General features: G+C 45.7%; 1 protein-coding gene across 1 annotated transcript; it reads right to left on the reverse strand.

Annotated features, from left to right (window-relative positions):
• Positions 1 to 15,363: 15,363 nt before the first annotated feature.
• Positions 15,364 to 50,264, reverse strand: bnc2 (basonuclin zinc finger protein 2). Its single transcript, XM_068751047.1, has 4 exons — positions 50,120 to 50,264; positions 48,321 to 48,556; positions 21,428 to 23,826; positions 15,364 to 16,195 (listed from the first exon to the last, which is right to left on the reverse strand). The coding sequence occupies exons 1-4, from the start codon at positions 50,262 to 50,264 to the stop codon at positions 15,364 to 15,366; spliced, it is 3,612 nt and encodes a 1,203-aa protein (XP_068607148.1).
• Positions 50,265 to 62,564: the final 12,300 nt, after the last annotated feature.

Here is a 62,564-nt window from a genome sequence, read left to right on the forward strand (position 1 = left end):
TCAAAGATAAAACCCGGATGAGACGACAAACAACTAACCGTTTAATTCAATTCTTGGAGATCAATGCATTTCTATCACCCCCGATCAGGTTAAAACCAGAACCAAATCCCAAAGATTTCTGTGTTTCATTTCTTCCCCTTCAGTACATTTGGAGCTGCACCTGTACAGACATGGCATTACCGCATGGAGTTTTATGGAAATGTCTTAATCGTCAGACGGTAGATTCCTGAGGTTTCTTCAAATATTCTCCATAAATGAATAACATTTCAGACAGTAAAGAAATCTGCGAAGAAACCCTGACTGTTAGATTAAATTTCATTTATACATGCTCCAGTAATAATGTTTATGCCCTTAAGAGGGTGTGAACCCCTTTTTTTGTGGCTGTGCTGGATTGTAGACTGGAGTGCAGTGCAGCTGCGAGGGCGGAGCACATGCCGCTTGATTTTTCGGGATAATATGCAACCACATGACTCAATCAGGAGATTTCCTCCCTTCATCAAGGTTTTGACATATTCAGCATAATTTGTGGCCATTTTCACATGCAAGTGTTTAGAAACTGACAGATTCTTGTCATAGAGAACATGTTTCAGGAAATCTCCTCCCATGTGTGCACTTTTGAAAGCAGAGTCTTTTTTTTGAGTTCACAAATTCCAGTAATTTTCTTTTTTTTTATCATCAATTCCATTGTAGTTCTTGAATTGTCACCTCAAAGGCTTATTGTTGAATCCAACTCACATGCATTTATATCTATAAATCCCTCTTCCCTTCTTCCTGATAGCTTTTGATGAAGCAGTTATGACACGGTATTTCAGCGCTAACATGTGCAAGGAATGAAAAAAAGCAGGAATCAGGGGGAGTTTGAAGGGTAGAGCAATTATCTGATTACGGAAAAAAACATTATATGTCAAAGAGAACAACAACGTGTAATTGGGTCGCTGTGTTACAGCTGCAGCAGGGCCAGATGTGGAAAGGTGCATATATGCCTGTCACTTTAATGGCTAACAGCTTGACCAAGCGGGGCAGAACCTGCCGTAAAGCCCGGCGCAAGCCTTTGTTAGCACTAGATGCTCCAATTTGATTGCTAACTACCACACTCTAATGAGCTTATAAAGGATTTCTTGGGCCTAGAACAATGAGCCCGAGGACAGAGCAGTGCCGGGTCATGAAAACCCATCCAACCTCCAACGCCCACCCTTCAGCCATTTGGGATGTTCTAAGTGTGTGTGTGTGTGTGGGGGGGGGGGTTCAACCACAGACCTATGGCTTTTCTGTTTCGCCCCACCCCATCTCGCTTCTCTCTTTCTCTCTCTCCCTCACCATATGTGTCAGGTTGGGAAAAAAAATAAAACGCTCTTTAACCAGAAGCACTTTTACTCTTGCACCTTGCCCACTCTCACCCCTTTTTGGTGAAGACAGCACGCAGAGGGATGGAGAGCCCACACATAGGGAACACATTTACTCCGGCACAGGGCCATAGCGTTGCATTCCCATGGACCTGCTAGGGTAAAGGACTGCACCGCACATTTCTCACAGACATATCCAGAATTGGATGTGGCACATTCTCTCCTTTGTGTCTTCGGTCTCTCTGTTTCTCATATCTTGTTCCCTTCAATCAAATCAGAATTTCGTATTTTTGATGGATTGCGTTGCCCACTATGGCCAAGACAGGAGTAAAACAAAAACAGGGAACGGAGCTTAGGGCTCATTTGCCTTTGATTTGTCTTGTGTCAGGAATTCAGACTTAAAGCCTTTCATTTGTTCACAAAAGATGTCCAACTTTACCTCATGGCTGAGATATTTGGGGATAGGCAGGAGGAAAGTATGTTCAACACGCCCTCTGTCTTCTTCATGTATTTGTTTTAATACCCTAACCCCCCGTTTGTTTATTGAACTGTCAATTGTGACTTGAGGCATTATGGTCTTATTTCCTTCTGTGTGTGTGTTCAAGCCTCTTGAGGCCATTGTGTGTAATCTTATCTTCCCCTTTGAGATATTGATCTCTATTTTCATCTTTTACATGCGTAACCAGCACTAATGGCTGCTCAGTTCCAGCTGTGGGGACATGTGACTACATTCTAGGTGGTAGGTGTCAGCTGTGGCTTTTAATCTTATTTACCCCCCCAAAAAATGGTCTCTTTCTGAGTTTTGTAGCAGGAATTTAGCGTGGCTGTTTGTGTGATCTCAATCTCAGTGTGCATTTCTTTTTCTTCCCCAGCGATGGTGATGGTGGCAGTGGTGGGCTTATGGAGTGGGTGTTTGCTCCCTTTCAACAGTCTCTCCACATGGCCTCCTGCCTCCTTTGTCTTTTTATAGCCTCCTTCTGGGAGACGCTGCACTCTCCCCGAATGAAACGCAAGCCAAAACACCTCTCAGTTCCTTTGCCAGAGCCCGTTACCCAGGGAATGCTGCTATTCCTCCCCTACTTTGCCACACACACCTTCTCTCATCTCTCCCCCCCCCCGCCACACACACACACACACACACTCTTCAGCCTGGACTGGACACAGATTTTTGTTTTCGGAGCACATGCATGGGGGTGATACATGAGTCATAGCGTTACAGTCAAGCCTTGGGTTTCAAGCATGACAAGCTCAACCTTATGTGTTCCTGAGTTATTATAGTCACCTTTCAGTCACATTCATTTCATCACCTTTGCTTTGCAGTGGAAAGAAAGCTGACCATTCTTTGCCGTATGAAATCATTCAGACAGCTTTGATGATTTACCACAGACGCATGCTGACTAGTGCGTGCGACTTAGCGCAGACTACCAAATGTCATCTGGTGTTGATAGTTCCACCTCATTGCTCGAAGGGGAGCTTTACCTGTAAAATCGCATTGTGAAAAGAAACATCGGCGGCACGGTGGCGCTCGCCACCGCGCATCGCTGGTACGGCTCCACACCTAATGACTCAACAGTGATTTCCTACTTTCAACGCAGGCTTGTTGGTTTTCAGAATCAATTTAGACAGAAATGGAAAAGGAATTCACGACGGAGAATGATTTGTGACCTCTCCTTTTTTGGCAAGGATAAATCATTGCCTCCGCCGGGGAGGTCATGTTTTCACTCATATGTCCATTCGTTAGTTGGATTTTCAGCACGATTACACAGAAAACACAAAACGCTTCGCTGTGAAACTTTGTGGGAAACTTTACTTCTGTCTGTAATCGTACTTTTTATCAATCGCAGCATAATTAAGAGAAACCAGTTGCTGCCCAGTGGCATACTGGAACAGACTCCGGTTCCCGCGTGACAACACCCAGCACAGGCAGAGAAAGAAAAATGGTTGGGCGGTCGGCACATTTATTTTACACCGTTGCAAACGGAAGGAAAACTGCGGTCGCTCAAAGGGTAGAACATTCGTCAAAAGGTGGTCGTCTTTTGGAGGTGGTCAGCCTGCAGTAATGTAATACACAAGCGTGGTTAATCAGCCATAACAAGCGGAACCTTCCCACCGTTCCTCGTGCGTTCCTTTGTCGGCCGTATTAACCGCAGGAGAGATTACTTAGTTTTGGTATTTCGTGCGTCGACAGCTCCTACGGCCATTTTCTCGATGCGATGGCAAGCTTTGCACGCCCAGCCCACTCCTGACCTGCACCGGCCTTCTTCCCGTCTCCGTCCGTCACACTCCGCCCTGCAACCCTACGTGGCATCAGACGTGCAGGCGTGCCACTGCCCTGGCATGGTCGTTTGTCTTCTGACCGCAGTGGCATATGGAGAGGGCTGGCACTGCACAGATGTCCACTAAGTGCTGATGAAGGAAGCGAGGAGAGGATGGGCTGGGCCTAAGAGGATCTGTGTCGGTGTGGCTGGAGCCTGTTACTGCTCTGGGGCAACGAGGCTATTCAATAAAGTATGTGTTTCTAGGAAAGTGGGTGAGCATATGTTTGCCTTGAGTCTCTCTCTGCCACAGTGTGCCTGTGTCTCTCAACCTCTATCTATAATACATATCTGTATGTCTGTGTGTGACTGTGTTTGCAGGCTCGTGGGTGTAGCAGCCTGGTCGAGCTCTCGCGGAATGACCAGAAGCAGGGTGTGTGGATTAAAGCTGCAGGTAGAGCAGACATAGCCTGAAAAGAATCATTTGCAGCTTAAGGCGGAGAGCTTCAAAGTCGTGAATCCTCATGGGTGAGCCTGCCAGGATCTGAACCTGTCAATGGTAACTAACTCCTCGGATAGCACGCCAAAGACTTCGATAATGACATCACCCAGCTTTCAGGGGGTGTGAGAGCACATTGGTGTCCAGCTTGACGAGGGTTTTGCAGCCGCCTGACACCGACGCCGTTTTTCCACGTGCCGATTGGCCACGGAAGCCACCGGGTTGGCTTATCAGATTCATAGGGGTTTCGCAGTTGATGTTCAGAGTGTGTATTTGTGATTAACAATCCACTCGTCCCTGTACATTTAGACGACACCCTGGACTCTCACAGGGAAGAAAACTTTGTACAACCCCCCCCCCCCCCCCCCCGGCGGAGTCCACAGTACTCGATCCCGGCGAAACCAGTAGCCCCTCTCATGAAACCCACTTATTTTTCTTCCCTTTAATAATAAAACTACTGTGGCCATAATCTTGAGGTGAAATTGAATCTGACAGAGCTGTATTTATCTCTCAATATGTTTTACATGATGGGCAACATGATCAAAATCGATACTGCTCAATACCTCGGCTTGTCTGCATCCAATTGGCCAGTTGGACCACAGACTAATAGGATGTGGATATGTTACCTTGAGTCGTGGTGATCTTGGAGGAGAAAGTGTGCACCGCAATCTCTTCTCTGTCAGTTCTCCCGATCTTGAGTTTCAGACACTCACTTCTGAGTCCCGCTAATGAGTGGAAAAGCATCGCTGGCTCCTTTAAAAGATGCTTTTGTGTGTGTGTGTGTGTGTGTTGTTGCTGCATTGTGTTAGCAAGAGCCTTCCCCTTCCATGAGCTACAAAGTCATTTTCACCTCCACTGCAAACAAACGTATATCACTTATTGTAGTCGGTATCAAAGGCAGCATTTGCTAGCAGTAAAACGCTGGTTTGTAACGGCTCCAGCCGCAAACGCTTTCGATGCTAAACTCTGGCCAACCTTTTTTTTTTTTGTGTGAAAAAAGAAAGAGGAATGACTGGGAAAAAGAAAGCAATATATAAAAAATGTAAGGGAGTCTGCCAGAAAAACTACACCAAACATACTCGGGCTTTATCTAATTGCTCGTTTGCAGAAGATTTGTTTTTGCAGCATTTTCCCACTTTGATCGGCGCTTTGTTGCTTAAACTCGGCCATACAAGAAGACTGCATTTGGGGATGTGCTTCCCAGCTTCCGTAGGTGATGCCAAGAATTTACAAGAGATAAAATGCACCCCCCCCCAATTGCTTTGTCGCAATGATTCTGCAGCATTTCCTAGCCCACCACCGTACCGCTGCCTGATCTGCATTTACTGAAGGCCCCCCCAGCATCAGTACCAATTCCATCTATGGGTACAAATGTAAGCTTTCTCCCTTTGGCAATTCTCAGGTGGTGTAGGCATGTACGGGTGTGTGTGCCCCGCAGAAAGGGAGGGATGGATGTGGGGTGTGTTCAGTTTCAAGATGCATCGTGTCTGTTGGCAGCCCGTTGGGCCGACATCATTTGACGTTCGAGCCCTAGTGCGTTTGTGAGCCTTTGAGGGTTTTTATGGCTCGGTGTGACTCTGCCTCTAATAGGTTCCGGATGCCGCCGGTGTGGGAACCAGAGAGCAGAGCGAGAGGGGAGACAGGGAAGAGGCATAGCCAGGTGTGACCCATTGCAATCTGGGATGCTCTCCACGGATATTCAGTCTAATAAGAGCGTGCATGTGTGTGTGTGTGCGTGTGTGTGTTTGCAGAAACGGAGAGGTGAAATCTGTTCTTAATCCGACACCGGTCCGACGGACATCCAGGTGGCCAGAAATGCGGACAGACATACCCGAACATACGTTTTCTTTGTGCACTCCTGCAAGTAGCCCACGCATGCATGCACCGTGCCAAGGCACAGAGTTTATGGTTTGAGATGTGTTGTTCAGCACATTTGCTGCTGGCACCAGCGAGGTCCGACATATGGCAGCACTCTGAGCCTTCAAGTCCAGCGTCAGGGCTCAGAACAGAACCTGCCGGGTCCACAGTGGCCTACTGTAAGAGGAAATTGTCAGCAAGACCATTTAAGGTCCCAGACCTTAAGCACTGATAAATGTCTTTTCTCAATTTAATTACACCTTCAAGCCGGTGTCCCTCTTCCAAGAGGTTTTGGAAGGAAATAGCAGAGCTCGCAAAAGCAACAAAGCCAAAGTGTTAAAGAAGCAATAAAAACGGAACCCTTTGAACGCTGCCTAAATTAAATATTATGGTGTTGTGTGTGTGTGTGTATGATGGAATAAAAATACAGTGGTGAGAGGAGGAGGGGAACACAAAACTCTGGACCCTGTAAACAGACATTTTCTACTGGCTTTCACATGCATCATGAGATGGACGAGTCGAATCAGTTCTCAGGTATAGACCTCAAATAAAGACAACAACTTGTTTATGTGTTGCTGCAAATACTATACAGCTGTTATTGTACATTTGTGAAATGCTGTTATTTAGTTTCATTTACTTTGGTTTGATATGAAAAGGTAACATGGCTGGGGAGATTTTGCTTTGACACGGCAGCCTATTATTTTGCGCTGTTTTAATGCATGCTGATGGAATTAGTTAGAATAACAAATGATTGTGAGCCTGTAGTCACATGCATTTTTAAACAGTTATTTAAAGAAAACCGAATCACATATAAAGCTTTGTACTTGGTCCCGTTCTCAGACGGCTGCTACTGTTGTCGATAAAACCCTTCTTCTTTAATCCATCATCTGTAAAATAAACAGTCTGCCCCCACCCCACCTGTGCCTGACTCAAAAGGGGCGAGGGCCCGTTAACCTTCTCACACAGGCCACCGCTTGGGCTGCAGATTCCCCGCCTCTCTGTTTAGATTATTTCCGCAGAGGCGGGCGACTCTCTTGTGTCACTGATAAGCGCGCCGTAGGGCGGTGGCAGGAGGGTCAATCCGCAAGGAGAATAAAAACTCAGGAAAATACCGGAAAATATATTTTTCCCCTGGAAAAAAAAAAAAAGTACTGCCCCCCCCCAAAAAAAACTTCTTCACCATGGCACAAGGCTATTACACTGATAGAAATTCATTTCCCACCTCGGTAGTCTGGCCCTGAGTACGCAAGGGGCCAGAGTCTTAGCCACATCTCAAGCTAATTTACAAAGATCCCGAATTATGCTCTTATCTTGGGCTTTAAAGGTTGTAAGGTTGATTAACAAGGCTCTGTCCTGTTTATCAGTTTGGGGCTGGGTGTGGAAAATAGCCTGCGATAAGTGCACAGACCATTAAACATTCTATTTCCCCTAATATTTGTCGGCAACCATCTGCTTAACTGATCTCCCTTCACTTTAATTAAAAGGGATTCCCGTCTTGTTGGGGTCATTATGTGCTGGCGGACGCCAGGAGAGGAGTTTGTGATGAGTTCAGCGTTCCCTCTGTCCCTGGGTTGCCAGAGGGCTTTTTTTTTTCTTCAACCTCCCTTCCACTCTCTTCTGAGTTAACCCTTTCCTGTTCTGCTTGCACGTCCACCTTGTTATTTAGCAGGTGATGCAAACTAAATAATGCAGCTATTCTAAAAGAGAGCTTATATCCAGAATGAACCCGAGCAAACCTTTCTCTTATAGCAAAGTGTGGAGATATTCATGTGACTTCCCACAACCCAGCGGCATGAGACTCAGGCTGTAATGGTTTGATTTGCCCAACGCTAGTTGGATCGATGCGGCTGTTTACAGTTTCTCCCTCTCACATCCCTTTTGTCTTTTTTCTAATTTAGTGTTCCCAAACCATGGACAGGGGTGTGCGTCCGTCTGCTGTGCTTGCATCTTTGCCCTCCTCCCCGCTCTCCATCACTGTCCATTGATGTTTCCCCCACCTCTCTTTTTTTTCTCCCCTTCCTCTCTCTTTCCTTGGTTGGTCTTGGAGAAAGAGCTGCATGCCTCCACACTTCTGGACAAGACTGATGGCTCGTCAATAGCGTTCGCCAAGCACTGCAGCCCTCACTGGTGTAGAACCAAATCAATAAGGCCCAGCATAAAGTCGCATGCACACGTGCATACCGCCCATCCAAGCCAAGGCTCGTGTTGCCATGGATGACTTTTAATAAGGATTCAAAAGTCATCATCTATTTCATTTCATTTCATTCCCTCAGCAATTCGCTTACATTGTGTTTTTACTCAGTTATCCAGTCTCTTTTCGTATAATAGCGTAATGCACCCTTCTGAAAATTGAAAGAAATGACTCTGCTCATTGTTACGTTGAATATTTAGATTTAGATTTCAAAGCGCTGCAATAAAACGTGATGTATAAAGCCTGCCCTCCTCTTTCCCTCCAAGTTCTGTGAATTTACTTTCCAATCACAGCATGCAATTACGATCGGTTAGTACTCAATGAAAATTGATTCGTGTCCTCGATGAAGTGGCTCAACGGTGTGTGCATGTGCTTGAATTTAATATAAATGTTTTAGCAGGACAAATTTCACAATCAGTAATAAGTTTTTTTTATTATTATTCAGGTAAGCTAGGCAAAAATAACAGGGGAAAATGTGGCTATTATAACAGCCCAGTTGTATTTTTGCCTCTGGTATTGTTGCACGGAGATTTCTCAAGAAGTACCCCCCCCCCCTCCCCGCGCACACACACATTACATCATTGTTTTCTACATATTCTAGTCTCAACAGAAAATACATTCAGTGCTACTTAATAACCTCATCCACATTCTAAACACTGCCACACACATTCTACACATCCTTAACCCTCACTTTTGAATCTTTTAATGCAATTATAATAAATCAATGCCTTCTAGCAATCAGCTAATTTATCAAACAGCTAATTGTTTTTTTTATGCAATGTCGAAGCTCATTGTCACTTTTTCCTTGATTCTTCTTAACCCCAGGATTGTGTTAGATTTGCATTGGAAATGGTTCCGTCTGACAGCACGGGTTTCTCTCCACGGTCAGAAGACATGCAAACCGCTAGCCGTACATGCTACTTGCTGCTGAAAGACTTTGCAGGCGCTACTGACTCTTATTTGAATGTTTGGATTTCTCTAACTTGCAACCCTGGTCGACCTCTTGAGTTTTGCTGACATTTGTGGTTGGAAAAGAGAAACGTGTCCGATTAATTTCTCCATTGCACCTGCAAATATTCAGGCCGCGATTTGCAGAATTTCCCCGCAATGTTCTGATCTACACACGTTTACTTTGCTCCGATAACCATAATAATGTGAAAGCCTATTGCAGGGCAAACGAATGCTCCTCAGCTGCTTTGGTAACTAAATTCAGAAGCATAACATTTTAACTTAAACATTGAAGTTCTGATGGACATCTTTGCCCTGTCAGCCTCTCCAGCCCTGGCAGCACACTTTTCCAGGGCAGACAAAACAAAGATGGCTCTGGTTGTCCGTTTCTCAGGCTGTTTGTCTCTATGTACGTATTTTCTGACAGCAGAAAGCTTTGCTTCTCAAAGGTCAGCAAAGGGCCAGTTTATTTGTCAGGCCAATCAATGGCCTAGCGCCTTTAGGAAGATGCTCAGCGGGGAAGTCAGTGTAGTGGTGGGCACGGTCCAGTATCTCCATAATACAATGGAGTGTGTGCGTGTGTGTGTGTGTGTGTGTGTGTGTGCTTGTGCATGTTGTTATGGTGTTTAAAGTGGTTGAGTCGGCAGGAGTATCTGCATAAAGGAGTCGGTGTCTTTTACCATTCCTTCATATAATCAATAGCACCCAGTGCTATTATTCCACATGCATACATGTGTGTGTGTGTGTGAGTGTGTGTGTGTGTTTGTGTTTTGCAGTGACAAGGAACTGACGTGCGACAAAGAGCCACGGTGTCTGATTCAAGGACGTTGCGGCCCATGTCACTCCTTCACTTTCACCGAGGGGAGGGAGGAGGCATTATGTTCCTGTTGGTTACCAGAGCAAACATGACAACCCTGCTGGAGCTCATATCAATTTGTAATTTGACCCCAAGACACAGTAAATGATGTCAGCGCACGTTGCTTTTTGCACAACCGACCCCACACTCGTCCGTTGTCGTTGTCAGTTTCTGTCTTCGGTTTCACATCCTTGTCCTCCTGTCACATTTTTTTTTTATTGGTATAAAACCATTTTATATACATTTAGAGATATAATCTCCTCCCTCTAAACACACAGCCTTCGCAAGTCGATTAATTTAATTTCAGTTTGCAATCAGACAAAGCTACTGTATGCCCTTTCTTACATTCTTCAATGACCATCTTACTAATTTGCTAAGACCAGCAGCACCTTCTCCTCATGCCAGTACATCTTTTAATAACTCTATTAATCTAATCGTCCACTAATTGGTCAAGATAGCCTTTTCCCCAAGTGATTTTTATCATAATGTAATTAAAGAGGCCAGTAAAATCCACTGAAATCACAGGGTCTCGTTGAAATTGCTTGATTGACACCATTCCGGGGCTATTAAATATTTTTTCCTGACCTTACAGAGAATGGTGGATAAAAAAAAAAAAAAAAAAATTAGCATTCACCAATGTTTTATAAGCCACAGTTATCCACATAGACATAAAACATACAAAAAAAAATGCCAGTGACTGATAAATCTTTAATATAAAAATTGTACAAGAATTCTGATACAAATTACAAGAGGTATTTGGACAAAATATGAATAAAATTCCATTTACATCCCAAAACCCTTATGCATTTTATGCAACAACAACAACAAAAAAAAACAGACAGTTATGATACAGAATCAAATACAAGAAAAGAAAAAATTAAAGAAAAAGGAAACAAGAGTCTTTTTAAAAAAGAGGACAATTTTTTCTCTCTCCTGTCTGAAAATGGGAAACACCTGTTCAGGTAACACAAAATATTCTTGAGGCCCAAGTGTTGTTTGTAGCGCGACTATGAAGCCATGCAATGCTGTCGAGTGCCGGTGCCATAACAAAGGCTTTTTAAGACACGGACATAAATGCAAAAAAGAACCCACGTGATTAAAAAGCAAATAAAAATCTAAATTCACCAGGTCTTTAAGCTTATTTATATTAAGACTGTAAAATATAATTGACACAATAGAAAACATTATATGAATTAAAAAAATTTATCTCAGGATCAATGACATTTCACAGGTTCCAGTTCAAATTAACTAAGGTATTTTTTTTATTAATGAACATAGCATCTATACAAACCCAAGCACGTGTGTATTTTATCTTCCATCAGTATATTTCTCCATGATGTCCCATCAAACTCTTTTTTTTTCTTTCTCTTGAACTACTTTAACTGGACAGGTTAGCTTGTCATGTCCCCTCTCGTCCTCTCCGCTGACACCTTGTGTGTTCAACCACTCGCTCTGCAACGCGAACAGAACGGACAGCAATTAACAGGTGACGAGCGTAAAACCCTTTCCAGTCGCCTTCCCTCTCTGCATGTGATACAGAATCACTGAATAATTGATGCTTCTTTAATCAAATGCTAAAAATTCTCTCCAGTGGTCCGGACCAAAGAGGAACCCTTACACATAGGTGTTCCTGGGAATTTCCTGTCACCCTGTAGCAAAATGCACCCGGGCCCTTGGAGACGTGTAAAAGGAGGGGGGGGGGGGGGGCAAAAATTGGATTAGGGCCTTTCTCAGAAGGGGTACGGGGATTGATAGTTATTTCTCAGAGGATAGGACAGTGTCGGGGAAAGAGGGTGGACATGTGAGGGGTGTTTGATCGCTCTCCAGCAGGCAATCAGGAAGAAGCTGGCGATGAGTCCTGGGGAGTCGCGGCCCTGCTGCCCTCCTGCTCGCTGCCTCCTCCCCTGCCTTGTTAAGTGGCCGCCACAAGGCTCCAACCAGACCATTTTCTAAGCCTTTCTGCCATTACACCTTTCTCTGGCCGGTTGAATGTTTTTTCCAGCTCACGCAGCTCTGAGCTCGGCTGGCATGCGGGCAGCACAATGCAGGACTGAGAAGCAGCCCCCAGGAGGTGGGAGAAGGGTGTTTGGAACATCATCTCTCCTATGATATTCAGTCCACTTCTGGGGAGGTCATGAACCGCAGCTGCTGCTGCTTGAGACGCAGAGAAACAGGACAGAAAGAATTTGTTGGAACTAGTCTGAAAACTTGAAAAACTTGTCTCTCAGATCAAAAAGGGCAGAGGAGCTGAGGATGCTGAGCAGAGCACATTTATATCTAATTGATATGTTATGTTGGTACCTATCCCTCGTTTATTTGTAGGGTTCAAATCAGTTGACTAGCTTGAGAGGACTTTACTCTGATTTAATCACTATTTTTTTTTAGTAGTTAATATATTATTAGTAGCTAATAAGCTCATTAGCTGTTGCATTTGTTCAAATATTGAAACAGCACATTGATATATGAGAGCTTTGGACATGATGTAGCTCACACCACGCTCCATCATGGAAGGCTGACTTTCTTGGCGGCAGCTTGGACACTAACGCTCGACAGAGAGCTTCGCTTCCTGCATTGAGGAGGCTTTCAAACGTTCTCTGCCCCCCCCCCCCCCCCATCTCCTCCATCACTAGAGGTTAACAAGCCATCCGGCTCTTGTCATCTTTCTGGCCTGTAAGTGTGAAGCATCTGAGAGTGTGTGTCACTCCCCCCTGTGTGCGTCTGAACGGTTGTGTGTTAGAGAGACCGCTGTCAGCAGGGTTCCTCGACTAGCACTCTTTTACCCCCCCTGCCACATCGAGCACCGGGGGGGGGGGATTGGGTGAGTGAACGAGGCAGCGAGCGCCTCGGTGAAACCCACTCCCGGGAGAAGGCAGGGGTTCCTGTACTCAATTTTCCCTTCACTTGGGATAAACAGGCAATTACCCATCCCCTTATTTCCTACGCCATGGCCATCCGGTTGAATTTAAGCATGCACTATTTAGTGCGTGTCCCTGTAGGACCTGCGTTGTGGGGGGGGGGGGGGGGTGGCAAGTGAGTGGCGGGCTGAAGCGATGGGTGAGGCGGTTGTTAAATGACTTGGCACTGATGGACAAAGAGGAAAACTGAATGAAAGAAAGGAATTGAATTACCAGCGGCCCTGAATAGGAAGCGGCGTGCAGAGAAAATGAAAAGATGAATGGAGTTGGGCTAAATTGAATGATTAAGACTGAACTGTTTGGCGCGCGCAATCTTGTGCCTTCTTGTTCTCTTTCTGTCAATGCCACAGTCTTGTCAGCAACCTTGGCATGTTGGCGGCGTAACGAAGTGACAAGCGAGTTATTAGACAGGAGAAAGCGGAGTGACGGGGACGCCTCCAGGTAACAGAGAAACAGCACATTTTTAATGATCGTTGCTGTCATCCTTTCCTCCCCTGGCAGCCTTCCACCTCCGCAACCTCAGCCTCAGCTCTCTTTTTCTCTCTCTGCTCTTTATCTCTGAGAAGAGAGGACTGAAAACTTCAGGTGTCGCACTTTAAATAATTTCCATAGAATAGGTTAAGTCTATATTTTTTAAATGGCTTAAATATGAAACAAATGGAAGTAAACACTGTTAAGGTTGTCGGATGTTGTGAACGCCACATAACACTGCATCAACCCCCTCCCACACACACACACACACACACACACTGTGTGTAGCACCAGAGAAGGTAGCATTGTATAGTAATACATGACACTGCTAGCACATTGATAAAGAATCCAAACTGAGGAACATTCTCCAACTTTTGCTTTTTCTTTTTTAAAAAGTATTCTCACACTGGACAAAGCATTTCTATGAAGATACATCACCCACCAATAAATACCCCTTCCCTTCGTTATTTATTTTATTTTGTCCAGCAACTGGAAATATTTGTACCGGGCATGTTCAAAATTTGCTTCGACCAATAGAAAAGAAATGGCGACATATTTCTTTTCACGCCATTACCGAATGTATCACAGGAAAAGATTTAAGACTTAAGTGCATAATATTCATCCAATGGGACACGATTTAAGGACACGGTAACACTGACAGGGTTTTTCTTAAGTGAACACTTTGTTTTTTTTGGGGGGGGGGGGGGGTCATTTTTCTTTTTCTACACCCTCTGCAAGAACAATCTTGACTTCATAACATTGTTTGACAATGTTCCGCTGACGTCATGCTTTTCCACAGATTACCCCACTAATATACAAATTGTTTGTTAAAAAAGAGGAGGAGAGACTACTAATATCTGACACCCTTGTGCTTCTGGTATTGTTTGTATTCAAATAAGTGTTTTGAGAACGTTTCTTGAAATGTAATTTAGCGGCGGGGGTTTTCTGACGTAAAACTGTTTTTGAAACTGAGCAAGTGCAAAAACAAACTGATATTCTGAAAAGTACTGTAATTTCCCTCGGCATTTCAGCCATCACCGACCCCCAAACGGCACCTAAACTCACTTGGAAAAGTCCTCATTCTAATAATATTACACATCCCCTTGTATAGATGCAAAGTGCAAAAACTGAATTGGTATAATAAAGCTCAAAAACAAAACAGACGAAAAAAAATAAAAATTGAAATACAGAGAATGATATCAGCGTAGGAGCCTTAAAAAAGCATACCGACAACCTTTGAATATCTAACAAGTAGATAAAACAAGCCACATGACCCCCCCCCCCCCCCCCCAAAAAAAAAAGATGTGTCATGGAAACTAACATAACTGAGTCAAGATAGTGAGATGCTACCTCTGTCCTTGCCTATAGCTGGAAGCATTGTACTGGACTGTAACATAAATCCATAAAGAGGGAGAGAGAGAGAGAGAGAGAGAGAGAAAAAGAAGGAAACAACTATCAACACAATTCTGTTACACCAAAAGTCTCTTAGAACATTATTTACAAATGAAGCTGTCATGCTTTCGTAAGGGGTTCGTTTAAAAGCTATCATTACACAAATACAACAAGAAGAGCTTCTTTTTTTTTTCTTTTTTTTTACCATCAATACTATTATTTCTGCAGGCAAAGTTACAAATAAGAGTCCGGATAGATTCTTTGGAGATGGACGTAGAAAAACAAAATGGGGAAACATTTTGAAAGGAAAGATGGAGGGGCTTATGATAAAAAAAAAAAACACCTGGAGCAAACTCCATGCTCAAGAGTGTCATCTTGTTCTTCCAAAACGCAAAAGTCAAAGAGCATAATGAAAAAAAAAAGAAAAATTGTATTTAGAGTTGGTGAATTTTATAGCAGGAAAGAGAAATGTCTTGCATTGACTTACAGAGGACAGGCAGGAGGCATACAGGCTTACATACAGCTTGCATCTGATGGCCCAAGACTGGGGTGAAACGCTAATTTGAGGAGGAATAAGGATGAGGAATGAAGGGAGGAGTGGGCAGACTCACAGCAGGATGACGAGCAAGTCATCATTTAGTCTATTATTGTCGAGAAGGGCATGTTTTTATGGAGGTTTGGGTTCTGAGAGTGTCGGTTACGGCTGCGCACGGAGCTGAACACCATGTTGCAACCGGGGATTTTGCACTTGTGCATTTGGCGCAGGTGCACAGTCTTGTAGTGCACCCGCAAGGTCCCTTTGTTGCTGTACATTTTGTGGCAGATACTGCAGAGGATCCCGCTGTTGCCACAGGAATTGCCCCCCGTGGAGGCGAGAAGAAATGGCGACGAGGAAGGTTCTAACCCCTCACCATGTTTTCCTCCTCTTCGTTCTCCAGTCTCATCCCGATGTCCAATTTCACCCTGCCTGCCCGCACGCTGGGAAAAGTCCTCCCCCTCGCTGTTACCCTCCTCCTCCTCCTCCTCCTCCTCCTCTTCTCCCTCCTCCTCCAGGTCATCCAATAGGATGCCTTCATCGCTGACTTCGTCTGACCCATGTGAGGAGTGGAAACTGCTGCTTGATTGAACACTGGATGTGGTGCTCAGGTCCAATACCATGTAGTCCTCTGGCTGGCCCCGGGAGAAGCCGTTGATGTGGTGGTTTTTAAGATTTGGATTTAGAAAGTGGTGGGGATAATCGATGCCTGTTGGGGAGCAAACACTGTGGTTCAGGCCGATAGGCCCAAGGCTGCCGCCTCCGATGCCTGTCACGGCCGTAGGGTCCAAGCCCATGCGGTGGCCAGTGTAGATCTTGGCCAGCAACTCGGCTCGCAGGTCCTTGGACAGTGGCGTGAGTTGGGGTTCCAGGACGATGTCGTCCAGCTCTTTCGTCAGCAGTTTGCGGTGCAGGTTGATGTTGGAACTGTGCCTGATGTGAGAGGACAGTCACAAATCAGAAAGCTTTCAGAAGATCAGGAATGTAGATTACCTGCCAAGTACAAAATAGTTTAAAAGATGTGCATTTCTACTTGAAATCATTTTGTTGTCTTTCTTCTACTGAATGGTTCCCGGCTGCAGGGTTTCAAAAGTGTAAGAAGCAGTCATTGTTACCTCCAGTGGAGCTACGCCATCGCTTAAAGACAGGGGTTCTAATCAGAAAAGTGCTCTCAGATTGCACAGAGGGTGAGCATCCTGCTGGTGTTTATCCGTGTCAGCATGTCTGCACTGCAGAGACCTCAAATCCAATAGACTCTGACTCAATTAAATACTCCACCATATTGAATGGGAGTTTATCAATTGATTCGAGCTGTGGTAATGTGATAATCGAGGGGAACTGGATAGCATATTAGCACTAGGGCCTGACAGTATTACTGCATTTGTTCCATATTGGAGGGGGCTTAATCGAGCACCTCATTGCACATGTCTTTATGTAGCCCTGTATTTAATTAAGATGGGCATTTTTTTATTCTTTTTTTGACAAACACAAGGCAAACGGTGTCACACAGTCTGCTACAGCTGACAAAAGAAACCCAAGTGCCATGCTTAAGCCGGGACACGGTTAGTGACGAGTTCAGTTAGCACACAAAGCCATGCTGCAGATGCAAGGTGAAATGGGCTTGAAAAATTGAATTCAAATCTTTTTCACAGTTTGCCAAGCTACAGAACAAGGGGACCCATTGCACACGTCAAAACAACAACAATAACTGTGTAGCACAGAAAGGACACTTAGGCGACTAATGGCCGATGTCACTCAATTCAGAATAGCGATTACTGTACATCAAATGAGAATAAAATGAAAACACACACAGTGCCTTTTAAAGTGAGGGATTTCCATGCAGGGAAGGCACAGGTGTGTCAAAAATAGAAAATAAATAAATAAAGCAAATAAAAGAAAACGGCGTCCTTAGCCAGACAGGCAACAATGGAGTCACAATGGATAGTAGAGCTTACCAGCAGTGGCAGGGTTGATGCAGTCAAAAAGGGTCCCTTTCCTTTAATTATTTACTTCCCTATCCGACATTGTCCTGCAAGAGGTAAACATACATTCAATTGAGGGACCCTTTTCTGTGAAACAGGCAAACAGGAGCCCGTCCACTCAAGCATCGTCAGCATCGGGTGTGTGGCAAATCGATTGGACGCGCGGCTTGTCACTGAATTTGTGATAGCGTGTGCTGTTTGTATGCGTGAGTGAAAACAGAGCGTACACCACTTCCACAGTGTGGGGCTTCGATCAAAAGGACGACAGAGATCCTTTGTTCTTTTTTTATTCTTTCATAGCATATGGCTCAAGAATGCGAGTCATGATCCAGGGTGTGTGGCGCTGTGGCCGCTCTCTAGTCTAATACATGTGTTGCGAGACGTCAGAGTGTCTCAACGCAGTCTGAGATTTGCCTGATGTCGTTTTAGGTATATGTGAAGTCAGTTTTTTTTGCAGGGCCATAATTTCCCAATTAAAGCTGAACATTATGATGCTGTTGATGATGCTCAGGTAGGCAGGTCCTTTGCAACATGTCTCCATCTCTATCACAACACCTTCTCACTGCTAATAAGCTCTAAGTTTATACCATGGCTATCTCAGTTTTAAAGATATTAAAGTGACACATGCTAAATATCATGCAGTAAGTAGTCTTCGCTATAGTTGCACGAGCCATTTGAAATACTCACACACATGGTTAGAATATTAATCCAACGGATTCACATATGACATACACTTATTCTTCAAATTCACTTTTAAAAATGCAAGAAAAAGAAAATGACAGGAAGAAAAAGGATCACTTCAAGACATGTCGGCTCTAACTGACCCTAACTATCTAATGAGTCTGGGGTTAAGGGGAGCAGATGAGACCAGGGTGGGATCATTTGGGTAAGCACTGTGTTGTCTCGACGCCCTGAACCATCTAAACGAGTCATCTGAACCTGCGTAGGCGACATAAAGCAAGCATCCCTTCATTTATCAAGCGCACACTTTCTGCACCAGCTCATCTTTGCCCAAACGATGGGGGGGGGGGGGGGCCTCCCCGGAGCCCATGTGCAGAGGAGGTATGGAGCGATAGCGTCCCCCATCCCAACCCGCTTTAATCATCGTTATCGTTTATCTTGCCATTGTGTTTGTGTGAAAATGACTCATAATGTGTCAAATAGATGGACGGCTGAGCGTTTTTCAAACCGACGCACGCAGTCCTTCGCCTCCTGTCATTTTGGGGTTTGGATTATGTTGTCACGTCGCTACTACTTTGAATTTTGCAAAAACTTGACGATCTTTAATTAAATTATTTGCAACATTTGCAGTCGCACGACTAGTATTCAGTTTAAAATGTCTGTGCGGTTCCGTCTGGTTCCTGTTCAATTTAATTCAATCATTTAATTAGAATTTTAATGTTTAAAATGTTCTGAGTCCAGCAGACATTATAAACTAAGATTATGTTTGTTAACCTGTTCTGTCTTTGAGCAGCAAACTGTCCGTTGATAAGACGCAAGAAGGGAAGCCGTTCATGTGGGCCCGGTGGAGCCGGGCCCACATGCCGCGAGGGGACCAGGGGGAGCTAGAGGGAGCTAGAGGGAGGAAGGAGTGGGGAGGAGACTTTCCAACATAATGAACCTTCACTCTCTCCATTTGCTGTTCGTCATGCTGGGACCATGGGAAATGTGGATGAGGGAGGACACCTACTTGCTCTGGCCGCATAGGAGCTTAGGGTTAAAATGTTGGAATGAAAGGTTCAAAAAAGAGAAGTGGATCAGGCTGACAAAAAAGGAGATCAGATTTAAAACATAGGATTAACAAGGCCAATAATGGCGATGATTGCTGGTACGCTGGTCTTCCCAGCAGTTAATCGTGCAGCTTCTCCAACACTTCTGCCGACGCCGCTTGCTCCCCTCAATAAATATGCAATCATTTACCTCCGTGCAGCAGGCAGCTGGGAGAAAATACCCACACACACTTATATTGGTCTCTGTTTTACAATCAAAAACACACACATTATATGTTTGCTCAAGGGCACATTAAATTATCACTTCCTGGATTCCTGTGTGTGTGTGTGTGTGTGTATGCAGAATTCATGTGTGCTAAACTTTGTGTGCTTGTGTGTGTGTGTGGAATCCTGCAGTCCTAGGGCAGAGATCCAACCCGCGTACACGCTGGTGGTACTTCATAGGAATGCATCAACAGTGTGCCCCACGCTGACAATGTCATCAGCTCTCTGTTGTCGCTAGATCAGATTTTCGAGAGGTTATGAGAAGATGAATTCATGCAGTTCTTACAGGTAGTTATAAGAAAATTTTTTAGCTTATAAAATTTTGCTGTAAAGACGGCAGTAAACAATACTTACGAATTTATCGTCCTGTGATCGTTCTTCCAATGTTAAATAGGGAGTGATGCTTTTTATCCTTTCAAATTTAGACAAAGAATAAATCCTGACTTATTCAGCTTACTATAAATAAACATTCAAAAGATTTAATTAAAATATGTTCATACTGTATGCACAGTTAATCTTATCGGGGCAAATGCTTTTATAAAAACAACTTTCCATTTTATTGCTGCCATTAGAGTCAAACATATATTATGTCATTAGAGGATTATTCGGGGATAGATGATGATTCGACGAGAGCTCAAAGCCCCGGGATTCCTCTACCCTTCTTTTTGTCATATTGTTCTCTGTTTGAACAAGTGTCAGAGAAATATATTCCACATGCCTCTAGGAATTTAGCCCCCACTGAAAGTATGGAAACAATAGCGTATCCTCTCTGCTGCTGAAATCTTTATCATATTAAATTCCCTCATTATGGACAGTGGAGCTCTCTTTTTGCTATTTAAAAGTTCAGATGAAGCAGCTAATTGTTTTTCCAACAACTGATTTAAGCATTAGGAGACCAATAACAAGGAGATAAAGTGCACATATATACAAATCTGTTTTCTATTTGTGCATTTTCTTGCGTGGTGCAGTTTGAAGCTCAGTATACTTCATTTTAAAGTGCACGTTACATATTTGAGTTATGTTATATATTCTTTATTCCTTAAGCTTTGTCAAGAGAGGGGAGCTAAACCACTGTCTTCTTTGGTGTCTCCCCCCCCCGCAGGAATTCTGACTGGGTAACTGCTGGATACGACATGAAAAAAGAAGCGATAGGAATAGGAGCCCGAAAAAAATACGTTAAAACAAAGGGACATGGAGGGCAAAAAGGACCCATGTGTTTGGGCAGAGAGAGCTAGCAGCGGCGGTGGAGAAGGAGGAGTGGTGCAGATGAAACAAAACCCTTATGAAAAATAAACAGCTCCATCTGGGAAGATTTGTTTGCTTATTGGAAACATGCAGTATGTTGAAACCTGCCCCTTCCATGAAAGTGTCAATTGTCACAGATGTTATAATAAAGATTTTCAGCTGCATGTAAAATATTTGGAAAGAGCTTTAATGCTGGTGAGATAAATACTTTACTAAATACTCCCATGCTGTTATCATGCTAATACCTGAAGGATCTTGTGCAAGCCAGGGGTACTGGTGAACCCGTGCCCCCCCCCCCCCCCCCCCCCCCCCCGGACGTGTCATGGCACCGACCTACTGCCACTGCTGCTACACTATGCCGTACATTCCGCTGAGCTAATTGGAGGGACTGATAAGTGCTAACAAGCCCAGGTGAGCGTAGCTAGAATCACCTCCTAATGCGCTAATAAATGCAGCGGTTTGACAAACCACTTGTCTAAATTAATTAATGTTTGCACCTTCACCTCCCTGTGACAAGGTGAGGTACCGAGGGCAGGTAAACAACACGCTGCTGCTTCAGGGTTGACGGCTACAGCCTAGCGCTTGTTTCAAAACGTGCGTATGTATTTCTCATCCTGACGCCCTACTCTGCTGAACTTTGGCTTGACAAGCAGCAGATGTCTCTGAATCAATTTAGCACTGAATTAGACAACATCTGTGAAGTGATAGCCTATTCGCTTGAATGTCATACAGTATGAAATACTGCAGAAAAATCTTTAATCACATGAAATACATGAACTCTTGCAAACATGATGATAAACCTGCAAAACCCTTCCAGGTAATTTTACATTTATTTGATTTATATGTTGCTATATTTGGAATGATATGACCAGCGTTGGACCTACCTGCAACTCTCACTATTACACTGAAATGAAATGTTTGCACAACCAAGTTCTGGCACTGACCTGTCTCGGCTCCTCCTTGAAGGGAAGGCAGCATTGCATCCAGCCACAGTGCACACGTGCATCTCTTTGAGGTGCACATTCTTGTAGTGCAGTTTCATGCTATAGGAGCTCTTGAAGCTTTTCTTACACACATAACAAATCTTGGGGTCGGGACTTGAGCATGGGTCTCCATCTGGTGATTGAGAAGAAGGGAATTTGGGCGGGCTGGCTCCGTAGGCCATCGAGGAGATGAAGCTCTCGTGCAGAGCAGCCATGCTTGCAGCAGCGGCAGCAGCTGCGGCCATGCCTCCATTGTAGAGGCCATACTGACCCATACAGAACATGTCATACGTTGGATCATTGAGTTCTTCCTTGATCTTGACAGGAAACTGTTGAGGAGAAGGTGAGGAATGATCCTTGCCTTCGATGTCCTTTGTCAAATGGGCTTCCTCACCACCCTCATCATCCTGTTCCTTGTCTAGACTCCTTCTACTATTGATGTGTTTTTGCTGTTCTTCCACATCTATCATCTCGTCACGGTAGAACATCTTTGAATCAGAGGTTTCCGACTCATTCTCAAAATCTCTCTCGTGGTCCTGGTCCTCAGAGGTATAGCTGCCCATGCAGCGTAGCTCACCAGACCCCTGAAGATCATTTCCACCTCTGCTGTCGCTACCAGTTCCTTCTCGGCATTCGTCTTCGCTTTGCCTCATCATGCCTCTCAGCGCTAGGCCAGGGCTCATCTCATCCTGGGAAGGGGACTGTTGCCCACTGCCACCACTGTGGTTCCCAGTACCACAGCCACTGTTGTTGTTGCTGTTACAGTTCCCATTCATTTTGATATTGTTGTGGAGAAGGGATGACTTGTGATGGTTGTGATTATGGTGGAGGTTGTCATCGTCATCGTCATCTTTGTCATCATAATCATCCGCCACGCCAATTACTTCCTTTTCAATCTTTACTGGCATGCTAGATTTACGAGGCTTCTTTTTTGGTGTAGGGTCTAAGCTGTTAGTGGTTTTATCATGACTAGCTCTTTGAGTATGTAAAAGGTAAGACATGGGTACTACCTCTGACATATGCATATTATTGTTTGAAGCTACAGCTGCTGCAGCCATGATCTGCTGTTGTTGGTCCATCAGGGTTGTACCGTTGGTGGTGGTGGGCAGGATGGGGCTGGTGGGCAGTGACACCGAAGGACTGACAAGGTCTGTGGGGGATAGTAGCGTACGGTAGAATGGGGGCACTGGTTGGACTGGCTGCACTGACTTCAGGGTGGGGAACAACAGTGGGCCTTGTAGGGGTGACTGAAGCATGGGGTCTATTGGTGGCGTAGTAAAGCCCAGTGGCGGCCTTCCAGGGCTGGTGAGTGTGAAGCCACCATTCTTGGTACTTGAGATGACTGGTGTACCGGGTGCTGAATTGCCACGAATGAGGTCCTTGTCACGGTTATTGCGAAGCATAGGCATGTGCAACCGTGGGTTGGGATTGGCACTGTGGCGGTTGCGGCTGCGGAGTGAGCTGAAAACCATGTTGCAGCCGTCAATGGTGCAGCGGTGCTTAATCTTCAAGTGTACAGCATTATAGTGTATCTTAAGAGTGCCTTTGTCGTAAAAGGTTTTGCCGCATGAGTTGCAGCACACGCGGCCTTTGCGTGAGGTGGATCCCATGCGGCGCATGCGATGCATCTTGGAATTGAAGGAAGCATGGGAGATGCTTTTGGAGTGCTCGTCCTTTATGAAGTGATGGTGAACCTGATGATCGCTCAAGCTGTTGGGCTGTTGAGGTTGCTTTTGGGACTGCTGTTGCCCCTGCTGCTGGAGCTGTGTCTGCTGTTGATGAGCCTGCTGGGTGGCAGGGGTCGGTGAGATGGGTGATGCCCTGTTGTTGGGCTCCGTTTTGGGTTCAATGTTGTTGTTCATGGCTGCCAGGACTCCTCGGCTGGGGCTCTGACCCGTACGGAAAGGTGACAGGGACACTTCTGACTCACTGGTGTCCACCTGTTCACTGTGGTTTGGAAGGTTGGGCTCCCGGAGTCGGAGAGCAGACTGCTCCATAGGCAAGCCATTGGGGGGTAAGCCAAGCATTGGGGCAGATACTGGGTTAATGTATTGGAAGGGCAGTAGGAAGGCTAAGCTATTAGGGATATTCTCAAAATGATGAATGCTGGATGGGCTACTGGTTTCCAGATGTGTCAGGAGACCCGGACTGCGGGTCCTGTTGTTACTTTCAATGAATGTCCTAATGCCGGAGTCTGTCTTGGAGGAGGGAACGGTAACTGCCTGACCTTCCTTCTCCTGAATAGCCATCAGTTCCACAATGGACTTGGTCTCGCCGAACCGCAGGAACTGCTGTAGGGTGATGATCTCCTCTTCCCTGGACATGATGGCCCAGCGGTCGAACACCTTGCCTGCAGCATCCTAGACATCCCAGAAGAGAGGGTAGACAGAAATACAAAACATTATTGATTATGTATAATCAATGCGGTCAAAGGAAAAGAAAGAGCAGTGTTAGTTTTGAAAGGACAAGATTTTCTACTCATGAAATTCAAAGGCTCCTGGACTGACAAGTAACTAACAGAGCTTTTTAGACTTCATCTCTGCTCCTCTGTTATCCCTCTTTGCCTTCCACTTTTCACTCATTTGTTTTTCGATTAGGCGCTCCTGCAAATATGATCATTTATCACACAGCAATGAGAGTAGACAAGTGTTTAAGTATAAAACAAACATATCAAAACCATTGAGGTGGGGTGATTAGCAGGTCTTTGTGACTTCCAACATTGCTGGGATGTTAATATGTGAGACTGAAAAAATCATTTTGTCAAGGATGTGAACTCTGCCTCCGTACACAAATTGTACCCGGGGAGATTTACAGCATTGTTTGAGCCGAGCGAAAAAAAAGAACAAACGTGGATGAAGAAATAAAAGAACAGAAATTATGGAATAATTATCGCAAGCTGTTAATTGTTCCATGGTGAGAAGGGATTTTCTCAGTGTTTTCTACCTCCAAAGACAGGATGAGACCGCTCCGCTATGGATCAGTGAATAAATTTGGACATTCAGAAAAAATGCCTTGACAGTGGCATTGTGCATGTGCTTCACCTTAAATATAAATGTGGAATACATTACAATGAACAACAATGTTGCTCGTTGCCATCTGCAGATGATGCAGATTTAATTAAACATGCGCTATTTTCAGCTGAAAAATACTCAAACTTAAAGTCCTTGAAAATTACCAAATGATTCCAAAAGAATCGGTGAAAAGAATTTTGGGAAAGGCTGAGAATTGACTTTGTGTTTGAACTACTGAGTTTAAATCAATGATATTTGTCTCAGTGCTAGACAAAATAGAAATAGAGGAGAGCGACTGGAAGACAAAGTGTAAATACTTCAATTCACACACTGGTCCCTGGAGGGGGCGAACGCAAGCGACATCAAGGGAGTAACACAAGCGATGACAATTAGTCACAGTGAAATAGTAACAGTTCATATGTGCTCCTTGCTGCTGGCATCTATAAAAGATAAATGGCAACTCTGGTGAGTAAAAAGCTGTAAAAACCAACATCACAAAGCACAAAGGGCCTTTAAGGAGAAAACAGAAGATAAATGTTTAAAGAGAGACCGTGAAAGAGAGCTAGTACAGGAGAGGCAGAAGAAGGAGAGCTGAAAACAGAGAGAAAAATACAAGTGTGAGTGGTTTCATATCAGGCCCTGAGATATACTGGAGAAATAGATTCATCTCAGATCAAACATCAATAGCCACTCGGGTATTTGTGGTTAAATATACATTAAAAAACATTTTGCACTTTCATTCTGTGTGTGCTCTGGAGTTTCTGCCTGGAGGTACGACTTGAAATTCTAGCCTGGGTACTATTATTTCATACTGCTTGGTCATCTGGGTATTAGTATTTCTATTTGATTTAATTGAAACAAAAACAAAAAAAGAAAAGAAAAAAAATCAAATCAGGCAGTGAATCTTTTAAATAGTTCCATTAGCACACTTCTTAGGAAATTGTAATTCTAAGAAGATTGTTCATTTTAAATTTATTTATGTACATTCATTCGTACATTTTTAACTCTCAGCCACAGCATGAAATATTGGAAACAGAATTCAAGTGTGTTATTTGTTCGTCAAACTGCGATTGTAATGACTGTTATGTGCCTGCATTTTGCCTATGTGTGTTTCTGATGTCATTCTCTGCTCGCATGCCACTCAGGTGCAGCTGAAGACGGACCAACGAGCCACACCTGAAAGCCCTTACCAATTATTGGCAGCCACGCCTTAAAACCTGTCTTGATCCTCTGTTCCCTGCCAGACCTTTCCCCTTCTGTGACCGCCCATTTCGTAGCTCCCCAGTGACCCGTCACAAATAACACTTTCAAAAAGTAGCCAATTTTATTAGTTTTGGAAATAAAGCTTTTGTGAATAAAAAAAAAACCCATCACTGGATAACGACACAAAAGAGTTGCAAGTTTATGCACATCAACAAGGCCGTTGTCCGAGGTTTCTGTCCAAACACGCGCAGTTATCCGGCCCAGGCTCAATCGCTGTGCGAATCAAACATTGACTTTGTCCTCTGTGAGCCCCACCGCGTGTCTCCACTTCCCTCACCCATTAAGCTAAACAAAAGCCCAAACCCAACGACAGAGGCCAAACTTAAACCCATTAGTTTTAGGAAGCCAGCTGTCGGATCAGGTCAGAAGTTCTGCTATGCACTGGACCCTGACTGAGAGGAGGCCATCCAAGCATTCCTCCTTCACTGGTCAATTGAGATTTGGAGGCTCGTCAACATGCGTTCGGGCCAGGGGTTGACCTGGAGCACGCAGTCGGTACAAATTACACAAATTAAACAAATCTGGCTAGAAAAGGGAAATGCGTAATGTGTGTGTGTGTGTGTGTGTTTGTGTGCGTGTGGTGGGGAACTTGATTGAGGTTCAGCACATGTGGAAACTTATTTTCTATTCTATTGGTTTTTAATGCCAAAAAGCCTTTCAATAAACTACTTTCTCTGAAAAGCCACGTCTCATGCAGACGATGCTCCAAAAAATGGACACGCAAATGTGGAAGCGAGGCGACGCGTGTGAAGTGCACGTGCGTCGCATTAGGAGTACGAGTGTGCGTGCTCTGATGGACGTATCAATAGTATGGCCTGACACAGGATTGTCATCCTTTTTCTACAGTAAAGTCTCACAACGCCACTCCTCTGCATTAGCCTTCTGATGCTGCGAGAGAAACAAATACGCCATTAGAAGCACTTTTACAAGCAGGCACTCATCTTCCAATTAGCTTAATGTGGCCCTCTTCTCCCTATATTTTCCATTCCTGCCCCACCTCTTCTTGTACACACCCTCCAGTAAAATCTCATTAATCCATCCCTCCGCCACCCCCACCCCCCCAGCGCTATGACATATTAGTCTGTCATTATGCGTCCGAGATTCCTTTAAACAATACAGCTAAACCTCTGTTTGCTAGGTTAATGACTATTAGCCAATAATTACAGCAGAGAGACGATGGAGTGCCCACTTTATCTGGTCGACAGCCTGCCGCTGTTAGTTTATTTTATCAGCCTGCATCCATGTCTCTCTGAATTAACATAGCAATGGCTGCATTTATTCATCTCTCTGCCTACTGCAATGCATCTCTTGATTCATGGTTGTCTCTAACGCTGTGGCGCTGGATGTTGTGTAAGTGGGTGTGCAGAAGGGGGGGGGGGGGTATCCACCTTGCAAATTGCTGACAATGAGGTTGAGCAAATGATGGCTTTGTCATGGGCCAGGGCACCACTGTCAGTTAAAACAAATCAGGCAATTATGCAATTAGCAGGTTATGCGCCGAGCCGGGATGTGCAACACTGTTCGGTTGCGTGCGTGTGCATTAGGGATTAACGGCTTAGCAGGTATATGCTTTCTACTAATCATCACCTGTCAAACTCGATGGCAATGCGCACACCAAAACAACAGTAGCTATAAAAGCATTGTATTGACCTGTGCCTGTCGACAGGAGATCAAATGAGAGGCCTCTGATCCTTAGAGCGCTTGTGTCATATTGCTTCTCTGCTAATTACATTTCATGTTGCCGCACAGATTGGTCCAATGTGTGCTTGATTTAACATTAACATAATAGCAGCTCAAATGATGGTACAGTATCACTTGCAATAAGGGGGATCATTTCTCCCAATGGCAAAGCGAACCATGGGAACCACATTGAACATTGATCCACCAATCAGCTTGCAGCGAATGTGATCTCCAGCCAGCCTCGAGGGAATCCCCATTGATCTCCGGTACTGCTTTCAGATCCAGTTCCTTAAAAAAAAAATGTCTCTATCCCTGTGTTCACCACTTCAAGGGAGGGTTAAGGAGAAGTATCCTTGTGAACTGAGAAGGTCTTGAACTTTGGTGCTTCCTTTTTCAATATTCTGTTTCTCTCCCCACCCCATCTCGGGCTGTATGAATAATGTAGAGGATCTAGTGGCGAGGGGTGCCATGGGGGATGGGTTCACGCAAAGCCCAGTGCCTGGAGCCATAACATCAGAGGCCATGAGCTCCCAAGACACAAGCTGCTCCCCCCCTCGTGACAGGCCAGAGGTCAGCTGTGAACAACCAGCTCGGCTTTTTTTCCCTGTCATGGACCACGGAAAATCAGTAGATACATCCAGATGTGGGTGGAGGACATTTGTAAGAATCATAGAGGTTGCATTTTGCCCTCTGTGATCATGTTAAATACCTCCGCACATCAAAAGGATTTGCTGACGTACGAGAGGAAACCAATACACGGCATATAAATGGTTCCAAAGTTTCTGTTAAAGGATTACAACATCGAGCTTCCGTGCCGGGTCATGTCTGGTTTCAGAGCATATGCAAAAAACATCAAGAGTTCATCCGTTTAAAATGACATACCAGCACACGCAGTTCAATAAACTCATATTTCTGATTAAGTTTGATTCCTGCTTTGTCTTTTCTTTAACAGCCATGTAAAAGGCAATCTCCTCTGTCAGTGTTCCCCACACCCCGCCCGACGGGACAGCCTATCGGACACTCTGATGTGAGTTAAGGTGAAGAAGCCACAGGGCTTATTCAGTCGGGCTGCCTTCACTTCTCGACCTGATCGAACTGTCATGGCTTTTTGGTTAAAATTTCCTGACTGTGTGTTAGTTGTTGCTGAGGGCACACTAATCGATTGGAGAGAGATTTACAGTGCAGTTGGAGACTGCAAGAATAAACAAGGGGGGGGGGGGGTTATTAGAGAGGACTATCTATATCTATACCACAGATGGGTGACTCACAATCTGGCAGATCCCGTGGTCCAGGTGGCCTTTAGTGAACGGTTTTCATTTCTTTTTACTGACTTGTATTCTAGTTTTTGAAAACAAACTGGTCATTTAAAAACAAACCAAAGATCTCATAACCTCTGATTCATCCAACACCCCCTGATTCCACCCTCACAATCCCCCCCCCCCCCCCCCCCCCCCTTTTTTTAAAGCTGTCCCTCTGCATCTTTTTAAAAAAATGGAAAGGACAGTCTTTTGGCCACAAACCAGCAGAGGTGCAGCACATGGAAGCCATTGAAGGCCCCAGTGCACTGCGGCACAAAGTCAGTTGTTCTCTGAGTTCAGAACCTCTAAAGAATGGCCTCGCAGCGCTTACATGCAACATCTAGGTCTGGACCGGTGCATTGATTCTCTTGTCAGTTTTCACAAAGCATACGCAATAACACTGGCTTGCCTCACCCAACTGTGCTGAGGAACCGTAGCCAATGCGAAAACGCAGCGGACCTAGCGCTGAGCTCGAGGGGACGCCTCAGAGAAGAGGGCTGCAGCGGTAGAAGCGGCGAGGGAACGCCTGATGGTTCACATTAATTGAGGATGATTCGCGTGATCTACGGGGTCTGGATGCGGCGGCTAGGTCTGTCGTTGGCCTGGGAGACAGATGTGGGGGCCGCTGTACCCCCTCCAGGGCCAATGGAGAGCAGTGAGGCGGTTGAGAAATGGTCTGTCTGGCCAATGTGTGTGCGTGTGTGTGTTGGTAGAGATGAGGTGAGGGGTAGAGGAGGTGGAGCCGACAACCTGCATTTCTTCCCCTCTTAAATCACGTCTCCTTTGTCTTGATTACTCTTTTGGCAGGAGGTCAGCGCGGAGAAGGTGCATTAACATATGCTTACAATTTTCTCCTTGGCCACGCAGATGCATGTTTTTACTGTGTCTCGATGCATCTGTCATTTCTGTTCTTCTTTTGTGTAATGCCCGCCCCTTATCACTGTATTCCCCAGGCAAGTAATCTGTCACGAAACAGTCTCTGGTATGGCTTAAAATGTTCATTTTTTTTTTTTTTTATCTCAACGCCATCAAAAATAATCCATAGCATCTGCCTTGAAAGGAAATTGCAAATGGATAATGCATGCTAGATGAGCCTTCCAAGTTATTTTGCTTTTGGCCTATAGGTGGGACCAGATAAAGGTGTCTCTAACTTTCAGCCACACTGCATTAGCAGAGCTTTCTAGATTTCTCCGGTGCTTTCTGCTATGGAGAATGCAGGAGTCAAGAAAATAAGCTAATGGACTCTTCACTTAATGCGATCAGAGCCATTATTGACATGCTGCCAGGAAGATGCAGGACCATTAACGCGAGTCTCGTTCTCTGGTATCTTCCCTCCACCCTGCTCCTTCCTCAGAGTCACTGCTGGCCTGACTCGCATCCAGAGCTGCTGGGGGGGTCCGGGTGCCCCCAAAAGGAGTCTGTGACTGTCATGTTAAATACAAATATGTGATGGAGAGTGTTCAGCAAACGGGCAACAATGTGTCGTACAGGTCTCTGGAATTATAAATGAGTTGAAATTGTATATTTATTGTACTATCTGTATAAAATTATAGTTTATATAAGTGTCAGAAATCCCAGGATTATATCAGAAACTTCTCCAGTTTTCATGTAATTTAAAATTAAAAAAAAAAACATGAAATTGAACATTTTAGGATTCAACTCGGTGTCATGTGCACCAGACATAAAATAAAAATTCAAGTATAAAGATACAAATTCTAAAACATCAAATCTATTGGATTGTTTACTTAAACACTTATTAAAGTAATATTTCTCAGAAGAAGAATGTGTGTAAATTAGACATGTCAATATAATAATTTATTATATTGAAATTATTCTAATAATTTAACACAATATATATATATTTTTTAAAGATATGAGCAATGTTCTTGGGTTTGGATTCCAAATAATATCTATCAAAAGAAAAGCGCTGATTAAGTGAAACGGTCCCAAATTTCACACATTACAGTATCCCTATCTTAAAATTCATATGCATGTGTGTGTGTGTGCACGCTTGTGTCTCTGATCATGTGGCTGTAACCAGGAAGTGGAGTTAGGGTCTCTTGGGGCATGGTTCCAGGTCCCTGGGCCTGTGTACTGTCTACTCATAAGTTCCAGAGTGGTGATTACTTACTGCAAAAATAAACACCACTACCATCTGGTGCTGCCTCTTCGTACTGTAACCTTTTCACCAAGAAAAGCTCTAGACCATCAAGACGAGCAGGATTGAGAACAATAACAGAAAAAAATATGAATCTGCAATGTAAATTTGTTTTGTTTTGTCTTCCTGTTTATGCTTACGAGCCTATGCAATGTCCAGACTCAGATAAATGCCATTCATTTTGAAGGCTTAGAATGAAATCAAAGTCCATTTTCAAACATAGTTAAAAACCTCTCCTGCTAGATACGAGAGGACAGACGGGGGAGAACAAAAACGGGTTTTACTGGGACTTGTGGTGAGAAAGGTTGGACGATGGGGGTCATTCAAGACCGCTGAGTTGATCCATCCACAGAACATCTGGCCCTCAACACACTCAGTCCATTTCACTCAACTTCTCTTTTTTTCCACTTTCATTGTTCCTTACGGTCTACTAAACTCGGCATTCCCCCCTTGCGGCCTGCAAATATTCATTCACAGTCCTTCATACTGCATACGCGGAGTAATTTTAACTAACAGGTTTTTGTTTTTGCACGTGATTTTTATTGTTTTCTTTAAAAAATGTAATATTCGTCACCTTCTAGATAACATCTGTATTTTCGACCAATGAGGAACTTGGCTCTTCAAGTGCGTCGTAAGCTGTAATTCACAGCAAGGAAACACAACTCCAGTGGCACAAGACAGGAATATGAGAGGTGTCATTCCCGTCGCAGAGGACTCTGGGAGGGCCATATAACATTTAATCATATTTTCTTTTATTGATGGGAGCAGAAGGGGTGTGTACGGCACGGGTTTCTGAAATCTGGAGTGCGACGTGACAAGAGGACTGTCAACGCGCCGTAACTCTCCATGCAACTTCCTTTTATACACGTCCAGCGGCAAATCCCTGGCAGGCCGGGTGGTCGTGTCAGGAGGCCGGTGGGCCACACAATGTCTGGACTTGGCCTCTGTGACACGGGGGAAGTGGAGCAAACGTCTGTTCTGTTTGTTCAGAGAAGGGATGTGGGGCCACCTGGAGGCTCGGGTCCAGGATCCCGAGACAAAAACATCCCTTGAAGATGTGTGGGTGTGTGTGTGTGCATGTTTGTTTTGTATGAAAATAACATTACTCCAAAAAGAAACTGTCATAATCCATTAGAAGTTACATGTAAATGTAATTGCAAATTGAGTGTTTTTACTAATAACACTGTAGCCTTGCCTCCGGTTGAGCCGTAAGTGTAATACAATCTCCCTGCATTTGGGTTTGGTGCAGTGAACGGTATTGATCCCTGCAGCCTTGTGGTCTGCAGGGTCAGTGAACGCAACGTGCTGGAGCACATCCCGTCCTCGCCCCCCCTCCCTCCCTGTCCTGTGTAGCACTACAAGCTAAACAGCCATCACAGAAACTCAATACAGGCGGAGCAGGTCCTCGTTGTCGGGTGGTAACAGTGCCCTACAACGTCCCCGGAGACACGAGCTAAGTCAATTTAGCGTCAGTGTAGCGTCTCACCTCGCAGACCTGTTTCCAGCCTAATATGTTGCGCTAATATGTCTCTCCATATGAATTACAAGGGTGTGAGAGGAACCCAGATGCAATAAGTATGGATTCGCTAATGTCCGGGTTCTGTCTGAGTCTTGTTGGGATGGAGGATCTGCTAACAATAGTAATTGCATCTAACAGAGTGTCTGGCTGTGGCCTGGAGGTGAGACCGGGCGGGGGGGGGGGGGGGGGGGCTATACAGGCTTCTGGGAAATAAACTTTCCTCTCGGCCAGGGGAGAAAAAGTGAAGGGCTGAGGGTGTTAACATTGAAAGAATAATTAGTGAAGAACAAAAAAGATGGGAAGCGTGTGATGGGTTGTTAATGTTATTTTCCTGACGATTGATCAACCTAGAGGACAAGAGATGTTTGGGTTAGGGGTCTTGCCCCGCCCCCTTGTCGGCTGTTTGTCGCTGTGTTAATGCGCTTGCCCGGTGATTTATATCTACAGCAGCTCTGGGTGAGGGCCATACAGAGGAAGAGTGGGATGGGAGCAGAGCTTCGAAGGAGAAGACGTGAGTGTGTGGTCAAACAGGGGCGCAATTAGGAACCGTATTACCACTAAATTCTATATATTGATCGGAGATAATTCACATGCACCATATCTTCCCCTCGGCCAATGTGCCGAGCTGCTTTAATAATTCATGTTGTGTTATAACTCTTGTGTGTTGCTTCCTACCCCGTAGCCGTCCACACGCTGTTTGTCTGATTGCAGAACCCTTGTTTTTTTTTTGGGGGGGGGGGTTATCCCTCTGTCTCAGTAAACTGGTGGCGAGAACAGTGTGTTATTGGTCATGTCTGGGAGTGCTGGGACACCTCTCCTTCCATTCATTATCCCGTTCGCACTGTTTTCTAAAAGAAACCACTGTGTCAGAATATGATCAAACTTAAATGGGTGAAAGTATTCGAAGTTCGGCTTTGTCTAACGGCGCAGTAAAATCACTGGAGCCTATTGGCCTTGGTGGGTTTGGCAGTAAAGCTAAAATAAATGGAGATCTTCATCTTTTTATACTGGTGAGCTATGACAAAATATGTCACATAACTATAAACAGACTCTCAGACATAAATAAACACACACACACACAGACAAAGGCCATGATTGCCGTTGGCAATCCCTGCAGGCAAATCTGCAGTGTGTGCCAGGGGCTTATTGAGCGAGGAGGACGGTGTACCCTCAGCTCAGCTCTGGGCACTCTACAGCTTTGGTGTTTGTGTATGTATGTGTGTGTACTGTAGGGAGGTGTGAGGGGGTCAGTGAAACAGCACAGGGACTGTGTAATCCTCTGACTTGCCTGTGGAAAAATACAAGGATCCCTCTGACAGTGGCTGAACTACATGCTCAGAGGACACGTTAGTGTGTCTGCAGGTTCATGCAGACCGGACTGACTGCAGGCTATGTGTCGATACAGGCAACACACAACACAACTGGGATGCACTAGCTGCAGCGCTCAGCCCCTCGGTCTCCTCCGTGAGGCGTCTGGCTGTGTGGCCCTCGCTCTTAAAAGGCGAGGTACAGCCATGTATGGTGCAGTCAGCTAAGATGGCGAGGCGAGCTACCATTGCTTTAGGCGCTACTCACACAAACACACAAACAGTTTGGTTTTGCACTTGGAATCCAGGAGGGAAGGCAGAGATCCGGACACTTTGCATCGTTGTATCTTACATATTCTGAAGGGATGTTAGTGAGGAGAGTCGGATCTGTTGATCATTAGACTCTGGCAGGGCGACCTGCCTCCACATGTGAGACAGGTATGGTGTGTGTGTGTGTAAATGTCTTCATCCCTTCAGTATGCAGTCTCTCGAGAGAAAAACGGGGAAAATAAAAGGACATTAAGTCCAGGAGTTAACCACACGTCTAATGCGAGCTCTGTGAAACAACGAGCAACAAAACAATAGTAGACATTTCATCTTCTTATTGTCTAATTGCCCATCTCTGCCCGTGTATGTCCCCTCTTAACCCTCGGCTCGCTAATGGCCCTCACAATGACATTATTAACTGCCCTTGGCAGGGGGTGGGGGGGGCAAATGGGTCGAATTGTCTGAGTGTGTCCCTAGTCAGTGAATGAAAAGGACTGATGGGGGGGGGTCACTGAAGCACACAGTGACTTGAGGAAGAGGAGAAAGGAGAGGAAGACTGAAGGAAGGAGGAACGCTGAGTGGGGCTTGCTAAAGTGAAAAGTCTTGCCATGGTGCAGGGGGGGTTCTGGATTTGTCAACTGGGAGAAGTGACTACATCTACGCTCGCACTGAAGTGCTCTTAAATACTCCCTCTATTCTCCATCTATCTGCCCAGCCTCCCTTCATCCTGCTCTCCTCCCTTGTTCTCCCCAGATCCAGTCCAGGTACAAATGGCTATTTGCTGTACAACTCCCACAGCATGTCCGTCTCCTTGTCCCCCTGACATGGTACGGAAGAAAGGTAGAAGGAAAGAAAGAAAGAGACTAATTCTCTTATACGTTACCCTTTTTTAACTGATCGGTCCACAGTTTCATATCCCGCTCGACCCTAATTGTGTCATGTTGAGACAATTAGAGATGAAGGTTGTCTGCGTAAAAGGAATCAACAGCGCTGCTAACCGTCTCCTGCTGGGGTTAACCCTACGGTTGCCAACACGTTCACAATGCAGATGAAACGCAATGGCAGACGAGCCTTTCATTCTCGCACCTATCACAGACGCCTTTCTGTCAGCTGTGTAAAAAGTGTGTGCGTGCATGCGTTTGTGTGTGTCTGTATGGGGGCTGTATGCATCGTAGACATATTTCCCTCCTTTAATTAGCGCGAGGGAGTCCTGGGGGCAATCGGAGCTGAGGTTAATGATAGCGGGGAGGCCGGAAGAGACGGGGAAGGGGTGTGGCAAGTACTGCGCACCGTGCTGCACCGGCGCTACAGTATAATACGCCCTTCTTATCAGGCTTGTCACCCTGAAGCAGCTTCATCTCCACTGCACTGACATTGATGTTTGGGCCTGTGATATATTGTGTGTGTGTGTGTTTGCACACAAGAGCAGCTGTCTGAGACTTCCTATCACATGGCCTGATGATCCTTCTACCCGTCTTTGCCATGCATTATCTTTTCTTTCACATCTCTTTCGATCAGATGGAGCAAAACTGAGTCGCTGCATTCTTGGCATCTCTTGTTTTTGCCTTTAAGGAAAGTTATATGTCCAGACAAAGACAGAAAACGTGCATGGGGGGGATAAGAGATGCAACAAAGACAGGATTGTTGGAGATTTATGGCGTAACTTTTAGTTACTGGCCTAGATGGATGCTCCCCAAAATGATTTAGCATATTATTTTGCACGCACAAATAAGTTGAAATGTGTTATTTTACAGTAAAACCAAAAGACTTAAATTTAGAAATGTATGACTGTAATTCAAGACTGATGATAATCACCTCACTCTCACGTGAGAAGAACGTAAAAATCTAATGCGATTTTATTCTCAAAAATTCCAGGTCTTTTGCTGCCTAATTGATCTGGAATCTATTTAAGAATGCTATCAAACAAAATGTCTTACACTTCTAAATGACATCACAGATAAACTAATGTCCTCTCTCAGTGCAAGTCTTCCAGCACAATATTCTAGTCCCCTGGTCCCCGGGGAGCGTGGGATGGAAACGGCAGCTCATGTGGCTTTTATGTGACCGGGACGATGGACAGCGAAAGAGGATACTGCATTATTTAAAAGGGTGGCGCCCATTAGAGACATTTATACAGTAGAGTGGCCCGATCATGCAATAGCACAGATACGCCCCGGTCCACAGATGTTAATGCACACTCAACCTCGATGGGGTTCAAACACAGCTCGAGCCATATGAAACCATTTTTTTTTTTCTCCAGGAAGAAATGACATAGATTGCAATTAATTTTCCTCTTTTGCTTGTGCTGCATTATAATTTATGTGTTTTGTATGAGTTGCACTGTGATTCCCCTTTAGTTCCCGTTCACTCTCTCATCGCTGCCAAAGCAGGACATAAGGGTCATATCCATCCATGCAGAAACACCGCTCAAAGATGAAAGATTTTTTTTATCTTCGCACAGTTTGTTCGGCATTTTCATTTTTGTCTGTTACTATTTCATGTCAGAGAAATGGACGCCAATAATTTCTGAAGGCAGCCGCCTTTTCCCCCTTTAAGCCTTTTTTGGGCTTGTTTTCTTAGAGCTCGTCCGTTAATGATGCTCGGGGGCAGGCGCAGCTGTAAGAAGTAGCAGCTATGTTAAGACAACTAAAGATGAGCGGAAAAAGATATAAGATGAGCGAAAGGGAAACAGACGGGTAACGCTGCTCACAAGCATCACTTGTCAATTTACAGCCGCTGCTCCCTGAACCGTACCGTATAAATTTCCAGTGTGACATCCGTTTCTACTGCTTCCAAGCCGACTTGGGCTCAGTCCCACCAGATCTCCTCCCCAGACACATACTTGGAAACTTTAAGTACAGACATTGAGCCAGATGTTATCTGCCTTTACTTTTATTGATTATTTTTTTCCAGGTTTTGAAACGTTAACATTTTTTTCTGTGTTCAAATCACTGCGGGGGGGGATGAGAATGGATGGTGTAATGTCTCAGAGGAGTGCTGCTTGAATGTATTTGATGTGGCCGCTGCCATGCAGACAGAGCACATGTGCGTGAATGCATTCGCTTTTGCACTCGTGCATACAGATGCGCACGCACGGGCGTGTACGACAGTAAATCATGGGATGTGTGTGCGAGTGGGTTGACGATGAAGAGAAGGGCCACAGTGCACCAGGGAGTGTTGTTCATCCAACAGGTAGAGAGACAGAAGAAGGAATGAGGAGAAAGAGGAGCGCTTGGCACTGCTTGTCTTTGAGTGATGGCGGTTCTTTCGAGTTTACCTTTCTTCTCTCTATCCATAGACATGAAAAGGGCAGAAAGGAGTGTGGATGTGGAAAGAAAGAGGTAGCGTTTGCTGTTCTTATATCACTTTTAATTTTAAGAAAGTCGATACCTGCTAACATGCGCGCAGAGAACGGCAAAAACGGAGATGATGAACGGAGTTGTGACTCACGATGGGCACGATCTTTATTTCGTGCCAACGAATGAATCCTTTATTGCGTTCCAATTCTTGACCCCTTTGCTGGCCTCCTTTAAATTTACACCAGTACACCAGTATCAAAATAGCTTTAATCACTCTCAAGTCTCCCAACGCACACGGAACAAGGTGTGGGCCTCGGAGCCGAGGAAGGAATCTGCAAAGAAAACACGCATCCCGGAGGAGTACGAGCCGAGGTGCTCGAGCTAATGCAAGTTTTCGTTGCGAGTACAGCACCTGTTTTGACTTAGAAAGCAGAGGCCAGTAACAAGATTAGCGAAACATGCCCATAAAGGGAGAAGGTGGCTGGTCCTACGCTCTGATAACAACAGACTCGGCCCTGCGTTCGTTTCAAAGAGCTGAAGGAACCGATGTGGTCATAATTCTGAGGAATTCATTCCACTGCTACACAAAGGCAAACATCTGTCACTCCGTCAGAGAACAGTGCCTGAATCTCACTATTTTTAGCCTTGAAATCATCCTGTGTTGAAAAGAGGCCAGATTTTTTTTTCTTTCTGCAGAATAGGGACACGTTAAAAAAAAAAAAAAACCTCTTGAAACATTCATAAATGGAAAGCAGAGTCATAAATGTCACCGCTGGAAAACTTCTGCAACAGTTTGTAAGCTTGGCTTCAAGGATTTTAAAGCTAATAAACGGGTAATGAGATTTCACTTGCTCAAAAGGAAAAAAAAAAAACACATCCGACCCTGTGATTGCATGGGGTCCGCGGTAACGGCGAATGAATTTGAGCGAGTGATTACAAAGCTCTGAGAGATGTTCTGCGAAGCTGGGAAAACCAGTAGCATTCCTTTCCTGGGGGGGGCGTTGGGCGTGCAACTCCGAGCACTAAGGAGACCTGATCTAGGACTGATCCCTGGAATGTTACCACGGTAATGAAATCTGTCGGTTTGACAAAGTGGGAAAACGCTTTGTTCCGTGTCGCCTCGATGGGCCGGGATTTTTCTCGGGGATCAAGAGGGAGACGGCGCACGTCATACCTAAGCAGGCCGCGCCATTTGACGAAGGTGTGATCCGATGCTCAACGCGAGACGCTGCGACTGCCAAAGTCATTGTCAAACTGTCGGGGCCCTTTGGCACATTGTTCAGCGACTTGCTGTGATTATATTGTCAGATCACTTCTGAGCCCTTCTGGCGGCAACAGAATGTGACGGGGAGAAGGGGAGTTTAGCACCTCGTGCTCCCAGCGGCAGCCTCCCGTTAGCGGCGGTTAGTGCTGCAACGCTGGCAAATGGCGCCGAGACACATAACTCAGAGCTGCTGTTCCGGGAGTTCTCCTCCTGTGACCGGCCCGTATAAACACAAATGCGACCGTACACACACAGACACACACACACACACACACACACACACAGCCACGCGACTGTGGTCTCCCGGTAATAGCTTTGTACCTCTTGGGACCATGCGCTGACCGTTCCAGCTCTTATCTTTGTTTATGTAGAGGGTAGATCATCGTGCACGACTATGTGCCCGGTGCCTGTGTGTGCGCGGACTTCTTGCAGCGAGGTTGTTTAAAGTGCACGAGTGAGTAAAAAAAAAAAGTGAGATTGTGTGCGTGCATGCTTGTGCGCGCTTCAGAGGTGATAAGGCAGGGCCTGGCACCGAAGCGTTAGCTGGCACTGGGCCTTAGATCCTAAAGATGAGAGAGTAGTGTGTGTGTGTGTGTGTGTGTGTGTGTGTGTGTGTGTGAGTGTGAGTGTGAACCGGAGGTTGGTGGAGATCAGAGCAGGGTATGCCATAAGTACTTACTGGTGGATGTGCCTCCGCCTGTGAGTGTGTGTGTGTGTTTACGTGTGGTTATCCTGCCTGCATGTGTGTGTGTTCACCGAGGTCAGTCACCTGTAGCAGTCTATTGATCCTCCCTCTTCACCAGGCCGTGTTGTCTTTGCTGATTACTGCCTTTGCCTTCACACACACACACTCTCTCTCTCTCTCTCTCACACACACGCATTGCACGCACCACACGTTTTTCAAGGCAGAGGTGTAGGAGGCTATAACTAAACTCTGCATCATCTACAACGATCCCGAACTGGAGAAGTCTTAAGACGGTGCTTGCAGGCTGAGCAGCCAGCGCTGGGAACTGATGTATTAAACCACCATTTCTGGTGACCTTACATCATATCCTGTCTACGCCTGGAGCACTCCAGCCCACAGAGAGCAGTGTGCCAGTGACAGCAGGGCACACTTGGTGGTCCCAACCCTCAGCTACTTACCCATTTAATAAGACAGTCTTTAAGCGGATAGAGCTTGAGCGTATGCTGGTAGAGATTTTCTGTTTTTTTTTTCTCCCCTCGCTTTTACAAGAGCCCTTTTGTAGGAGGCCCAGGGGCTGGCATTCACGAAGGCAGCATGTGCGTATCTGTTAGGTATCCATTTATTATCCATTTATTACCACTATTAGTCACATTTTCTTTCCCTCTCACTCTCCTTCACCTTAGTAGAATTCGAATAAACAATCAGGGTAGCACCATGCTGAGTTGCCCTCTAATGGGCTCCTAATTAGCCACTCCAAACACAGAGAGCGGCTGCTTCACGCCTCGTTTTCTGCATTCGTCTGTGCAAAACTGGATGAATTGATTCCATTTGCTTACCACTTAATGCACTGATTGTTTATCGGCATGCAAGGTGATAAAAACAAACCAAAAAATGTCTTTAGGCTCGCATCGCAATGCTAAAGCCAACCACGATTAAAAACAGGTCGGCAGATTTGGACCGACTTTGACGTTTCTTCAGTCCTTCACGGAGGAGACTCTCTGCTTCCCCGCTTCATCACCCCCCTCCCTCGCTCCTCGACTGAAGCCAGACCAATTGATGGAGAAGAGGAGGGAGGCAGAGGTTGCGTGGAACGGCGGGGGCAGTCACCCCCATCACCTTCTCCTCACACCTGCATGAGAGGTCATCCTGCTTAATAAAGGCACACGAGCACAGCACGTCGGAAAGGAGGGATAACGAGGAGAGTGGTAGAAATGCAAGAGAATGGCGTTTACAACAAACTCGTGGGATGTTAAAATTCAAAGATTCAAAACTGGTGTTTCACTGACCGACTTTGGTGAACTTCTTCCGGTGTGCCAGTGTAGAATTGGTCCCTAATTGTTCACAACCAACACTACTCAAAGTGCAAGTGCAGCAGAAGAGGCGTCCGTTAAGCCGGTGACGCCACAGTAACGTGTATAAAAAAGAGAAAGGAAGTCAAACACAGCTGGAACCACCGGTTTAAAAAGACGAGACGGTGATGGTCACGGCGCAAAACACAACCAAAGCAGTCACCAGTGTGTGGTTCATTAGCGTGTGTGTGTGTGTGTGTGTGTGTGTGTGTGTGTGAGGTCCTCCAGTCTGCCGAGCTCATTTCCTCCACTGGCTGCCTCCCTGCTACTTTATGAGCGAGAGCTTCTACAGCTCTCACCTCAGGATACACTTCAGTGTCTAAATGTTTCCATTTGTGGGGGGGAAGTGACACACATTCGCTCACACTGCAGGGCGCACATATATCCAGAACTAACCGTACCGCATGCAAGCAGCGGTGAGTCATGAAAGTGATTGGATAAAAATCTCATACCGAGCAAGAGTGTGTGTGTGTTCGTGTAGAATTTAACTCTAGGAAGCTGATGTGAGTGTGAGGGGTGTTTTGTACTCTGAGCATCAGTCAAAAAGAGTTATTTTCATTCCGTATACCCCGTTGAGACTTTATCGTTGTTTGTTTTTGTGTGGATCAGCCATTTATCTGTAGAAATGTAAGTGGACTCAACTGCTTGGCTCACAGCGCCACATGTTGTTGTGGAGGGTAACGTACTCGAGAAGTTGTGCATTTGAAGCACCAGAGAAGACTGCACATTTCGTATTGGTGCAGCAAAATGCTGCGGCGAGGTCGCTGCTTGCTAACGATCTGTCTCCATTTGTGGAACGTATTTTGTGTGTTAAGTTGAGGCAGGAAATTAACTTCATTTTGTGACCCCCAGAGAGTGACTCCAGTCTCAAATCGCCACTTACGCCACTCCAGTGATTTCCGCCATGGTCCCAAATAATTCACTGTGACAATCAATGCACGACTTGAATCTCCCCCCGTGCCAATCGATACCGTCGGGTGCTGCTACACAAACCGGAGCTGTGGAAGATCAACACCTCCCCTCACTGTCATTAGTGTCGCTGACCTTGAAGTAAAATTCAATTTCCCTTTTCAGCAACAAATCCCCCCCCCCCCGAAAAGTCGCTTCAGTATTCAGAGGCCATTTCCTTCTTCCATTGCAGACGAGACAGGATATTATAACTTATGAAAAAGAATATATGGAGCGAGGGATGTCGAGAGAAATGGCCTCCCCCTTTTGAGGAGGCCATTATAATATGTCCCTCTTTGAAAAGTAAAGACCGGCAGAGGTAAATAACAATTCCCGATAAGCAGGCTGGCAGATTTCCAATTTCAATTAGGGCTTCCGGCTGACTGAGAGTTTCTCATGGGGGGGGGGGGGGGGGCTTCAGCTTCACCAGGGCAGCAGAAAGGACCTGTTGAAGGAATTCTCCTGGGCCATGGGCACTGGGTAGAAAGAGAAAGGCAAAGGCGCATTGAAAGAACCAGAGATCCCATTACACTGATCAGTGTTGTGCCTATCACGTAAAGCAGGAGAGGGGGGGGCAGGGTTTCCAGAGGGGATCGGGAGGAAGAGGGCACCCCATTACTACAGGCAGAATATTCCCTTTTATACTGATTAAGACGTGCCAGAGGAATTTAGAAAGGAGAGGAAAAGCACTGGTGGCTCATTTCCTTCGCTTAAATCCTGAGACACCACAAGGTGGATGGAGAGGGATGCTTCTCGTCGGCGTGGCGGAGGCCACGGCAAGAGAACCGGCGTCTCGGGATTCAAGCTGCGGGATTGGATGAGATCCTTTGAAGTCGGCCTCATCTTTGGGAATTGAGAAGGGAGTGGCAACGAAGGTGATGCTCGTGTACCGTGTGTACCGTAGCCTAGAGGAGTGTAAGCTTGATCAAACCCCTATGAGGTTCCCATGTGGGGGGGTTCTAGACCTCAGCATGTATGTTAATCATATCATTTTCACTTCCCATGTTTGCCCTACACAGCATGTTAACGCTCCAATTAAATGTTACTGATGAAAGCCATGCACCTACAGTGCACACACATGTATGTATGTGGCTCTCACACGGGCATGACATTTTCATGATCTTTAAATTTGTCCAGATGCAGGGCCACATTTTGAAATATACGGATGCATTAAAGTAATTTCCAAATGCGGTGTAATTATTCAGGCGTGTGCTGAGAAGAAATCGTCGTGTGTGCTGGTACTTTATCGTGTTCTTTGAGGCAGCACCCATGATCCTACACTTCACTATGACCTGCAACTGCGTGTAATAACATGATGAAAATATAGAATGCATTCTTTATTATATACCGAAGACAAAGAGATGGCATAAAGATGGGGCGGATGGCTTTAAAAATGGAAAAGGGTCTCGCGTCAAACACCGACGTACGGCCATGCACCGGACGTGAAGGCGCATGCTTCTGTCTCGTCTCTGCAGTCCTGATATTACCTGAGCATCTCGAAAGCCACCTGACAAAAATGATCGGCAACACTCAGTCAGCCAAACTTCACCGCAGGCCGTTGTGTAGTCATAGAAACAAGAAAGCCATGTAGCTCAACACATGAAGATTTAGAGCAATGAAGAGATTACCTCTAAAAAAAACGATTATTTTCTCTCTCTAGTAGTTATTTTCTTAAAGTCCACTGGGATGTGTGAAGGTGTTATAAGTACATAACACCCCCCCCCCCCCCCCCCCCCTCCTAACATTAATTTTCTTCGTAGCTGTAGAACTTGCAGCAGCTTGTGAGGCCTTGTACCATTGATGGCAAAAAAATCAGACGACCTTCCAAACCCAATATAAGGGGAATTATTTCCCAAATTCCGGCATCCAATGTAACCTGCTCGTAACCTTGGTTCTCCAGCTTGAATTCATTTGAGGCTCGGGTTCAGGATTCAAAAGGTCTGAGGATTTGGCATGGCCACGACTTGTGTAAGTAGCTGGCCGCAAGCCTTGGGAGCTGTGAGAAGTGACAGAGAGGAGGCATGCGCTTCCTTCAAACATTACATGATTTTGCAATTCAGTTTTTTGCAGTATTTATATGTACGCTGGGTTTACGGTTTCTTTTCATGAAGCTCCGGCTACGCTATGAAATGGTTAGTCGCTGATACGACTTCCGTCCGACTGATCCTTTAATCTGAAATCACATCTTTTTATCTCTTACTTACAGGTGAGCGGCTGAGAATGAGAAGGAAGAAGACACTCCTAAGAGCAGGATGAGTGTGTGTGTGTGTGTTATGAAGGGGGGGGAGAATCACCTTGATTCAGTACACCGGTGCTCTTTGAAGTGTTTGGAGTCCAGAGTGGCCAGCAGAGCCAACCATAAGCCTTTCAGCAAAAATCGAGCCTGACCTCCCCACGAAATCATAACCATATGAACGTATAAATTTCCACCTTAGAAGCATGCGTTCTCCCTCGTCCATCTCCCAGGGTGAGGCATTAAGTTGTGATAACAGAAAACAGGTTCTGAAAGGAGGGGAGGCACTGGGAGGTGATGGAGGGTGGAGAGGGAGGACGGAAGGGGTTACAAGTGTGCCGTATGGATGAGACTGGGGAAGGGGATTGCGCTCAAAAACTTTTGCTGCACGTAGTCCAACTATACCTAAAATGGAAGTTTCTCAGTCAAGGATCAAGAGCTATGGTGCCCTTCACAGCTGACAGAGTGAGAGACAGAAAGCGAAGGCTGGGGAGACTGGTGGGAAGGAGCAGGGAAGGGGAAGAAGAAAGAAAGTTTGAAATGTGACTTAAAATCAATAAATAGCTCTCCAAACCAGCGCAGGGAGTTCAAGAAGCGCCGAGGCTTCAGAGCCCACCTGCAAATGGAAATGGTTTCCTGTCTCACACAAACGCTGTTGCACCCTAATTTATGTAATTACATCTCGAATTCCAAACGTGCAAATACACATGTACGGCATTACAGTTGCAGGTTGGGCTTTTTTTTTTTAAAGTGAGACCACCGTCCTGCTGCAACTCAAGAACTTCCTCAAACGCTCATTAGAGAAACTCCATTTACCAACGAGGAGACAAATGTAAGGGGAACATTTTGCAGCATTAATAATGCTCGTCCATCCTGGGGCCGTTGGAACAAAACCTATTTTGGAAGGCCGTCGCGTCAGACAAGTATGGTTTTGTGGCCGAGTGTGTGTGTGTGTGTGTGTACGCCTGATAGATTGAATAATCATTCCTGCGAGTGTGTGTGCAATTAGGGTTAAGACTGTTTGTGTGTATGCAGTGTATGTGTGTGTGTGTGCATGTGTGTCAGTGGTGGGGGTTGTTAGTGGTTCCATCTGGGTCTCCTGGAAGCTGTGTGGAGTCAGGAAAACCACATCTCATAAAAGTGGAGGCAGCCCAATGTTCTACAAGGACAGAACATTACTGAGAATACCGCTCAGGAAAACCCTGGGCTTCGGCCCACATGTTGGCTGCAGAAGCCCCGTCTATCGCTCGCTCTTTTTCTCTTTCCACTCATTCTCTCTCTCTCCCTACTTATTTTTCACTTGGTAAGGGATAAGAAAATGGACGACGAACTAGACAGGGTGGGGAGTGGGGTGGGGGGGGTGAGGCCAGCACTGATAGCAATTCCATCTGTCTGCATCAAACTGAGAGGTGAGCAGTGACAAGCTGTGGGGATGGCGTGGAGTCGGAGGGGCATCTGGTGCACATTGGCTGTGGGTCTGTCTGGAAGCATGGGAGAGGAGAGAGGGAAGAGAAAAGGCACGGAGGGGAAGGATGCCGGGCTTAGGAATGGATAAGGTAGAAGTCCTGCCAAAGTGAAGGGCAGGGAATTCTGGCAAGGAATAAACACGTCTATGTTGTTCATGTAATGCCTGGGCTTGAACTTGAAATCAAGGGAATAAGAGGGATAGCGGAGCAAGGGGTTGAACAGTTTATTAATTTTTTTTTTGATTGTTTTTTTTTGGGATATTATAAACTCGATCAAACCTGGCATCCCAGACCTGCGCAACCCGTCGGAAGTCCCCCGATGCTGTGAAGAAGAAGATTTCCTTCATCAAGCATTTACGGAAATACTATAGGCGCAGACTCCAGGGTGCACAAAGTGTGTTAAAGCTGAAAGAGAGCTGCGAGTGGGCTCAAGGTCAGGCAAACAGATTGTGTCTTCATAGACGGAAGAGATGGAGAGAAAAATGCTCGTTCATTTTAATGGTTATTGATGTCACGTATAATTTGTCTTCTTGACAAATCAACGTTCCGACCGCTAGATAAGCCACTGAGCTTTGAATAATATTGATTCATTTCTTCAGTTTAAGGAGCCATTACAAAAGTAAATTGAAGCGTGTACGCATTTTTAGTCACACCTCCACGGTGTGGTGTATTCCCTTTGAGCTGCCGAGGAGGGGAAAGTTGATCATTAGTTTGACGTGAATTAAATGAAATACAGCAAACAAACAAAAAAGGTCTACCAGCATATATATATATATATATTTGTTACGTTTACTCCTCTAAGGAGCGTGTGAGTTTTATTCCTTATTGAGTTGCACTAGTGATAATGGTAATTCCTCATGAACGCAAATAAGGAAATGTCAACCGATGTCTGTGGTTATTCTTGTGCAGCGGTCTTCGCTCCTGCTACACGAGCAAAGAGGGAGCTGCCGCACATTGTCTGAGCCGTCCAAAACATCCTCATGCAGGAGAGGATGAGCATGAAAAAGTAGGGCGCCGGATTGTTAAAGGCGAGACGCAGATCAGCGGGCGTCCCAAGAAGGAATAGAAAGTCACGAAGGTTGTTTTTTTATTTATTTTTTTTGGTACGCTCACTAGTGTCCTTTTAAAGTAATGCACACACAAAGAGGGAGTGGGCAAGTAAAGACAGAAGACTGATCCCGGGCTGATCGCCACACGTTCGGACAAATGGAAGTGTGTGTGTGTGTGTGTTCCTTCCTCCTGAACTTGACTGCTTTGAACAGTCAGGCGTTAGGGAAGTCGCTGGGATCCTCTGTCAGTTCAGTTTCCTGAGTTCCCTGGTGCATCGCTGACACCCATACACACTGACATACACACACGCAAATACACACTAATGCTGCACCACACGGCCAGATTTTTTGTTGTTGTTGTTGCAAGTTAACACACATTTGGCCTAAATGGTTTTATTCAGATCCTAAATCGGTGTGAATTTGCCACAATGAAGCTAATTATCAGCCAATAACGTCATTACCAAAAAAGTACGACTTATTACCCATCATCTGCAGTTCACGCCTCTTTTTACTGCGGCCTAGCGGGGAACACACCCCTGGCACAAAGCGTTGCCCAGAGGCTAGGAGAAGATGATTGAATTTCATAGCTACTTACAGGCTAATAGGGCCGTACAATGACTGCTAACCGTCCTTTAAGTGACTGGCTGTTTCTCTGCGGCCGCGGCCCCTTTGAAAACCCATCTGAGGAGATCTGGAGGATTTAGCCAGTAGCGTGACACGAGACTGAGCAGTTGAGCAACGGCGCTTCTCACCAGCTGACTATTGGAACCAGCTGATACAGATACAGAGGCTACAGTTATGGGAACCATGAAGCTCCAGCGGGGACACAGAACCAGCCTTTCTCACACTGAAGATTTAAATCAGTTTTTTTCATGGAAAATATTAGGGGTAAAAGGGGGAGGGGGTTTTCAACCTGATAATTTTGGCTGATTTTTCAGCAAATATTTGAAAACACCCTCTTCAACTTTGATTCATCTGTGCACTGAAAAATTGCATTTTACTATTCAAATTGAATGAACATTTGATCATATTCTGTAAAGATTCCTTGATGATGAAAAAAATAAAAAAATAAAATTTGGATGAAAAAGTTCAGAAATATTTAGTTGCTGAATTAAGAGCGTTTATAATAGCTGGATATTTTATCATATCGTTGAATTTAATTGCCTTGATTTTTATGACGTTGCATGTTTTGAATTGAATTGAATCGTTTATTTCAAATACATAAATAAAAATGTTTATTTCTAACATACACAACTTTGTCACGAAAATATGTACGAAAAATATTGTTCATATTTGATTGAGTAAACCATCATGACATTATTTTGTGTATGAGTCTGTGTGTGTGTGTGTGTGTGTGTGTGTGTGTGACTTAAAGAGAAAGGGACTAGATCTCTGCACGTTTTACTCACAGAAGCTATTTCCACATACAAACCACGCTCTCCTCACCATGCTGTTCCACTTACACTCTTGGAACACTAAACCATATACACATACAGATAAGCACATGTGCACACATCAAATGTACACACAAATGCACAGAGAGCGCTAACCACATCCACATGTTCACTTGCTCTTAGCTAATTCATTCAGGAACACTTTGGTTTGGGTTTCAACACCACAACCTCTGTACCTTTGATTGAGAAATGTGTCTGACTGCAATTATATGGGAGGGAAGAACGGATGGAGAGAGGAAATACACTACAGTGGTATTATAGTTTGCTTGCGTGACATTTTCTCCATTTTCTTTTTCTGAATCCTTGTCTTTTTCCAGCAGAGGGGTTGACGGGTCAGAGAAGCGGGGCAGACTGAAGTAGAAGAAAGAAAGATGGATGTGCAATGGGATTGAAGTGGCATAGATTGCCACTATTTTCCTTTCAATCAATACCTCTCAAAATGGTTGCAATGCCGGAGAAAGACTAGATACAAATAGACTGAAAGCAACAGCAGTGATTGCAGGGGGTGCATCTGTGTGTAAACGGAAAGGAGGTAAAACGGATACCCGGTCTTGACATGTAGCCTAAATCCATACGATGCACTGCGATGCTGACGGTCACTGACCTGCAGTATGTATCCCCTGACATAGTCTCGGAGAGTCCAGCCCAGGCCGTGCAGGATGTGCAGCACCTCCTCCTGTTTCAGCACGGAGAACAGGCGGTCGAGGAGGATCTTCAGCCTGACGGGGACGGCCTGGGTGCCGTACAGCATCAGGCTGCTGATGTCAAACACCACATTGCACTGAACGATCTCCACCTGGGTCGGGTGGTACAGGTGCTGGGTGCTGAGCTTGTCCAGAGCTGTAAGACAAAGAGGGGCGGGGGGGGGAGGAGAGTGAATCAAATGCACAACCAGACACACACATACGCACGCACGCACATGCACACAGGCACAGTTAATGACTATCAGGTTCATCGCCCATCTTCAGAGGCGACTGCACCGTCAGCACTATTTGATAATAGCATACCAATCAGATAAAGCAATGACATTAATGTAATTATGTGCCATTCATTCTATTTAATCTAGTCTTGCGCTCCTGCACATTTACGATGGCTTTGCATCTCCATTTTTATTTGCTTCTTATGTCTCCATCTCCACCTAAACCTGTAGTAGATCCACCTTTTTTTTTTTTGCCTCAGTTCTTATTTCTTTTTCAGAGGGAGGGGGCCTCATTTGGTGTGTGCTCGATGAATTGTGTGCAATTAAGTGGAGATTTAGTTTCAAAGGCAAGGGCTTGGATGGTTTTACATTTGCTGATATTAATCTGCTGGAGCAAATATAATAATGAATTGGTCATGCTTTTCATGATAATTAAAACAAATAAGTTGAGAAATTAAACATTAATTACTGCATTATTAATGCACAATTATGTCACTTATCCTTGATGCTATTCGATAACGTTTGTTCATCTGCCTTATGTTTGATTGATATTCACAAGTTGCAGAAGATTTACCCCAAAAACCTCATCATAACAGATGAAAACACTTTTTTCTCAGCAAGTGGTATCCGTCATCTTTTTTTGGGGATGCATTCAGCCACAACAAACTTCAACAACAAGAGGGAGGAGCCTGCGTGCCGTCAATCGGCCGCATGTGAGGTGAAAACTTCTGAATCTGCTCGGCCGATTTGTTACCCCCCCCTTATCGCGACCTGTGTCTGCGCAACACCTGGCCGACTCTCTCTTTCTTCCACCCTCACCTCTTGCCCGTCTCTCCCCTTCCCTCTCCCTCCCCTCGTTCCCTGCCTGTCTGGGTGACACCTGGTTGGGTCTCTCTCTGATCCTGGGATGGCTTTTTTCCTGCTGACGAGGGTTTTGCCTGACAACACAGATCAGCCAGACACGAACATAATAAAAAATGAAGAACTACTTGTCAGAGTCCCTGCCAATGCCGACATGAAATGAAAAGCGTGTGTGTGTGGGGGGGGGGGGGGTAGAAGAGATGGGCTGACAGTTCAGAGGGAGAGATTAAAAAAATAGTCAGTGGGGTCCTGCGCTGAAGGGCCCATGACCTGTTCTTGCGCGAGCTCAAGCCAAACAGGTGTTTTCTTTATTCCCCCTCCTCCTTTTCTTTGTACTTTTTTGCCTTCTCTCCCTTCTTCATATGCCTGCATGGAAAAACTCATAACGTGTGGTCTCTCGCTTCTCTGTCTTGGTTTTATTTGATCTGAGGTGCAAAAACAAAATTCTCAAAGTTAAAAAAAAAAACCAGACGCAAACAAAAACATTGAAGTAAATTTGTAAAAATATATATTTTTTTAAAAGTACAAACGAAACTGCTGCATTCGCCACCACAATGCAAAAACATTCAAAGTGTGAGCTGTGAAAGCATCATCCATGATCTCCAATCAATAAATGGACTCACCGTGCGCTACCCAGCCATGTTTGCACTGGTCACACGTCCGTAGGTGAATCTTCCCCGGCTGGAAACACTCGCACGTGCAGTTCACCAGTGTACAACGAATGGCCTGCAGAGACACAGCATAGAAACAGAGGCAAATCAAATCCATGTCAATCACAGCTCGAGCACAAAGGAAGGAGCCAAAAAGCACACAGGTAGGGGACGACCAATCAATTTACAGTTTAACTCGAGGAAACTAGAAGTCGCAGTGTTTCCGGTTGAGCATGTTAGCAGTCGCAGCCATGAGGATTAACCCTTCGACACCTAATTTCCCGACTCTTTTCTCATTACGGAGTGTGACTCTGCCTCTATAGTGTGATTTATGTGTCCGTGTAAACTGACAAAAGACTTCCTTTCTTGAAAACACACACACAAAAAAAGTAACTTGTTATGACGGAGGGCCTATTACTCAACGCCGGAGCTGCACTCAGTCTGACCCCGGAAAGCTTTTAGCAGCGAAAGGTTAAGTGTCCAGACTTTGACAAGGTCAGCTTGGTACAGCGCAACGCCTCGCCGCAAGCCCTCGCTAACGGCTGTTTAAAAACTCCGCTACTTTCTCCAGGAGGCAATTTGATCTTCTCTGATGTTTCATACGCTTCAAACAATAAAGACATTTTTTTTTTTTCACAGCGCGGAGAGATTGCATGACACAGACCAAGAAATCTGCGCAAACGAATGCAGCTTTATCTTTCAAATGAGCGCAACAGCTGGGAGCTGTAAATTTCCCTTTGACATGGAGAGAATAGAAGACAAAAAGAAAGGAACATGGATCTTGATAAGCATTGGCAGGTCTTTGTTTATCAGATGTTTTTTTTTTTACATTATCAAGATGAATAGGCGAGTAAAGATAGCAACACGTCTGCAACCGAAACTGCCAAATGCGACTTCGCAGCCCTACGGAGGATGGTGGAAAGAATCTCGCTCGTCTGGGAGGTTAACGACTAACGTGAGACGGTCAATGCGTGAGGAGGGTCATAGTTTGGAGTCCAAGCAAGCTGCATTTCACAATGCTAAGGTCAGCACATCCAGATAAGAGAGAATCAATGTTTTTGTCACACAACTGAGATCAATAGGCTGTCACAGTATTTCTGCTCCTACGTGCACACGCCAGCCGACCCGTATTTACACACAGTGTGGTATTTCACCGAAGCCGTGCGGATTAGACCAATATCCCGTAATTCTGCATGTAAAACTCACCTTGCTCATAATCTACTTAGAGACCGTAAAATCAGGATCCCCTCCCCGCTCGCCCTCAAGTTGTTGTTAACCAGATTAGCAACCAGAGGTGTCGAATGTGAACATGGGCTAATCCAAGATTAAATACGAAATTACGCCACTTCTAACCGCGTCGCTCCGCTGTTTGACACAGAATGAGACGGAACACGGAGATTATTTCGCTTGACGCCATTTCTAAGCCCTCGCAGGTGTCGGCACGGCAGTCTTCGCCGTGTGCGAGGATTATACGTGTCATTTGGAGTGCTGAGCTTACGTTCTGATTCAGAGAAAAGGGTAATGAGTGAGTTCAGCTTTCCCCTCGTGGACCCTTAGACGGCAGACGTGGCTGTTCACGAGGGTCCCCGTGGCCATGGCAGGGGTCAAAGCGGTGACCTCTCAGATACAGGATAGCCTCAGTAGGTTTTCTACTAGTACTAAAAATAGTCCTCAGTTGCTGCCCTGCTTGTGTGGCGCTGTGGGCACATTGTCACCCGCCGGGTATTTCTTATTTTTGAGTTAATATCATGTCAGGTGTTTTGCCACAGGAATTCTCCTGCCGAAAGACGGTGCAAACTCCAATTTGGAGCATCCAAATTTAGCACTGCGATGTCACGCGACATAACTCCTTCCTAATTATCGCGCCGTGTGCGGCAGCGCTAACAGCGGCAGATGGAAATAAACAATTGCAAATAAAAAATGCACTTCTTCTTTTTTAGCCGAGGTCTGACAGCTGACAAAATCGTTAAGGGGCGTCTAATACAGCAATTAGAGCGTGCCACTGTCTGCGAGGCTGCCGCTGTGACAAGGCGCCCTCTAATCACTGACTTATTGCACTGGCGAGCAGCACCTCTCATATCTCGCCCATTAAGCAGACAGCAGCATTAAGAAGTATTAAAGCAGCACGGCTTCCTCATCTGAGGAGGCGCTGACGGGAGAAAAAGGGGGGGGGGGGGGGGGGAGGAGGGGACGTAATGTGTCTGTTATTCTTTGGGATTCATTTGTGCATTGCTTGCTCCACATTCAGTTCGGAATGCGCGGGAGGAAAATAGCACGGGCGATGTTTGGGATGTGACGGCATCAAAAGTCATCATACGCAACGAGATGAAAGATTGCAGCGCGATTGCAGAGTTTCTTTTCTTTTTTTAAAGACAGACAACAGATGAGACGTGTCATAGACGGTCATCAAAGGCAACTTCATGACGGATGTGGGGTTCGCCCGCCTGTGCCGTCTGTCGAGGGAAGCGGAAATGTGAAGTTATAAAGACTCGGTTTCAGGATTCTCACATCAAGCCTGAGCGGCCAGCACGGATGTGGGTTGGATTTGGCCCTGGTTCAACGTGCGCCTGGCCTGGGCTGGGTCAGGGACGAGCTTGGGCCTGGATCCCAACGCTACTCTCGCACATATTTGTCACAGCAGGCCGGGGGGGCGGGGGGGGCTGCGTTATCTGAGGCGCAGCCAGATACACAACATTAGTCATTGTGCTAGCGTCTCGCCAGGGTTTCCTCTTTGGCTCGCAAATAAAGAGGACAGCGATGAGGGAAAGGACAGAGGAGTGTGTGTGTGTGTGTGTGCGAGTGTGTATGATAGTTCAATAAATCAGTACATGAACTTCTACAACGTTAAAGCAAGTTAAGAAGATCCCACAATGCTGTAGCAATTAGACCCAGACAACAATCGTCTCTCTCTCTCACAGCTGCCGTGTTGCCGCTTGCGGTCAACGGCTGAGCCGAGCTGCGTTCAGGAAGCGTCATTTTCAGCCCTGATCTGGCTCAAGAGTGCGTCTCTCACTGCTGGGTTTTGTTTAGCTGGAGGCTTGATGCTTCATGGATGTTTTGCTTGGCTTGCAGCCCCTGTCCCAGCCCAATTGTGTAAACACTGACAGTCAGCAATGGCCAGCGTCAGGCCGGGGGAGGACTCTCAATTAAAAGACTGTTAGCGGGACAGATGGACCGAAGGAATTGGAGGACAGAGGAGCTGAACAAGATGGCTTCAGTCTGGGGAAAGTCACGCTACGTGGCCCGGGATCGATGCTGAGCCCGGCGATCGTATCCGATGCGAAGCCAAGCAGCATATGCAGCGATCAGCGAGGACTGTGCCTTTGCCACTGCTAGTCTGAAGGTGATCCTAAACTCATTTCTTGCACAATGCGTTGCCACCTTGTTGTTTGTGCCGAGGTTGATGTTGCAACCACATGCCATCGAAAACGCTGGTGAAAAAACATCAACACCCCCACCCTAGTGCCGTTCGAGCCTCGCAGTATCCGCCCTCGACAACACAAAATGGAAAGCCATGCAGCACACAGCTGCTGGATGCTGGGCGGGTATTGTTCTTCCGACTTTAATTGAAACCTTTAACATGTTTAACACGAAGCCGCAGACCACATTTCTTGTTTAGTAGGTTTAGCAAAGCCGGGATTTAAATGAAAACCCCGTGTGTACGTGTGCATGTGTGTGTGTGTGCGTGTGTGTCTTCGAAGCAGCAGCTTTACATTTAAATTTGTCTCTGCTTCGGGTCACTGTAAAACACTGGGGGCATCTTGTCCTCTCTTCTATCCACAAGATATTATCTCATCCATGAGTTAGCTGCCGAAATGCTGTCAATTTCCTGCCAGAAATGTGCAGCCAACGTGTGGAGGAGAAGAGGCACAGCAGCTTTTTGCATGTCATAAAACAGGCTTTGTCTGACATAGCAGGACTTCACAGTGTCCATATTAGAAACAGGTGACAAATAAAACATGCCGACTAAAAAAAAAAAAGTCTTTGTAGTCGGGCTCAGCACGCCACGAAATGCAGGGGAGCAAAATACCTCATGCCAAGCCTAATTTTTGCTTGTTTGATTTTTTTTTTTGACGTTGGATGTGACTTGAAACATGTTTCAAAGTGGTACAAAATAAACAGCGATGAATCGCTTTCGCTCTGACTTCAGTGAAAAATCTTTACGCTGCGCGTGGGAAACCGATCGTCTTCCTCGTGAAATCCCTTCGGCATACGGCCCATCCTCCATGTCAGTTCTGGTTTTGCGGGGGCCCCCACCCCCCCCAGCGGTCCCTGTCCTTTGTGCAGCTGTGCGTCTGGGCTTTGACATGAGGCAGAGCGACCAGAGCTAAGCTAATGGGAACCAAATGGGGCGTGATTCCCTGGTGGATTACAGAAGGAGAAGAGAAGCATGTGTTTTCATGTATTCATATGGAGACCTGGGACACCTCTCTTTTCTTCCTTTCTTTCTTCCCCTCTCCTCTCCGGGCGGCTCTATCTGCTGTTTGCACGCACCCCTTATATAATGTCGTTTGTGATGCGACCGATTAAAGATTGAATTGAAATTAATTGAGCAAGCGAGTTATCAAAAACCGAGGCTCAGTGAAACAAAAACTGGGGACAAAGCTGATGAATGTTTTCCGTAATTTTCCATTTCTCCCGTGACATAAGTTTGCCTGCATGTAAAGCGACGTTAGATCCTGCCCGTCGAAAGAATGCAGAAAGTTGAAAAGGCCAGTTTTAATGTAATCAGATTACTATTGGGAGAGAGAGTCGCAGCTTTTTACAGTTTTGTAACTCATTGTTTGTGCATTGCTGTCGACCAGCAATGGCTTTAGAAGCAGGAACATAAATCTGGAGCTCTTAGGCTTAATCCAAACGACTGAGTTGTGAGTGATGTCATCTGTCAGCCTCCGCATTCCAGATGACACTGAGCTCAAACTTTGTCCTGGGGTCCAGCCGGGACTTTTCACGTTTCTCAGTCATCAGACATGACTCACGCTCTGCGCGCCTTCCCAAAACACAGACGCAACACCTGCGTTATTAATCCAGAATAAAACAAGTACACCGGTTCATCTTAGTTTATGCCTGCGCAGCTTCCGCCATGTGCTTTGACTCAGACACAGAAGTCCTTTCTATCCATGATGAAGAAATTTCAAATCAGATAAACCACAAAACTTTAAGTCCTCCAGTGCAATCCTGCTTTTTTTTTTCCCCTGCATTGGACGGCAACATGATACAGCTGGCTTCGGTTGCGAAAGTAAGACGGAGAATAATATCACAGTAGCATAAACACAATTCTTTGATCTTCCGATCTCATGTTGAGCTCTCAGTCAGTCAGAGAGCTTCAGCACCGTTAACACCAGACTGCACGCTCAGTTCATCAAGGGAGCACTGGCTTCTCCCATCTTTTGTGCAGACTTGGTTCCAGGAAGAGGACCCCAGTCAAAGTTTCCAGACCATCTCAGCTCTAAGATCAAATCAGCTGTCCGGTGACAGACCTCCGGGTGCACGGACTCAAGGCCATGTTCAAAGCATTATGCTCAGGGAGGCAGGGAGGGAAGGGAGCAAAAGAAAGAAGGTAAGACGAGGAGGAAGAGACGTGAGATATGGAAAGGGTGAACTGGGGTGGGTTTGAGAGGGAGGGCAAGCCGGTGCATTGCAAAAGGTGGGAAGAGGTGTTTGAGAAAAGGTGGAGGATGCTGATGAAAGCTGATAAGGGGAGGGAAGAAGGTAAAAAGACAATTTCTACTGCATGCAGCAACCTGTGTGTGTGCTGGACTCAAAACAAAGAGAACATGGATTTGGGGCTGGTGTGAATAGAGGACGGGGAGAAAAGACGATCAACGTCGTCTACTCCTTACTCCCCTTCTCATCTGGGCTCTAACACAAACAGAAATATTAGTCGGTGCCCAGACATACTGCTGACCCCACTCTTGGAGGGGACGTCTCCATGGTGATCGTCGGGAAGCGTGGGCGACAGTGTACACGCGCACGCTAACACACACGGTGCAGACGTGACGAAAGGAGGCCAGCGCTTTCTGAGACTCGCCTACATTGACATGTATTCGTCCCACCGGTCATCACGGTGGGACACGTGGACAAACAGACAGAAACACAAGACAGAAAACAGCCAGAGAAATCATGGAAGAGTTCCTGCATCAACCGAGGGTTCAGTATCGTCTCCCTTTTTTTTAAAAGGCTCTGCTAATGATGTGTCAGCAGTTTTAAAATACTCGCTACGCTGCAGATGGAATGGCTGCTTTTCAAGGCGCACGATTGGCCAATAATATTTGTTTCTGTCTTCAGAGCGTTGTTCAAACAGCACGTCAACAGTGTGGCGTACTTGTAAACACCTGGGCCTGCACGTTGGATGTCATCCTACATCCAACTACTGTAGGATGACAACAATGCACAAACGCCACAAACTGCACAAGCTCTATTTAGAGTGGTCGCTGCCGAGTGCTACGCCTGAATGATCTCGTTGCGCCCATAGATTGTTGGGCTTCACGGATAAGCATTTACCTTAGCCAGCATAGTCAGAGGACTGCTCCTGAGTCAGTTCGGTATAGTGTCCTCTTTGGACACTAAACTCCAAGACAAGCTGTGACTCTTATTAGTAAAGGACACCGACAGCAGGGACTCGAGAGACAGAGAGGGGAGGGAGATACAAGGAAAGGATTCAACCAATGGCTAAATCAATGCTGCGACAAGTGTGTCACTCCCAAAGTCACATAATGAGGGAGAGACGTGTGTGTGTGGTGGAACGACTGGAGAGGGAGGGCGATGGAAGACCAGAATCTTTATCTGTCTTACAAAGTTCACAGATAGAGGGGCTGAAGTGGAGGTCAGACGCCGATCCGGAGTCATGGGTCACACAGAAAACAGACCGCAACTCAGGTGGGAAGGAGGGAGGGAGGGAGCGGGGGGAGCGAGAGGACAGGAAGGAGAGATGGAAAACAAAAGAGAGACACCCAAGAACTGTGCGAGGAAAGCGCCGCCAAAGCCTCCGTGATTGCCATTCTGAAATCGACATGAGTAAATTGCAAAAAATCCCTCCCAGGACTCTCCAAGTCGGCTCCGTTTGATGGAAGCCGGAATCCTTATTCCTGCAATTATAAAGCTATTGACTAATTCGACATGTGCTCGCGTGTCTTCCAGCCCTTGAGAGCTGGTGTGCCATTGAGTCATTAACTTGGACAAATTGTGACAGGAGTTTTTTTTTTTATTGCCGCCCAATCATGAGAAACACGACTGTGGCAGAGGAGTTAATGAGTGCCGTGTTCCTCCTCTTCCTCCTCCTCCTCCTCCTCCCAGCACATCGTCTCCTCTCCTATACCCTATCGCTTAGATCCCTGAACACCCCAAATACTCCTCGCCCCTCCATATTTATCATTCTTACCACATCCTAACAATAACATGGCCAGTATTCAGCACAAAACATGCGGGCCCTGGCCTAATGAATCTCGTGCCTTTTCTGCGGTAGAATGGGCCGTAAGTATTACCAGCTGCGACGCTCTCGCTCGCCCTCCCTCTTCCTCCCTCCTTGGCAGTGGCATTGGGTTTGGGAGTGCATGGTTGAGGCAGTGGGAGGGGGACGGCAGACACATCTGAGTGCAGCTGGACCAAGGGAGAGAGAGCTGGGGGATGAGGAGGAGAAGAAGTGTGTGTGTGGGGGGGTGGGGGGGGAGAAAGACCGCAAGTCTCCATGTTTCCAGCTGCCTTTCTCAGGGGCTCGGTTTTCTCTCCGTCCTCCTGTTGTTTTTTTTTTTTTTTTGCAAGGCCCTTCTGGTCCCAGCTTACTTGAAAAATCATAAACACACACATACAGACACACACACGCACGCACGCACGCACACACACCCTGATCCACCTCCCCTTCATCCCTCACATTTGGCCATCTTTGTTTGGACAGGGCTCAGGAGTTCCAGAAAAGCTCTCTCAGATGTGCTGAAGTAAGGGAAAAAACAAAACAAACTGGCCCTCACGCACACGTGCACGCACGCACACACACACACACACACGCTAATGAACCACACACTACAACAAGTGCTTTGTGCTCGCTCATAACAAGGTTGAAGACACAATCAATACATATTCGCTAAGTTGGGTGCATATTTCCGAACGGCTGCAAAGACATGCATTCTTTTACACTGTGATTGTGTGTGTACGTGTGTGTGTGTGTAGGTGTGTGTGTGTCCCAATCCTGGATCACAGCACCAGGGCAGGCTGTAGCGTACCTCAACATGTGTTACCTCTTTGTAATATTGACTTTGTTATAGCTATACGAGTGGGAGAGTAAAGCCAAGAGTCCAGGCCTAGCAGTAGTGTCGTCGTCCCCCCCCCCCCCCGGCCCGAGTTCACTAGAAAACAAATACCCAAACAAACTGTGAAAATAAAGAACACAGTACCACAAGAGCGATGTAGAAAAAAACAAAAAAAATACAGCCTGGAATAAACTAGAAAGCGTTCCTCATTGCTGCGTCCGACATGAACATTTCCACGCTGATATTATTTGCCTAATTCCATTTCGGCACCGTGTTGCTGACCAAGCCGTGGGACTTGGCGTCCGAGCGAGCCTTGGCCTGGCTTCCTGTCTGAGCATGTGTACCGGATCCTCTTCCTCTGAAGACTCAGTTATTTCTTTGTTTCAATTAAATACCCAGCGGTGTCTCGGTGGACGCAAACAAGCTGCGGAGATTTCCAAACGATGAACGGCTATCGATGCAACGTGACACCTCATCAGCATAAACAAGGAGCAAATCTTGACTTTTTGAAATTGAAGAAACTGTCACATAACAGATGACTCAAAGGAAAGCCGAGATAAAGCAAGCCGGCTGAATATTTGCTTGCTTTTGAGAAAATAAAACATTGATTCTTTTCTATTTCCTTGCGTGTGTGTGTGTGTGTGTGTGTGAATCCCATCTTGTCTCTTTCCCCAGTGATGACTTTGCTTATACATTTGAATAATGAAGGCAAGTCATTTGAATATTCCCTCTGTATTAAAAAAAAGAAGAAGATGTTTTTACACCATGCAGCAATATTTTCCATGTTAATTGGGCTCTTTGGACTTTCTCAATAGTAAGGATAAATTAATTACTTATGTCGACAAAACGTCAGACACGCTGATCTAATAACTACAGCTGTTTCCAGCGCTGTTGTTTTTCAGTGTGTGCCTTTTTCTTTTTTGTGTGTGTATGATGTTCGTCCACTAGCCTGAGCAACGTCTAATGACGGAGATGGGAACAAAATGCTTTGACATCCTCTCCATGTTTCATGGATGACTCTTGAGAGTCCTCCAATATTCATCCCCTCTTCTCATACTAATCAGCCTGCTGCACTTTCGACTGCGCTTGTAAAGGGACTCACAAGCACACGCGTTTCTTTTTTCTTTTTCATGAATGTGTCTAAACTTAAATTAAAATAGCAAAAGATGGCAAATTATTTGCAGGACGTAAGGCATGTTTGTGTGTGTGTTTGTATGTGGTGTGTTCATTAACGTGCACCCCCTGCCGAAAGGGGCGGAGGGAGTTTGACGTTCCACATTTCTCTGAGCTTTTGGCTGTTTTTCAGTCTCGAAGAAGAACTGCATCAGCGCATTTTACACAAGTACAAATAAACACCCCTGCGTATAACGATCAGAGGATGTGTGGGTACGTGCGCGCGCACGCATTAGCGCAGACGCGTGTGCGACTGTGCAGAGCGAGCTAACAGAAAGGCCTGCTGATGCCATGTTTCAGGCGACCCCTTGAAGTGGAAATGAGCTTCCTCGGTCTTACAGCTAGCCTGTTCTCACAAAGTCAGCAAACTCTGCCACCACTCCGAGAGAAACGCAGACACCCCCCCCCCACCCCCCCACACCCACCCATCCCTGTGGTCAACACGCAGGGCAAATTCACCATCATGACCCAAGAAGCGGGAACAAGCCCATCTTATTTTGATCTGCTTTTCTACGAAGGGGATCGGAATCAAAGCAGTTCAGCTTTGGCGTCTTTGAGATGGCGTTTTTCCTGAGTTCCCTGTGAACAGCTGTAGGCTCAACAGGGAAGGTCAATTCACAATATTAAAATAAGAAGTATTTAGCCCATAACCAGCTCAAAAGAGGAAAAGGTCTGGGAAACATCTTAAAGAAAGTTTGCACAAAACTTTCAGCAATATTCTGGATTTTTTTTTTCCAGTGTTATTTGTCGATATGAGAATAAATTCTGAATAAATAATAAATAAGGCAGATAAGGATTTTCAAATGACAACAAAAATTGCCAAAGATTAAAGCAATGTCTTCGTGTATAATTGTTTGCTATTGCTGCTTGTTAAATAAATGGTTAAAATTGTCTTCATCTTCTGTCGATCGACTCATTGATTATCAATGCATTTTTCTATCACTGTCTGCATCTCTTATGAGCAATTCCCTTAGAGTCCTGATAAGTTTCTCTTTCATCAAAGAAAGATTAACTCGTTCTGGGAAAAAAAAGTGTTATCTTGTGTTTATGTGTCTGTACACACGTACAGTTTGTCTGTGAGAATGCCATGTGTATGCACGCATCTGTAGTGCACACACACACACACACACACACACGCAATGCTGTTTAAACCTGTACAGCACCTGAGGGTCCATCCCTAGCTGTCCTCGGAGCAAGGAGCGACAGCTGCACGGTGATGCAGCAGCGATAGGCATCATCGGCTTGCTGGAGACTAATTGGTCCACAGCGCTCCTCTGAGTGGCCTCGCTAATTAATTAGAAAGGCAGTGGAGCTGAAATTTTTAATCAGGACACCAGGCTCTTCAGCAAGCGGGGGGGGGGGGGCACATCATCCCATCACTCCACGAAATCCACCTGACACCAATCTCCCACGATGTCGCGAGAAACGTGTTGTGTGCTTTGGAATTTGTATGAATATGGAAACACATTTATCAGCGGGCTTGTTAAATGATTTTAATTCTGATCAGCTCAGAAGCTCTGCGTCCTAAATAGTAGTATGCATGACTTGAATTTTGTGTGTTTGCACATTATTTAGCACATGCACAGATATGATTTGAATGTGTGTTGGCAGAAATGCAGTTAAATCTACAAAAACAAATATTTCCCTTTCGTTCATCAAGTATACAGAAAGGCCAACGTGTGAGATAATCGATACTTTTTTTCTTCTTCTGATTACAGACTCATTCACTGAAAGCAACACTTCCCCTTAAGCCATAAAGAAGCTGTGGAAATTATGAGGCTGCTTCACACAGACGACAAGACAAACAACATGTGTTTGTCATCACTGTGATGAAGAAAAAAAACCCAACCGGAGTTACAGCAACAGGAAAATGCCGGTGCATGGGTGCGAGACAGGAAGTCCTGGTCTACACACGCACGCAACAAAGCCCGCTGTGATGGGACGAATACGCATCCTGCAGGGCACGCACCTTTACCTTGTGTAGCGTTCTAATCTTTGGCGAGTGTCTTAGCATAATCAGGCAGCTGCTCTTATCAGCCTGTTGCTTTGGCCAAAGTAAACACACGCCGCCTTTTTTTAATGCTTTGTTCACAGGTCATTAGTGGGGGGGGGGGGGGGGGGGGGGGGAGACTCATTGATTTGTTTCCCAGACCACTGGATTATTGCTGTGTTATGACTATCATCATTATGTTTCATTAAGGAACTGTGGTTGTTGAAAATGAAGACGTTGCAGGAAACGCAAGCCGGGCCGGCGAGCAGCCGGCATGCCACGCTAACCTGGAAGATAAGGCCAGTCGGAGCGGGCGCTGTGTTTAAACATGTATTTATCTATTTGATGCAGTGACTTTGTTCGCTGCGGTCGCTTTGAGACTGAGCTCTGGCTCCATCGCTCATGTTTTCCAGAATCCTCTGAAGCACAAAGCGACTCTATTGCGTTTTATTTGACGTGAATTAAAGCAAACTTAATGAAGCGGCGTGGGTCCCCTGGCCAGGACTTCTCAGCCGGCTTCGCTCTTTATCTACACATATGCTCCCAAAGCAAAGAGGAAAGCGGCGCTGTCGCCAGCCTAATTAGCATGTGTTAGCTAGTTAGTGAGAGGGCGGCCTTCTGTGATGTGTAGTGAAGTAGATAAAATGCTGGGGCAAGGACCGCACTAATGGCCTACTTCCTCCCCACGGGGATCCTCCCTGCAGCTCTACATGTGCTGGCATCGGGGCAGCCACCAAGCGCCCACCCGGCCGCCACAGCGCCGGGGGGGGGGGGGGGCAGGCAGAGGTGGATGCACAGGAAGATGCGTTGCTCGGCTGGATTGCTGTTCACGCAGCGCTGAACTCTTTGGGTGTGATGCTCCGTGATGCCACGCCAGATGACAACGACACCGGCTGACAAACATGCACAGGGGCGAAGTGAGAGTGGCGTGCAAGGCTAACGGACCCGTCGGCCTATGAAATGCCTCAGACAGCTGGGGCCGTCTGGCGTTGACGCATGCATTATTTAC

The sequence above is a fragment of the Brachionichthys hirsutus genome, chromosome 17 (genome assembly GCF_040956055.1).
Source record: "Brachionichthys hirsutus isolate HB-005 chromosome 17, CSIRO-AGI_Bhir_v1, whole genome shotgun sequence".
NCBI lineage: Eukaryota > Metazoa > Chordata > Actinopteri > Lophiiformes > Brachionichthyidae > Brachionichthys > Brachionichthys hirsutus.

What these genes read in the sequence shown, in the direction of transcription:
- bnc2 (XM_068751047.1), bottom strand. Translation starts at nt 50,264, where the DNA reads ATGGATTTGATTTGCCTCTGTTTCTATGCTGTGTCTCTGCAGGCCATT. An exon ending in ACATGGCTGGGTAGCGCACG is followed by an intron (nt 48,557 to 50,119) that starts GTGAGTCCATTT and finishes TTTGTCTTACAG; the next exon opens with CTCTGGACAAGCTCAGCACC. An exon ending in TCAGGGGATACATACTGCAG is followed by an intron (nt 23,827 to 48,320) that starts GTCAGTGACCGT and finishes TGGGATGTCTAG; the next exon opens with GATGCTGCAGGCAAGGTGTT.